Source organism: Gossypium hirsutum, chromosome A05, assembly GCF_007990345.1.
Source record: "Gossypium hirsutum isolate 1008001.06 chromosome A05, Gossypium_hirsutum_v2.1, whole genome shotgun sequence".
Classification (NCBI taxonomy): Eukaryota; Viridiplantae; Streptophyta; class Magnoliopsida; order Malvales; family Malvaceae; genus Gossypium; species Gossypium hirsutum.
This window is the reverse complement of record NC_053428.1, coordinates 55922866-55994954: the sequence shown is the minus strand read 5'-3', so window position 1 is coordinate 55994954 and position 72089 is coordinate 55922866. Positions and strand designations below refer to the sequence as shown.

The following is a 72089-nucleotide window of genomic DNA, read 5'->3' as shown; positions in this document are numbered from 1 at the left end:
GGGCATTACGGTCATTTTACACTACATGGGTATTTTGGTAATTTCACAAATCGAGGGTATTTCAAAAATTTTACAAACTAGGGTATTTTGGTAATTTTACAAACTGGGGATATTTTAGTAATTTTACAAACTGGGGGTATTTCGATAATTTTACAAACTGGGGGTATTTCAGTAATTTTACAAACTGAAGTCTTAACGACCCAATAGAAGGTCCACAGTCGCTTGGAGAGACTTAAGTAACATAAATAGACATAACGGTGCAAATGGGTCTAAGGCTCATTACTCGGCCCAAGTAGGCCCACACAATCGTGTAGCCCATTTAGCCCAAATTTAGATACGGCTATGTGTACACCACAGCCTGGCTCATTAAAAGTCACTTACCGTAGATTTTACCTGTGTGGAGGCCACAAGCCCATTGGGCCCATGCGGCCTATTTCGGCCTATCGAGGCCCATAACGGCCCCAATCCATAAAAATGCACGTGGTGGCCTTTACAGTCTATAGCCCATGATTTGTCGGCTCGATTTACCCCAAGAGGGCTCGCACGCTCACGGGGCCTCAAATGCTAACGTTTTAGCTTTTTGGCTTTTCGACTTTTGTCGATTCACAGCAAAGAGAGGTGTGAATACACACCTTCGACTTTTCAATATAACAAAATGGTGTATGGTTACACACCTGTTATGGATTGTAGTTGAAGCACTTCTAAGCTTGAAAACCTATAATAACAACAACTCCATCAATAGCCTCAAACCCTCGTTAATCCATCACCATAATATTGAAAACGCTTTAATCAAACTAATGCTACTTACCAATTAGCAACCGCAACCACCTCTAGCCTCTAAAACCTCGTATTCTTTTTAATGCTATAACCTTTACAAGAACCATTAACAGATTCAAAAGAATCTACAATCCCAAAAGAATAAATACTATACTTAAAGCACTTACCACGAATTGAAAGATCCTTTACAGGGGAAAAGTAGTCAACCTACACCTTGATTAAGGAAAACGAGTCCCTAGTAATATCGAACAGAAAAGAAGGTGTTAGGTGAACTTATCCTTACGGGAAAAAAAGAGGAAACAACCTTTCAGCCCAAGAGATACCAAAAACCGAGTATAGAGAAAGAAGTGAACCAAGATTCGGCTAGAGTGATCACTTCCCTAAAAATCGAAGAGATGAAGAAGCGGTTAGGAACGAAGAGTATTTTACTATCTTGAACAGAAAAGAAACAATGAAAGGGAAAAAGAAGAAGTTGAGTTCAACTTAATCAAACTTTAGAAACAGGAGAAGAAATGTTGAGAACAAGAGAATAATAGGTTCGGCTAGAAAAGAAAGGAATAGGCAACCGATATTCGGCTAATGAGTGATTCAATAACTTTTGAAACAAAGAAGAGAGAAAAAATTTGAGAAGGAATGTCACAAGGCTTGCACTAAACAAATCCCGAAAAACACAAGTGATTACCAAAGAAATCAGCATTAGAGAGAAAATGAGCCAAAAAATGCCAAAAGAACAAAAACCCAAGATAGAAGAGGGAGAATTTGGCACCTACTCCTACACCAATTGCTGAAATGCACATCCCTAACCCCCTTGGCCAAATTTTGCACCCACAAGCTACCCAATTCAGCTACAACTCTTCCCAATCTCAAACTCCTTGAAAATCTCCCTGATTCTCTCCCCTTATCCTTCCTTGATATCCTCCACAACCATCCCCCCAAGACCAATTCAAACTCTCCATCACCAAAGTTCAAATCCAACACTAACTATTACTGTCCCCTGATAGCAAAATAATTGCTCCTTGCTTGCTATAAGATTCAAACCCTTACTCTCACAATAATCATGCCACGCGACCAACAGTAGGCCACAAGCTCACTTGTGTCATCAATCAGTCGTAATAAAATATAAGCCCTACATACCAACGTCCAGATTCATTTAAGAGCAAAAAATTAAATAAATTATAAGAGCCAAGACTTGAACCCAAGCTCCCTTGCAACCTTAAGGACACCACAACCACTATCCTACATGCTCCCTTGTTTCATTTACTTAACACAATAATTTAAAAGGCCTTCATTCAAGCATTCAGGGTTTTATTTACTTAAAACCAAAATTTGCTAAAGCCCAGATTTGAACCCAAGATTTCTCCAACACTTCTCAAGGCCATTAACCACTTGAGCATTCATTTAATTATGTCATTTCCTTGCACAATTAAATACTTATATACAACCTCCTTACGGACCCATACTCAAGGCCCAATACTTTCAGGCCCAAATTCGGGGCAGTACATAATTTGTGCGATTGAGCAAATATGCTCAAGAATATGTGTCTACTGAAGAGATCATATGTAAATGATTCGTTGATGGATTGAACGAGGATATAAAATCGTTAGTTGGAATTCTTGAATTGAAAGAATTTGTTGTATTGGTTGAGAGGGCTTGTAAAGCCGAGTATCTGTACAGAGAAAAGAGAAAAGCTGATTTTGAAGCAAGAGATTTGAGAAAGAGATCAACAAGTAAATCTTATCAGTCTACATCAAAGCTCGTTTAATCATTCCAATGCATCTGTGGGACATTCAAATAAAGATTGAGTAAGACAATAGTCAAGCTTCGAAGCTCCAGCTACTTCGATAGCTAGTGTTGGGAGTGCGAGACCTAACCGAATTTAATGTAAACATTATGGTAAACAGTATTCTAGTGATTGTAGATCGAAAGATTAGGCTTGTTTTAAATGTGGATCATTGGATCATTTTATCCGTGATTATCCTGAGTTGGCTGAGCAAGATACAGTACAAAATATGAGGCTGAGTAACACTGCATCTAGGGATAAACCACCCAGAAACATGGGAAATGTGAGTGGTGGTAGAGGTGCATAATAAGACAATGCTGTGAGATCTGATGCGAGAGCACCTGCACGAGCCTACGCTATTCACACTCGCGAAGAAGCGTCATCTCCAAACGTCATTACCGGTACTTTTATTCTCTATGATACTAAAGTTATTGCATTGATAGATCCCGGATCAACCCATTCGTATGTATGTGTGAATTTAGTATCCAGTAAGACTTTGCCTGTAGAGTCTACTGAATTTTTAATTAGAGTATCGAACACCTTAGGCAAGTATGTGTTGGCTGATAAAGTGTGTAAGAACTGCCTATTGATGATTCGAGATATTTGTTTTCCGGCTGATCTAATGTTGTTAACATTTGATGAATTTGATATAATTCTAGATATGGATTGGCTAACGTTGCATGATGCTATTGTGAATTGAAAACAAAAGACGATTGATTTGAGATGTCAAAATAATGAAATTATCTGGATTGAGTCAGATGATCTGAATGGCTTGCCAGCAGTGATTTCATCGATGTTAGCTCAAAAATATGTGAGAAAGGGTTGTGAAGCTTATTTTGCTTATGTGCTTGATACGAAAGTGACTGAAAAGAAGATTGATTCAATACCAGCTGTATGTGAATATCCAGATGTGTTTCCTAAAGAGTTACCAGGTTTACGACCGATCCGAGAAGTTGAGTTTGGTATTGAGTTAATATCGGGAACTATGCCAATATCGATAGCTCCGTACAAAATGGCTCCAACAGAGTTAAAAGAATTGAAAGCTCAATTGCAAGAATTAACCGATAGAGGTTTTGCAAGACCGAGTTTCTCACCCTGGGGTGCTCCTGTGTTGTTTGTGAAAAAGAAAGATGGCACGATGAGAATGTGTATAGATTACTGACAGCTTAACAAAGTGATGATCAAGAACAAATACCCTTTACCGCGGATTGATGATTTGTTTGATCAATTGAAAGGGGCTAAAGTGTTTTTGAAGATAGATTTGAGATCGGGTTATTATTAGTTGCAAGTTAAAGACTCTGATGTGCCAAAGACTGCTTTTAGAACAAGGTATGGACATTATGAATTTTTAGTTATGCCTTTCGGACTAAGGACTGCACTTGCTGACTTTATGGATTTAATGAACCGTATTTTCAAACTGTACCTAGATCGATTTGTCGTTGTACTCATTGATGATATTTTGATATATTCACTAGATGAAACTGAGAATGCCGAGCATTTGAGAATTGTATTACAAACTCTGCATTATAAGAAATTATATGCAAAGTTCAGTAAATGTTAATTATGGTTGCGTGAAGTTGGTTTGCTGGGTTATATTGTGTCAGCATCAGGTATTCGAGTCGATTCGAGCAAGATTTCTGTAATAATGGATTAGAAGCCTCCGAGAAATGTATCCGACATTTGTAATTTTCTGGGACTAGCTGGCTATTATAGACGGTTCATAAAATGCTTTTTGATGACTGCAACTCCGTTGACAAGATTGCTTTAGAAAGACGTAAAGTTTGAATGGTCTGAGAAATGTCAAAAAGTTTTGATCAGTTGAAAGCTCTTTTGACTGAAGCTCTAGTGTTAGTACAACTAGAATCAAGTAAAGAATCTGTGATCTTTAGTAATGCATTATTGAATGGTTTGGGTTACATTTTGATGCGGGAAAGAAAAGCCATAGCTTATGCCTTGAGACAGTTGAAGACCCATGAAAAGAATTACCCGACGCGTGATTTAGAGTTAGCAGCCATTGTGTTTGCATTGAAGATTTGGCGCCATTATTTGTTCGGTGAGAAATGCTATGTTTACTCAGATCACAAGAGTTTAAAATATTTGATGACATAGAAATATTTGAATTTGTGACAGCGGAGATAGCTCGAATTACTAAAAGGTTATGAGCTAGTGATTGATTACCATTAGGGAAAAGCAAATGTTGTTGCTGATGCATTAAGTCAGAAATTTTTATTTGCTTTACATTCAATGAATATTCAGTTGGCTCTATCTGATGACGGGTCGATTGTAGCGGAGTTGAAAGCGAGACTGTTGTTTTTACAGCAGATTTGTTAAGCTCAAAAGTTTGATAATGAAATGTTAGCAAAACGAGCTCAGTCTGATTCAAACCATGATTCAGAGTTTTAAGTAGATTCAAATGATTGTTTAGGATTCAGAGGCCAAATATGTGTTCCGAGGAATTCAGAGTGGATTCAGATGATTTTGAACGAAGTACATAGTAGTCATTTATCTGTTCATTTGGGAAGCATGAAAATGTATAACGATTTGAAACAGCTTTATTGGTGGCATGGTATGAAACGTGATATTTCGGAATTTGTGTCAAAATGTTTGATTTTTCAGCAAGTTAAAGTTGAGCATCAGGTACCGTCTGGTTTATTGCAACCAATTCTGATCCCCGAGTGGAAATGGGATAGAGTGACTATGGATTTTTTTTCAGGTTTACCCCTATCTCCAATAAGAAAGATGCAATCTCAGGTGTAGTTGACAGATTGACAAAGTCTGCTCATTTCATTCCAGTATGAACAGATTATTCGCTTGAAAAGTTAGCTGAATTGTATATATCCGAGGTTGTGAGATTACACGGAGTACCTATTTCTATAGTTTCGGATAGAGATTTGAGATTCACATCGAGGTTTTGGAAGAAATTGCAAGATGCATTGGGTACAAAACTACATTTACTGTATTTCACCCTCAAACAGATGGTCAATCCAAGCGAGTTATTTAGATACTCGAGGATATGTTGAGATGTTGCATTCTTGAGTTCGAATGTATGTGGGAAAAGTATTTTTCGTTGATTGAATTTGCATATAAAAATAGTTTTCAATCGAGTATTAAAATGGCACCTTATAAAGCTTTATACGGTCGGAAGTGTCGAACACCGTTGTACTGGATTGAACTTAGCGAGCATAAGATTCACAGCGTTGATCTGATTAGAGAAACAGAAGAAAAAGTGAAAGTAATTCACGATGGTCTGAAAGCAATATTAGATCGACAGAAATCTTACGCAGATTTGAAGCGGAAAGATATTGAATTCCAGATCGGGGATAAAGTGTTCTTGAAAATATCTTCATGGAAGAAAATACTTCGATTTGGTCGTAAAGGCAAATTGAGTCTGCAATTCATCGGACCATACGAGATTATCGAGCTAGTCGAACCAGTAGCTTATCAACTAGCATTGCCGTCTGAGTTAGAAAAGATTCATAATGTGTTTCATGTATCAATGCTTTGACGATACCATCCGATTCTTCACATATTATTTCTTCAACAAAAGTTAAAATTCAGTCAGATTTGTCGTATAGTGAAGAACCGATCCGAATTCTAGCTCGTGAGTTCAAAGAGCTAAGAAATAAAATAATAGCATTACTGAAAGTATTATGGTATCGACACAGAGTTGAAGAAGCTACGTGGGAAACCAAGGATGCTATGAGAAAGCAATATCCAAACCTATTCATTGGTAAGACTTTCGGGGACGAAAATCCCTTAGGGGGAAGAGTTGTAATAGCTCGGTTTGAGCTAAATCGCGCAGTGGTTTCGGGACCGTAAATATGAGGTCGTAAAATTATTTTAATATTATTTTTGGTATTTACAGCATGTGAATGATATGTATTATCCATTAATGCCTCGTAACCCTATTCCATCGATGGATACAGGTTAGGGGTGTTACAGAGACTTTATGGTTGAATGCAAATGGTTTTAATTTGGATGAAAATTTTTAACTCAGAATTGTATGTTTATTTGCTTTGTAAGTCTGGTAATGCCTCGTATCCTGTTCAGTGTTGAATACAGGTAAGGGGTGTTACATTTAGTGGTATCAAAGTTATAGTTTAGTCGATTTTTAAACTAACGTATCATGTGTAATAGTCTAGCTATACATGCCATATTTAATTTGTGATAGTGTGACAACTCCTGACAATTTAAATTGTGTTTTCCTCTAGTAAATGGATCCCAACTGAGAAGTAGCTAATGATGTTAAAAGTAATGCGCTGACTCCTACCGAAGGGACAGCGCCATCTGAAAGTAAACTAGTAACGGTTAGTTAAGGAGGAGAGGCTAAAGAAGCCTTCTTCCAAATGATGAATAAATGGTTTACCGAGTTTGTTCGAACAAATCCGGCAACTTAACATCCTCTACCCTCACCAAACCCTCAACCGGTTCCTTTAGCTCCCTAAGGTGTGGAATTGGTAAGACTGAACAAGCCTCCAATTGATAAGATTAGAAAGAAAGGGGCCAAAAAATTTAGAGCTAATATTGACGATGATCTTGAGAGAGTAGAGTTTTGGCTTGAGAACTCTATTGGGGTATTTGATGAGCTTTCTTGGACACTAGCTGAGTGCTTGAAATGTGCTATATCACTTTTGAGAGACACTGCGTATCAGTGGTAGAATACTCTTGTATCTTTGGTACTGAGGGAATGAGTCACATAGGAATTCTTTCAAGATGAGTTCAGAAAGAAATATATCTGTCAGCAGTTCATTGATTAGAAACGCAAGAAGTTCCTGGAACTGAAACAAGGCCATATGTCTATGACTGAATACTATCAAGATTTTGTTAGGCTCAGTAAATATGCTTCGAAATGTGTTTCTACAGAGGCTATCATGTGCAAGAGATTCAAAGATGGGCAGAATGAGGATATTAGACTGTTAGTTGAGATTTTAGAGTTGAAAGAATTTTTCGTGCTGGTCAATCGAACCTGCAAAGCCGAAGAGTTGAGCAAAGAAAAGAGAAAGGCTAAGTTTAAGGCTAGAGACTCAAGAAAAAGACCGATAAATAAGTCATTTCAATCTCCATCAAAGAAGTCGAAGGATTTCTATACGCGCTCTAATGCTTCAGCTGGGTATCCCAACAGAGATCGTGGGAAGCAATATTTGGGTTCTAAGGCCCAAACTACATCAATAGCGAGTGTTGGTAATGCTAGGTCAAATAGACTTGAATGTCAACACTGTGGTAGATAACATCCCGGTGAATGTAGGATGAACAACCAGGCTTGCTTTAAATGTGGCTCCCCAAATCACTTCATTCGAGATTGCCCTGAAATGGCTAAGAAAGATAATTTTCAGAATGCAAGGCCAAGTAACACTGCTACTAGAGGAAGGCCACTGAGAAATACTAGAAGTGGGAACTAGCAGAGGTGTTGTAACATCCTGATTTTCGGGTTTTTTCGCGATTCTCGATATTTTGGTAAAGTTTTTTAAAATTTGGTATTTGGTTGTGGAATTCATAATTTGAGTAGGTAAATGGGCTTATGGAAGGCCCATGTGCTGGCCAAAACCCAGTGGAATTTTTGAATTTTGGACTTAAGAAGTTAGGGGCCTTGGATAGGTGGTCTTATTAAAATTTGTGGCTAAAATGTAACACAAAAGATCCTCTGGTAAAGTGGCTAAGTGACGCCACTAGGGAGCTATAAAGGTGGCGTGTAAGTGTTGGAGGAAGACCTGGGTTCGATTCCCTATGATGGCAAAGGTAATGTTATTTTTATGCTTGTGCATGCTAGAGTTTAAAGCTGGATGGAACTCTGTAGGAGAGAGTTTGAAATAGTCAAATGCATGAATTAAGGAGGGATAAGGGGAGAGATTTTAGGGATTTGAGATGGGGATAGAGCTTAGCCGAATTGAGGGGATTAGAGAGGGGATTTCAGTAGAGGGGTTTTAGTTAGGGATTTTCGGTAATAGGAATTAGGGTGTGCAGTTTTCTCTTTTTGGTGTAGTCTTTTTCTCTCTTTTCTCTTCCAGCCAAATCTACCTTCCTCCCATTCATCTTTTCTTCTTTTTCTTTTCCAAAACCAGCCCACTACTCCCCTTCGTTCACCTATTGTTTTTCTTACCATCACTACTGCTGAAATACCGCAAAAGCCGAAATCCGTGGGGACTAGGTGGTGTCGATTCTTTGTTGACCAGCAAACCTTTTCTTTTCACCTTTTAGTGGTCAATTCCCTTATCTTCTAGGCATAAACGGATTCAAGAAAAGAGACTGTGGTAAGTGCTCGAACTCTAAACGATTCCTATAGTAACTGTTGACAAAAGCCAAAACCCCTATAGTTTAGGAGATGGTTGAATGTGGGTATAGGCTCTATTGAGTTTTTCTTTTAATTTTTTTTATGGTTTGTTTAGTAGGGGAGCAGCAAGGCATAGGGTCAACTTGGATTAGTTTGGATCATCGGAGTGGCTAGAGCTAGTCATCAATTTCGGCAAAGGTAAGGTTCTTAAGGCCATTATGAAGGGTGGCCGAATGTGTAAGTGTTGAAATTAGATGGTTCTCGATTTGGTTCAAGTATTGTGAGCTGATCGGTTGATTATAGGAGAAATCATGTAGGAGATCTCGTCAAGGAATATTGCAAAACAGGTGTGTAACGAACCCTTTTTCATAGCTTAAAACGATAAATGCCGAAAAGCCAAAATGATGAAATTCTGGCATTTCGAGGACTTGTGAGCAAGCGAACGCTCATTGGTTAGTTAGATTCGCTAAGTTGATGATCAGGATCGTTGGAACAGGTAAGAGCACGATTTTTGGCATGACGATAAGTTAGGCCTCGAGGGGCAGAAGTTGGGCCCAATGGGCTTTTGGACCCATTTGGGTAAAATTGGTAGAAAATGAAAACTTGTTAACTTGCACATTAAGACTGGTAACAACATTATGGAATATAGGCTAAATGGGCCTAGATGACAAAATCAGCTAAGTAGGGCCCATTAGGAGTTTTTTGGCCCAATAACTCGGTTTCGCTAAAAATGGGCCAGAATCGCTGTTTAAAACATATGAATTGTTAGTAACTAATAATGAACATCGAAAACCCTAATATTTGGTAAAATTATGAAATTACCTTTATAATACAGAAATGATTGTTTTGCCCCTAGGTAAAAATGACCATTATACCCCTAGGGTTTAATTATAAATTTGATGCGCGGAATATGATATACATGATTGATATGATATGCACATGATATGTATGATATGCACATGATATGTATGAAGTGCTTATGATGAATTCATAAATGCATTGGGTTGGGTTTTTATATGGATGGAGGAAGTGCAAAAGGGCTTATGCCCCAGTTTATTGAAAAGGTCTTATGCCCCAGTTTACCGAAAAGGGCTTATGCCCCAGTTTATTGAAAAGGGCTTTGCCCTAGTTTACCGAAAAGGGCTTTGCCCCAGTTATTAAAAGAGGCTAGGCCTCCAGATATATGATAAAGCAGCTATGCTGCCAGTGGTGTGTTGGTTGGGTGGGTTGAATCATTCCCCACATGGTGTGTTGGTTGGTACAGGTGGAGAGTAGCGGATGGTGGGTCGAGTAGTCTCCCCAATTGGGCTTGCATTCATTCTTTCATTGACATTACTCGTGATAATGAAATGGGCCTACGGGTCATACCGTTTACAGTAAAGGCTTCGGCCCAGTGTTATGAAATATGGAATATGAAAAGGCTTCGGCCCAGTATATGTTGAGATTGGATTTGGGCTTAGGCCCAGCAGGCTGATATTGCTTTGGGCTCTAAAAGGGGCTTGTTACACATTGAGTTTCCAAACTCACCCCCTTTTCTTAACCTTGCAGGTGAGCCTTGATTTGGGACTTGGAGCCGGAGGGGATTCAGAGTGGCCACAGTGATCGCCTTTGGGCTTTTGAATAAGTGTTTGGTTTTCATAAAATTTGCTTTATTTATTATTTATTTTTGGGTTGTAATAAGGCCATTTTGACTTGATTTTCTTTCTTTTCTGGGATTATTTTATTTTTAATAACTTTAATCTGTTTGATAATAAATGGGCTAGACTTAGGACGTGTTTTCAAAATGATAATTGTTTTCAAAATAACACCACGCCACGATTATCCGATTTATCAAAGATTTCAACTTAAATAAATTACAACTCGATTTAACCAGGTGTGGCAATGGTTGTGGGCATGTCTAGGATTGGATCCATTCGAAGAGCTTGGCACTTAAGCAGCCTTCATGGCTCACCTCCTCCGTTACAGATTCCTACCTGGTGCCCAGCTTCCATTCACTTTGTTAGCTTAACCAAAGTCATTTTTTTAAAACACTAAAACGAAACATGGATTCTTATTTCAATGTGGCACGTCAGATTCGGTCATAACGTCTAGGCCGAGTTTGGGGTGTTACAGGTGTGATGAAAGAGTTAACTGTGAGATCAAAGGTCAAAACACCTGTTAGAACTTACGTTATTCGCGCTCGCGAAGATGCATCTGATGTTATCACTGGTACATTTTCTCTCTATGATACTAATGTAGTTGCTTGATTGATCTTGGATCGACTCATTCTTATATTTACATGAATTTGGTATCTAGTAAGAATTTGCCTGTTGAGTCTACTGAGTATGTGGTTAAAGTGTCGAACCCCTTAGGCAAATATGTTCTAGTTGATAAAGTTTGCAAGAATTGTCTTTTAATGATTCAAGGTCACTGTTTTTCGGCTGACTTGATACTTTTATCGTTTGATGAGTTTGATGTATTTCTTGGAATGGATTGGTTGACCTTACATGATGTTTTAGCGAATGGTAGATGAAAGATTATTGAATTGAAATGTCAAAATAACAAAATTCTTCGGATTGAACCGAATGAGTCGATTGAGTTGCCTATTGTGATTTCATCGATGTTGGATTAGAGGCATGTAAGAAAAGGTTGTGAAGCTTATCTTTTGTATATACTGAATACGAAAGTGTCTAAATTGAAGATTAAATCTGTGCCGATAGTATGTGAATATCCGAATGTGTTCCCAGAGGAGTTGCCTGGATTACCACCGATTAGAGAGATTGAGTTTACTATTGATTTAGTACCGGGGACTTCACTTATATCGATAGCTCTATATAGAATGGCTCCACCTGAATTGAAAGAATTGAAGTCTCATTGCAAGAGCTGACAGATAAGGGTTTTGCGAGACCAAGTTTTTCAACCTAGGGTGCACCAGTGTAATTCATCAAGAAGAAAGACGGATCCATGAAGCTTTGTATTAATTATCGTCAGCATAACAAGGCTACGATAAAGAACAAGTATCCCTTACCGAGAATTGATGATTTGTTCGACCAGTTGAAAGGGGGAAATAGTGTTCTCGATTATAGACTTAAGATCAGGCTATTATTAGTTGAGAGTTAAAGATTTGGATGTGCTGAAGACCACGTTCAAAATGAGGTACGGCAATATGAATTTCTTGTTATCCCTTTTGGATTAACTAATGCTCTTATAGTTTTTATAGACTTGATGATTCGAATCTTCAGACCATATTTAGATAAGTTTGCGGTTCTTTATTTTCTACGACATTTTGATTTATTCACGAGATGAGTCTGAGCATGCCGAACATTTAAGAATTGTATTGCAGACTTTGAGAGATATGAAATTATTTGCTAAATTCAGCAAAAGTGAGTTTTTGCTTCGAAAGGTCAGATTTTTGGCACACAATGTTTCAGCGAAAGGTATACAGCTTAATCCAAGTAAGATTTCGACAGTTTTTGATTGGAAACCTCTGAGAAATGTATCCAAAGTTAGAGGCTTTTTAGGTTTAGCTGGTTATTATTGACGTTTTGTTAAAGGATTTTCAATGATTGCTACACCTATAACTAGATTGTTACAAAAAGGTGAAATTCGAGTGGTCTAAGAAATGTCAAAAGAGTTTTGATTAATTGAAAGCGTTGTTGACTGAGGCATAGGTGTTAGTGCAACCTGAGTCAGGAAAAGAGTTTGTATTTTTTAGTGACGCGTCTTTGAATGGTCTTGGTTGTATGTTGATGCAATAGGGTAAAGTGATAGCTTATGCCTCGAGACAGTTGAAACCATGCGAAAGGAATTATCTGATGCACGACTTGGAATTGGTGGCGATTATTTTTGCTTTAAAAATTTGGTGACACCATTTGTTCGATGAAAAGTGTCACATCTTTACTGATAACAAGAGTTTAAAGTATTTGATAACTCAAAAAGATTCGCATTTACGACAACGGAGATGGCTCGAGTTGTTGAAACACTATGAGTTGGTAATCGATTATCATCCTAGGAAGGAGAATGTAGTTGTCAATGCTTTGAGTAAGAAATCTTTGTTTACTTTGAGAGAAATGAATACGCGACTAACTTTTTCTGATGATGGATCGATTCTAGCTGAGTTAAAAGCTACACTGGTATTTCTTCATCAAATTTGCGAAGCTCAAAAATGTGACAGTGAATTGCAAGCTAAGAGAGTTCAGTGCGAACCGAATAGTGATTCAGACTTTCAGATTGGGGTCGATGATTGTTTGATGTTCTGAGGTAGGATTTGTGTACCGAAAGATGCTGAGTTGATTCAAAAAATTCTTCATGAGGCACATAGTGGTTGTCTATCTGTTCATCCAGGAAGTACGAAGATGTATAATGATTTAAAGAAATTGTATTGGTGGTGGGTATGAAATGAGATATTTCTGAATTTGTATCGAGATATTAGATTTGTCAAAAAGCAAAGGCCGAACATCAAGTACCTTCGAGTTTACTTCAGCCTGGAAGATTCTTGAGTGGAAATGGGACAGAATTATGATGGATTTCGTAACTGGATTACCTCTGACTCCAAAGAAGAAAGATGTTGTTTGAGTCGTTGTTGATAGATTGACAAAATCAGCTCATTTTCTTTCGGTACATACTGATTATTCACTTGATAAGCTCACTAAATTGTACATTGTTGAGATTGTTAGATTCCACGGGTGCCTACTTCTATTATTTTGGATAGAGATTCGAGGTTTACATCGCGATTTTGAAAGAAATTGCAAGAAGTGTTGGGTACAAAGTTAAATTTTAGTACTGCTTCCATCAGCAAATAGACAGTCAATCTAAGAGAGTGATTCAAATTCTCGAAGATATGATTCGCTGTTGTGTTTTAGAGTTCGAAGGCAGTTGGGAGAAATACCTACCATTCGTCGAATTTGCTTATAACAATAGTTATCAGTCGAGTATAAAGATGGCACTGTTTAAAGCATTGTATGGTTGCAAATGCTGAACTCCGTTATACTAGACCAAGCTTAATGAGAAGTAGATTCGCGGGGTTGATTAGGTCAAAGAAACTGAAGAAAAGGTGAAAGTAATTCGTGATTGTTTGAAAGTAGCTTCTGATCGACAAAAATCATACGCGGATTTGAAATGACAGAATATTGAATTTCAGGTAGGTGATAAAGTGTTTCTGAAAGTTTCACCGTGGAAGAAAATTCTTAGATTTGGTCGCAAAGGCAAGTTGCGTGCACGGTTCATTGGGCCGTATGAGATTATTGAAAGAATAAGGGCAGTGGCATATTGATTAGCTTTGCCGTTGGAATTGGAAAGAATTCAAAATGTGTTTCATGTATCGATGTTGTGCCATTATCGATCAAATCCTTCGCAAATAATCTCACAACAAAGATTGAGATTCGACCCGATATGACTGGTGAAGAACCGATCAAGATTTTAGCTCGGTAAGTTAAACAGTTGAGAAATAAAAAGCATAGCTCTAGTGAAAGTTTTGTGGCAAGGACATGGGGTCAAAGAGGCTACGTGGGAACCTGAGGAAGTTATGAGAAAATAGTACCCTAACCTCTTTTCTGGTAAGACTTTCAGGGACAAAAATCCCAAAAGTGGGGAGAGTTGTAACAGCTCATTTTTGGGTCAAATCAGAATAGTGGTTTTGGGACCACAAATCTAAAGTAGAAATATTTATTTTGTTATTATTTTAAGGTCTACAGTATGATTGAATGATTGTGTGAAAATTTTGTTAAGAAATTTTATCGATTGAGTATCCAATTTGACTAGAAGGACTAAATTGCAATAGGAGAAAAATGTGAGTTCTCTATGTTAAAGGTACCTAATTGCTATGAATTCTTAAATTACAGGTCCTTAAATGCTAATTAGACCATTATATTTTGTATGGACAAAAATAGACATGGTTAGGTAAAATTTTAAAGTTTTTCATTAAGGGCATTTTAGCCATTTGGAAAATAAAGACAAAATTAACAACTAAAAGTGTCCATATTCTTCAATTTAGTCCCCCTAGCCGAATTTTTCAAGGAGAAGCCATAGCTAGGGTTTGGTCAACTTCCAAGCTCAATTGTAGTTCCGTCTTTGTCTCGTTTTTAACGATTTTTATATTTTTGAGATCGTTATAACTTGATTTACCTATTTCAAGGACTAGTTTGAAAGAAAGGTGAAGTTTAAAATTTTACCCATGTTGAACATGTATTTATTTTGATGTTTGATGGTAGAAAATGTATGTTTGCTCTTTGTTAAATGACTTTTGTAAAGTGATTTTCGGTAAAAAAAACGACAAATAGGGACTTATTTGTAAAAGTCTATAAAATGAGAAGAAAAATGTGAATAAATAAAAATTTTGGGCTATTATGAGCATGAAAAAGGTCTGGCTAGGCTTGGGTTGTGAGGAAATTGAAAGAAATTCATTTTACGAGCCTAAGGACTAAATTGTAAAAATGTCAAAAGGTTCAGGGCAAAAATGTAATTTTAGCCATATTGTGTTTTTGGGCTGAATTGAGTAATGTGATGATTAAATAAGTTAAATTTCATATTATAGATCAAGAAAAATGAAGTTCGAGTTTAGACCGGGAAAATAACGAGGTTGTGGACTAAATAGAACTTATAGTCATTTTTGTAACCGAGGTAAGTTCTTATGTTAAATAAGCTTTAATATAATTGTATTTAAATGTTTTAATATTTCATGAACTGTATGATTGATTGTGTGGACGAGTTTAACTCTATGGATGAGTTCAACGACAATTCAATAAGCAAGAAATCTCATTTGAACCTTAAGAATAGATTAGGATACAAGTGACATGTCACTAGGGTTACCATGTGTTATGAGATTATGTGATCCGCGTCTGGTCTCGTATGTCTTGCCGGTGGCTAAGTATACCGGCATATGTTACGGTTCCTTGACAGCTTGTGTGAACAGCACCAAGTAGCTACGTCTTAACTGACAGCTTGTGTGAGCAAACTCATTGATTAGCTCGAGAGCGAGCAATTATGTGATATGAGATTGAGGTAGCATTGGCTACATATGTGGCACTTAGTGCGCAAGATTCCCAAGTATCTAACATTATTATTCTGAGTGGTTCACGGGTATGTCAAAGATGAGAATAAGTGTAGATTCATTACGAGATGGGACAGGTATGTACTCGAAGCTTAGGATTATTAATTCGTGAAATGACGATTTCAAGGTAAGTTGTGATGGAATTGAATGTTCATGAGACTATGGTAAATGATGTCATCTTATGTTTTATTACTTGCATGATTAATGTATGGTAAGGTTGCTTATTTCTTCATACGGGCTTACTAAGCTATATAGCTTACTCCGTTTTATTTTCAATGTTTTATAGTGTCACCAAGCTAGCTCGGGATTGGAGATTGTCAGAAGTCGCACTGCACTATCAAACTATCCTTTTGGTACTAATGATTTTAGAACATTTTGAGAGTATGGCATGTATAGGGATTGGGCATTTTGTTATATGTTTCATTTGATTTGGCCAAATGTATTGGCTTATATTTGTTTAAGGTGATTTGGTATTTAGCCATGTAATTGGCTTATTTTGGCTAAAATGGTTGTAAGCCCATTTATATAAGTATATGTGTTAATGCCTTCTTGTTTTTTGTGTTTTGCAATGGATTGCTATATTTTATTATGGTTAAATGACTTGTTGTGAAATGGATGAAATGGTTCTTTTGGTGTGCTAGAAAGTCTAAGTAGAATTATGCATGATGAAAGTATTCATGTTGATACTTGTGAATGTGAGTTTGGTATGAATTGATTTGGTAAAATTATGCTATAGTAAATATGATAAGTGTTGGTAATGAATGATATGATTTAGCCTTGATAATGTATGTTTTGGTTGCTTAAACATGCCATGGATTATGTCATTGATCTTGGGTGTGTGTAGGTGTAAAAGAGGGTGACAAATGGCTTGGTAAAGTATTTTATCCACATGGGTTGACACACGAGAGTGTGTCTAGGCCATGTGTGACACATGGTCTATCCCATGGGTATGTGTTCTGGTCGTGTGTCCCCTACACCTTAATTTTGAGAAACAGAATTAGCACATAGGCGTGTGTCGCAGCTGTGTGAGTGACACGGTCTCAGGCATGGGCGTGTATCCCGACCATGTGAAGTCTGCACCTATTTTATGAAAATATAATTTATCACAAGGCCTGGCACATGGGCGTGTGACTTGGCCGTGTGACGTCAATTTGCTTATGTATTGCAAAACAAATAGTTGCACGGGTTAGGGATAGGGGCGAGTGTGACCACACAGCCTGCCCACACGGGCATGTCCCAAGCCACACGGGCGTATGACCCCTGTTCATAACAAAACTTTTCTAATTTTTGTAAAAATTTCCTAAGTGCTCAGTTTAGTCTCGAACCACTTCCAAAACATGTTTCGAGCCTCGTAGGCTCATATTAGGGACTTTATGGTTGAATGCAAAAAGTTCTTAATTTGGATGAAAATTTATGACCCGGAATTTTATGTTTGCTTGCTTTGTAAGTCTGGTAATGCCTCGTATCCTATTCTGGCATTGAATACGGGTAAGGGCTGTTACATTTATAGTGAATTCATAGCTAGCTCGAGTTCGAGGATCGTCGTAGACATCATCACACTATCCACCTATCTCTCGGTAATTATGAACTTGGTATTTTAAGTATATAGCATGTATAGGGATTTTGGTTATTTTGGTTGACTTAATAATGATTTTGGCCAAATGAATTGGATTTTAAATGTATATGTTTTGGTATGTAAAAATAGCCATGAGTGATGGCTTATTTTGGTATATTTGGTATGTTTGAATCATGTACATATATGTATGAATAAGTCTTGTGAATTGAGTTGGTTGATGGTTGTGTGATGATTGTTTGAAGTAGTTGATATTGGTATGAACTAAATGGAAAATTAGAATGTTGTGTGTCTTGTATATTGTTGGCATTGAAATGGTTTAAATGATACTTGGTTGAGGTGGATTTAATGCCTATTATACTTTGAGTTGATTCTTTGAATTGTGGTGTAGGTGTGTGATTATTTGAGTGGCAAAATGGCTTGGTAAATAGCCTATTTTTGTCCACATGGGCCTCATAAAGCATGTTTAGTCCCGAACCACTCCCAAAGCATGTTTAGGGTCTCGTAGGCTCGTATTAGGGACAAATTGATTGAGATTGAATGATGAATGGTTGAATTGAGAAAATGTATGCTAAAAGAATGTTTAATTGTACTGTGAGTCTAGTAATGCGTCGTAACCCTATTTCGGCGTTGAACACGGGTGAGGGGTGTTACATTCCATATTCATTTCAAACATATAAGTAACATTTTAATACGGAATTTAGAATCTCTCAAGCCTTATCAAGCATGTGGCCAATCTCATATATTTATGCATTTATGCAATTCAAATGTTCACATTCAACTCAAGCATAAAATTAACATTTTTATCATTTATCATTTGTCGGGCATTATAATTGATCGGGCACTTTCATTTATCGAGCTTTAGTGAGTATGTGATCATTTCACATATTTATGGCATTTATACAATTCGCAAACACAACATTTAATTCAAGCATAAAAACATATACAATTTAGTTACACGAACTTACAATTTAGTTACAAGAACTTACCTCGACAAATGTTCGTGTACATAAATCTACTAATCTGACATTTTCCTCCTTTCCTCGTTCTATCTCTGAATTTGGTCTACTGGATCTATACGAGTAAATTTAACATCAATTTATCATATTTTATATTCAAGTGGACTCAATTTTTATCCTAGGCAAAATTATCATTTTGCCCCTAACTTTTCCATAAATTCTCATTTCGTCCCTAGGCTCGGAAAATAAAAATTGTGCAATTTACTCCCTATTCCAAGCCTAACCAAAATCCCATTACAAAATTTACAGAACATGTATTCATAAAAATTCAGCATTTTTCTTCAATTTCACAACTTTACATTTTAGTCCCTAAATCATGTTTTCATCAATAATCACTTTGTAAAAGTTGTTTATCTATCAACAACCTTTCTTTTTCTACCAAAAATTTCTAATTTTCAGCATATACATCCATGATTCATTTTCCATACTTCGATAACTTCTCAAATTGATCCCCCAAATAGATAGATTAAGCTATCCTGGTTTTAAAAATATCAAAATTACTAAAAACGGGCCAAGAAAACTTACCCAATTTGGCCATTAAAGTTTCTTCTCTCTCTCTCCTAGGGTTTCCATGTACTTTTGGGGAAGAAGATGATAAATAAAATGGTATTTCTTTTTTATCATCTTTTAATTAATTAAATATTTTCACTTTCCAATTTAGTCCTTGCCCTTTTTCTAAATTTACATGGATGAGTCACCAAAATATCTGCATACTTTCTTTAATGGTCTAATTACCATATAAGGACCTCAAGTTTTGAATTTTACAGCTATTTAATCCTTATAGCTACTAGAATTCAACTTTTGCATTTTATACGATTTGGTCCTTCTCGTAATTAAGCACATAATCGATAAAATTTTCTTATCAAAATTTTCACATGACATGTCTATCATAATACGGACCATATAATAAAATAAAAATAAATTTTATTTTTTGGCTCGGATTTGTGGTCCCGAAACCCCTGTTCCGATCTCACTAGAAAATAGGCTATTACATGCATCTTACATTAAACCTTGAAAAAATTTCTAAGTCATTGCAATGATAATTCCTACACCCATTGAATCAAGCCACATTGATGTGATTCCGGTCACATCATGTTACGAAGCCATGCAAAGATATCGAGATTGGCCCAAACACAAGGGCCCATGTGTAAAATGGAACATTTCATGGGTTTGAATGATTTTGGGCCAACATTTTAAGGACTTTTAATTAAGTCATGTTTGTATTTGAATTCCAAAGCTTATGTTTGTATCTTATTTATGTGTTTCATATGTTAATTGTGTTATAAGTTCATAATTATATGTGTGTGTTAATTTGCCACATTTGGTTTGTCAGTTGTTTATAGGCATGAGTCATGTGCATGGTGTTTTGCTTGTGTTAGTTAAAGCATGTTGTTTGACTAAGTCAATTCATCCATGTGTGTGTGCATCAAGAGTCTAAGTGTGCATCTAGTTTAGTTAAGTGCCATAGCCGATTGTGATTTGTGTTTGTTGCAAAAGGATTATGCTTATTTATATGGTGTATGTGTCTATTCGTGTGGCCTAATGAAGGACTTTTCATCTAGCCGAATGCATGCACCAAGAACCATCTAGAATGTTCAAGATTCAAGCCTTCAATGATGATACATGTGTTTGTTCGTATGAAAGGCCAAGTACATGTCTTAGTGGATTTCTTAATGAAGAAGGATTCATGAAAAAATCAAATTGAATGTACATCATAAATTCAGCCATTGAATGAACATATACATGCACCAAGGTGGGAATGAATTTCAAATATCCATGTTGTCCTTTCAACATCCCAATACGCATTAAAGCTTCAAATTAAGATGGTGCATGTCCCATGCAATGCACATTCGGCCAAAAGGGTTAAAGGAGATCAAAGGCCACTCATTCATGAATTTGAAGATTGCTTCCTAGATAAGCACGCATGAAAGAATTTAAAAAAGGAATATGTCCAGTTGGTTTATACATGAATGCATCATGTTCATGAATAGAATTTTAATGCTTCAATTGTTAGTGTGAACACCTTTTTTATGCTGAATTTGAATGGCCATTTTAGGGCCTATATAAATCATGTAATTGGTCATTTGTAAGGTTGAAGACATTTTGAATCAAAAAAACTTTATTTGTGAGATTCTTCTCTCCAAGGTTTTTAACTGAACTTATTGAACTTATCAAACTCTCACAACTTTGTGGCGTTCACCCCTTGTCTTATCACTTCGATTTCCTATCCTGAAGCGTGGCAACTTCCTTATACCAGGGTTCGAGTAATTCGTTAAGTTTAATTGGATCGGGCTCTATTATAACTCTGGTTCCTTAAAGCATTCGAGTACTTTAGGTCAAGGTTTCCACCCAATTTGAACCTATTCGAGATGATCCATCCTTCAAGAATTTATCAAACTTTCCAAGTCTCAGAAAATTGCATCACACCTTGGGTTGATCATGATCAACTAGTAAGAACATGAATTTCCATCCAATTAGTACATGAACGTAATCCTTAAGCATTCACACATATTTATAATCGTGTAACATTTGGCCATCATTCTAACTTAAGCATAGCTCCTTAAGGAATTACATAACTAGATGATCTTGAGTGTATAACCATCAACTTAACACGTATCGCATCATGCACCATAAATGAGTCATCTTGGGACAATCTCACCGAGTAGCATGCTGTGACTAGTTATGTAACACCCCTAACCTGTCTCTATCACCAAATTATGGTTACAAAGTATTACATAACAAACAATTTACAACGCTAATCCATTCAATTATTAATTTAAATAACAATATTCAAATATACATTTCATTGATAGAAAAATCACATTTACGGGTCTTAAACCGAGCTTACGGGACCCTAAAAATATATTGGAACAACTAGAGACTGATTTGAATCAAAATAGAGAAATTTGGAAAATAGGGGTCACACGACTGTACGGCCAACCATGTGACAAACCGTGTAACTTCAAAATTCCCTCACACAGTCGTGCAGCAGGTCATGTGCTAGATCGTGTGTATATTTGAAATAAGGTCACATAACGTGTCATAAACCATGTGCTAGCCCATGTTAGCTTCGATGTTAGGTCACACGACCAAATCACAGGTCGTGCCTAGATCGTGTGGCATACTTTTTTGAAACACACGACTGTGTGAAAAGGCTGTGTGCGTGTGACAGCATGTGTCCCAGGTCGTGTACCTCTAATTGAACCTTTAAATGCAGTTTACCATTTCGAACTTACTTAGACCGCAAGCAACTCATATACCAGCAATTAAACCTACTTAAAACACACCTAAAATAATCCAAAACATGTTAAAAGATTCAACCTAAATGCCTAACCAATGTTAAAAGATTCAACCTAAATGCCTAACCAATGTGCCCTTATTCACACCACAATTTTTATATATGACAATCAAGTAATTCACTTAAAATTTTACATTCATGTTCATGTCAATCAATTATCAACAAAGCCTTAAAATACCAAATTCCAAATCACATACCATAGACACCTCAAACATGTCCATTATCATTATCTACCTACCAAATTGACCATATTTCATCATCACAAGAGAAATAAACCAAAACAATGCCAAATGACAAGTGTACTGAACATACCACATCCGAAATAACATCAACATGAAACATAGATTACCAATCCAAAACCATATAAGCTTAATTTCAATTCAACTAACTTTTTCACCTTAACAACATTAAACCCTATAAACATGCCACAAATTATGATAACTCAAACAATAGCTACCAAAAAAGTTTGGATAGTGTGAGGTCTGAGGTTGATCCACCTAACCAATTTCGTAAAATGTTAACTACAAAAACAAAAAAAAGGTAAGCTTAAGAAGCTTAATTAGTCCATATCTAATAACTCAAATCAACTTACCTCAATCCATAAATGAATACTAAAAGAGCATTAAATTTTCTAAACCTAACAATCATTTCCAAAATCACATAATATCAGTACCAAAAATTTTAATTGAGCGATCATAAACCACAATAGTTCAAATCAAAACAAATCATCCTTTGATAGTTAAATACATAACTTTGTCACCAATATCACATTTACAAAGCATGTTTTTCATACATATAACTATAAACTTTCCCTTCGTTTCAATATTGTTACAAATAACTTTTAAGCACATAATCATTAATTATTCAATTTCATCACTAAACATCTTCAAATAATTCATGAACTCAATATCAACTTACCTTAATCAAATAGATAATTAAGAGGATAAATTTCTAATTCCTAATAATCGAATGCCAAATCACACTACATTAGTATATAATCATATATAACCTAAATGATATTTTTCAAAAGAACTAACCAAATTCTACCAATCACCATATCTCAAATTAATTCTCAACATTTATACACAAGTATTTCATAATGCCATTTTGTAACATCCCGAAATAGGGCCTAAACGGAACAATGGTTGTGAAACCATGAATCCGAGATAGAAAAGTTTATTGCAATTAATTTTATGATTTACCGAGTGATTAGATGCATGTGTTAAAATATCGATAAGAAATTTCAGTCATTGCATGTCCGATTTGCATATTAGGGCTTAATTGCAAAAGTTGATAAATATGAGTTGTAACACCCCAAACTCAGCCCAGACGTTATGGCTGGATCCGACGTGTCACATTGAAGTTTTTAAGAAAACCCATGCCTCTTTCAACGTCATTTTTAGTGTTTTAAAAGATAGTCTTTGCTAAGTTAATAAAGTGAATGGAAGCTGTGCACCAGGTAGGTATCCGAAACAGAGGAGGTGAGCCTAGAAGGCTGCTTAAGTACCAAGCTCTTGATTGGATCTAATCCTAGACATGCCCACAACCATTGCCACACTTTGGTGCTAGGTTAGGTTTTGAGAAAAATAAGTTGGAATTCATTTAAGTAGATATTTTTGATAAATCGATTAATTGTATAGTTGCGTTATTTTGAAAACAATTATCATTTTGGAAACGCTCCCTAGGTCTAACTCATATTATTATCAGAAAAATATAGGGTATAAGATAAAATAATCCCAGAAAAATAATTAAAATGGCCTTATTACAACGCAAAACCAAATAATAATATTAATAAGATAAAACTTATAAAGAAATAACTCGGTTACTTATTGCAATTAAAAGAAACAGAAACAGTAGTGTGGCCATCTCCGAGTCCCTCGCAGCTCTAAACCATCTAAGCTTAGGGATTACCTGCACAGTTAGAAACGGGGTGAGTTTACGAAAACTCAGTGTGTAACCCCAATAACAAACAAACAGTAAATAACACGGTATCAGTACAATCTGGGCCAAAGCCCTATTTAGTCTTGACATATACTGGGCCGAAGCCTTTCCATAAATCATATCACTGGGCCGAAGCCTTTTCATAAATCATATCACTGGGCTGAAGCCTTTTCATAAATCATATCACTAGGCCGAAACCTTTTCATAAATCATATCACTGGGACGAAGCCTTTACTGTAAACGGTATGGCCCTTAGGCCCATTTCAATATCACATGTAATGTCAATGGATGTATGCAAGCCCATTTGGGGAGACTACTCAACCCTCCATCCGCTACTCTCCACCCTTACCAACCAAGCTCTCCATGTGGGGAATAACTCAACCCACCCAACCAAACTCTCCACTGGCAACATAGCTTCTTTATTATATAACTAGAGGCCTAGCCTCTTTGAATAACTGGGGCAAAGCCCTTTTTGATAAACTGGGGCAAAGCCCTTTTCGGTAAACTGGGGCAAAGCCCTTTTAGCACTTCCTCCATTTTTATAAAACCCAAACCATGCAACATGTCATGTATGCAGAATGTCATGCCCATATTTGAATCAAACAATCACAGTCAAGTCATTCATATCACCAACATATATTCACAATCAAATCAATCAACCACACAGTCCAAGTCAATCACTTGCCCACAAGGGAAAAACAGTCATCTACCACCCTAGGGGCAAAATGGTAATTTTACCCAAGGGTATCTCGGTATTTCTACCCTACAACGGTATTTCGGTAATTCTACCCTACAGGGGTATTTCAGTAATTCTACCCTATAGGGGTATTTCGGTAATTCTACCCTACAAGGGTATTTCGATATTTTAAAAATTGAGAGTATTTCGATAATTTCACAAATCAGGGGTATTTTGTAATTTTACAAACCAGGAGTATTTTGGTAATTTTACTGATCGAGGGTATTTTGGTAATTTTGTAAACCAATGGTATTTCAGTAATTTTGTAAATCAAGGGTAAAATGGTAATTCTGTAAATTGAGGGTAAAATGATAATTCTGTAAATCGAGGGTGAAACAGTAATTCTATAAATCGAGGGTAAAATGGTAATTCTATAAATCGAGAGTAAAATGGTAATTCTGTAAATCGAGGGTAAAACGGTAATTCTGTAAATCGATTGTACTTTGGTAATTTTACAAATTGAGGGCATTTCAGTAATTTGGTAAACTAAAGTATTCCAAACAGGGATAACAATACGAATGGGCCTAAAGCCTATTCTCAGCCCAAATAGGCCCACACGCTTTTCGTGTGGCCCTTTTAGCCCAAATCTAGCCACAAATATGAGATTCACCTAGCCTAGTCCAATATTTACTACACAATCAAACAACTTATCCAATTGGGCCCGTAGGCCCATTAGGCCCACATGACCTCTTTCGGCCCATCACGACCCGAAGTAGCCATCCTACAGCTAGAGTAGCGAGAAAATACACACCTGATAGGAGACTCGAGTTAATCCACGCTCCGAGCACTCTTAACCGACGCCCAACCCAAACGAGCACACCATACAGCGAAAGGGATCAGCCAAGAAAAGGTACATTTACTCTCCTCATGGTTCCCTCTATTTAAAGCCAGCTTCGCAACCACTCTTATGTTAGCTTCCCGATGTGGGATCCCTTCAACATCAGAGTTTAAATTCAACACCAACTCTTGCCGCCCCTTGTTAGCAAAATAAATGCTCCTTGCTTGCCATGGGATTCGAACCCATGCCTCCCCTCAGATGCTCCACACGCTACTTGCCACTAAGCCACAAGGCTTTTTGTGTCATATTTTATCCCCAATTAATTATAAGGTCTAAAGGCCAAAGTCCAGGTTCCCTTAAAAAAACCAGAATAAATTGCAAGAGCCAAGGCTTGAACCTAGGCTCCCATACAACCTTAATGATGCCACAACCACTAGACTACAAGCTTCCTTGTGTCATTTATTTAACACAATAATTTAAAAGGCCCTCATCCAAGCATCCAGGTTTTTTTTTTCACTTAATACCAAAATTTTTGCTAAAGGCCAGGTTTGAACCCAAGATTTCTCCAACACTTCTCAGGGCCATTAACCACTGAAACAGACATTTAATTGTGTCATTTCATTGCACAATTAAATACCTATATATAACCTCCTTACGGACCCACACTCAAGGCTCGATACTTCTAAGCCCAAATTCAGGGTGTTACAATTCTACCCCCTTAAAGAAATTTCGTCCTTGAAATTTCCCACTCTCAGACTACACCACCACACCTCCGCTGTGCACTCTGATACTAATAATACTAACATACACCCAAAACATTTATCCATCGGAGCGGATAGATTTCACATGCAAACAATTTCTACATTTCCAAAACACACACCAAATAAATACTAAATCTAAATTCAAGCGTTACAGTTTACTCTAACTAGAGAGTTCTAGTATAGTGCTACTATCTATAGTAGTTTCTCAATATAGCATTTCAATCTATAATAGTAAACAGAGTTAGAGAACTTACAGATTTGGTGCCGGAGACTCGGTGTACCACACTTTCAGTAGCATCTTTTCAGAAACAAGTCAAGTTTTGTTGATAAATTTCAAAATAAAATTTTAGAAAAACCCCAATTTCGAAAAAGAAAAAAAATAACAATAATTTTCTGCTACCCATACCACAGCCGAGTTTTGTAACCTGGCTCTGATACCACTAAATGTAATACCCCAAACCTGGCCCAGACGTTATGGCTGGATCCGACGTGTCACATTGAAGTTTTTAAGAAAACCCATGCCTCTTTCAACGTCCTTCTTAGTGTTTTAAAAGATAGTCTTCACTAAGTTAATAAAGTGAATGGAAGTTGTGCACCAGGTAGGTATCCGAAACAGAAGAGGTGAGCCTAGAAGGCTGCTTAAGTACCAAGCTTTTGATTGAATCCAATCCTAGACATGCCCACAACCATTGCCACACTTTGGTGCTAGTCAGAAAAACGAGTTGAAATTCATTTAAGTTGATATTTTTGATAAACCAATTAATTGTATCGTTGTGTTATTTTGAAAACAATTATCATTTTCGAAACGCGCCCTAGGTCTAACTCATATTGTTATCAGAAAAATATAGGGTATAAGATAAAATAATCCCAGAAAAATAATTAAATTGGCCTTATTACAACCCAAAACCAAATAATAATATTAATAAGAATATTAATAAGATAAAACTTATAAAGAAATAAATAGGCTACTTATTGCAATTAAAAGAAACAGAAACAGTAGTATGGCCATCTCCGAGTCCCTCGCATCTCCAAACCATCTAAGCTTAGGGATTACCTGCACAGTTAGAAACGGGGTGAGTTTACGAAAACTCAGTGTGTAACCCCAATAACAAACAAACAGTAAATAAAACGGTATCAGTACAATCTGGGCCAAAGCCCTATTTAGTCTTGACATATACTGGGCCGAAGCCTTCCATAAATCATATCACTGGGCCGAAGCCTTTTCATAAATCATATCACTGGGCCGAAGCCTTTACTATAAACGCTATGGCCCTTAGGCCCATTTCAATATCACATGTAATGTCAATGGATGTATGCAAGCCCATTTGGGAAGACTACTCAACCCACCATCCGCTACTCTCCACCTGTACCAACCAAGCTCTCCATGTGGGGAATAACTCAACCCACCCAACCAAACTCTCCATGTGGGGAATAACTCAACCCACCCAACCAAACTCTCCACTGGCAACATAGCTGCTTTATTATATAACTAGAGGCCTAGCCTCTGTTAATAACTGGGGCAAAGCCCTTTTTGATAAACTGGGGTAAAGCCCTTTTCGGTAAACTGGGGCAAAGCCCTTTTAGCACTTCCTCCATTTTTATAAAACCCAACCCATGCAACATGTCATGTATGCAGAATGTCATGCCCATATTTGAATCAAACAATCACAGTCAAGTCATTCATATCACCAACATATATTCACAATCAAATCCGTCAACCACACAGTCCAAGTCAGTCACTTGCCCACAAGGGCAAAACAGTCATCTAACACCCTAGGGGCAAAATGGTAATTTTACCCAAGGGTATCTCGGTAATTCTACCCTACAAGGGTATTTCGATAATTCTACCCTACAGGGGTATTTCAGTAATTCTACCCTATAGGGGTATTTCGGTAATTCTACCCTACAAGGTTATTTCAGTAATTTTACCCTACAGGGGTATTTCGGTAATTCTACCCTACAAGGGTATTTTGATATTTTACAAATTGAGAGTATTTCGATAATTTCACAAATCAGGGGTATTTTGGTAATTTTACAAGCCAGGGGTATTTGGTAATTTTACAAGCCAGGGGTATTTTGGTAATTTTACTAATCGAGGGTATTTTGGTAATTTTGTAAACCAAGGGTATTTTAGTAATTTTGTAAATTGAAGGTAAAACGGTAATTCTGTAAATCGAGGGTAAAACAGTAATTCTTTAAATCGAGGGTAAAATGGTAATTCTATAAATCGAGGTAAAACAATAATTTTGTAAATCGAGGGTGAGACGGTAATTCTATAAATCGAGGGTAAAATGGTAATTTTATAAATCGAAGGTAAAATGGTAATTCTTTAAATCGAGGGTAAAACGATAATTTTATAAATCGAGAGTACTTTGGTAATTTTACAAATTGAAGGCATTTCAGTAATTTGGTAAATTAAAGTATTCTAAACAGGGATATCAATATGAATGGGCCTAAAGCCTATTCTCAGCCCAAATAGGCCCATATGCTCATGTGGCCCTTTTAGCCCAAATCTAGTCCAATATTTACTATACAATCAAACAACTTATCCAATTGGACCCATAGGCCCATTAGGCCCACATGACCCCTTTCGGCCCGAAGTAGCCATCCTATAGTTAGAGTAGCGAGAAAATACATACTTGATAGGAGACTGGAGTTAATCCACGCTCCGAGCACTCTTAGCCGACGCCCAACCCAAACGAGCACGCCATACAGTGAAAGGGATCAGCCAAGAAAATGTACCTTTACTCTCCTCATGGTTCCCTCTATTTAAAGTCAGCTTCGCAACCACTCTTATGTTAGCTTCCCGATGTGGGATCCCTCCAACATTAGAGTTTAAATTTAACACCAACTCTTGCCACCCCCTGTTAGCAAAATAAATGCTCCTTGCTTGCCATGGGATTCGAACCCATGCCTCCCCTCAGATGCTCCACACGCTACTTGCCACTAAGCCACAAGGCTTTTTGTGTCATATTTTATCCCCAATTAATTATAAGGTCTAAAGGCCAAAGTCCAGGTTCCCTTAAAAAAACCAGAATAAATTGCAAGAGCCAAGGCTTGAACCCAGGCTCCCATACAACCTTAATGATGCCACAACCACTAGACTACAAGCTTCCTTGTGTCATTTATTTAACACAATAATTTAAAAGGCCCTCATCCAAGCATCCAGGTTTTTTTTCACTTAATACCAAAATTTTTGCTAAAGCCCAGGTTTGAACCCAAGATTTCTCCAACACTTTTCAGGGCCATTAACCACTAAAGCAGACATTTAATTGTGTCATTTCATTGCACAATTAAATACCTATATATAACCTCCTTACGGACCCACACTCAAGGCTCAATACTTCTAGGCCCAAATTCAGGGTGTTACATGAGTTCTAAATGCTAAGGGATCAAATTGAAGTGATAATTGAAGTAGAGGGCCTTAAATGGCAATTATACCATGATATTTTCATGTGACAAAAATGGATATACATAGGTAGAAATAACAAAAAAAATTAATGAAGGGCATTTTAGTAAAGTGTTAAATAAAAGAATTAAAAAGGGAAAAAGATGGCAAAAATGTGCTCATCTTCTTCCTTAGGCCGAATTTCAAAGGTTCTCCATAGCTAGGGTTTGTTTCAAGTTTTCAAGCTTCATTGTAAGTGATTCCAAGCCCCATTTTTAATGTTCTTTACGTTTTTGGAGTCCCTGTAACTTGATTAAGCTTATTCCAGCAATAATTTAACCTAGGGTTTATATTTGGAAAAATACCCATAGGTGAAATGTGTTTATTTTGATGTTTTATGGTAGAATATGAAGCTTGAAATTGTGTTAAACAACTTTTTCTCAGCGATTTTACGTGAAAACGAGTAAAAAGACATAATCGGTAAAAATACCTAATGTTCATAAGTACATGTTAGAGTGAGACTTTGATGTTGCCATAGAAGGGAAAAATGATCAGCATGTCATAAAACATAAGAAAATTGGATGAAGTTTAATTTCTGTGCCTTGGGGCAAAAGCGTAAATATGTAAAAGTTTAGGGGTAAAAGTGTAATTTTGCCAAAGTTTGAGTCAATGACTGTTTTAATAAATTTGAGTATTAAATAAGCTAAATTTTTTATTATAGATAAAGAAGAACGAAATTCAGAGTTAGACCGGGGAAAGAAAAAGATAGTGGACTAAATCGGTATAGCTAATCGTATTTTGTTTTGAGGTAAGTTTGCAGAAAATAAATGCAATATTCTATTATTTTATGTTAATGTTGTTAATTTCCAGCATGTGTATATTTATTTTATGAAATTATTCAAAGAATACTCAATCATGAATTGATAGAGAAGTAATTTCAGAAAGTCCCGGTTGAACCTTAGTAATGTGTAGGATACAAATGTCATGACATTAGGGTTTAAGGATACCATGTAAGACCATGCCAAGGCATGGCAATTGGTAAGGTTTCTAAAGCAAGGATACCATGTAAGACCATGTCAAGACATGGCATTGATAAGTTACTATAAGGCAAATGTCTCATGTAAGACCATGCCAAGGCATGGCATTGGTGAGTTCATAAGGCAAGATATCATGTAAGACCATGTCGAGACATGACAATGGTAAGTTTCAAAAGGATGCCATGTAAGACCATGACAAGTCATGGCAATGGTAAGGTACCCGTGTATCCTTAGTATTCCAAGTGGTTCAACGGGAAAATTTAAAGAGAATATCAAGGTAAGGTAAGGTAAGACGAGTTATACTAAAAAGGTAAGACAAGTTCATGCTAGAAGAACAAAGGTAAGTATATAATGTTCATGTATGCTTGATAAGGAAAAAGGTAAGTAAAATGCATTAATAAATCCACAATGCACACATATTCTTCGGGAGGCTGGATCATTCAAGGAACACTCGTCCAGGCTAGATCCTTTCTACATTTGAGATCAACGGATTACTTGTTCGGGCTAAATCCTTTTCTGCAACACATGCAGGATCTCAAGTCATGCAAGCCATGGTTTAACAATCGAATTTCCCTTTTAATCCTCAACCGGAGCATTTATCATCATATCATTATTATTGACATATTTCATGGATTTTGATGCCATCATTATAACTAAATATCATGCATTCATAACACATGTAATTAGGCATATTAATAGTTTACTTAAAGTTATTCGAACTTACCTGGTATCTATTTCGGTTTTGCGTCTCAGTTATTCTGAAACCTTTCGTTTTCCTCGATCGACCTCCGAAATTTGTTCATCAGGGTCTATAACAATAAAAATGAATCATTAATTCTTTTCAAGTCTAAATTTCACTCCAAACAAAATAACCGTTTTGCCCCTAACCTTTCACATTATTTACAATTTAGTTCTTAGGCTTGTATTGTAACACCCCGAACCCGAGACCGACACCGGAGTCGAACACGAGGTGTTAACAGACTTTAAACCCCTTATAAAAATATTTCCCAGACACTGCCAATCTGCGTACTAGTCGCTTTAAAAATCATATCTTGAGTTTCACAACTCGAAAATCAGTTTCGTGATTTTTCCCCGAAACTAGACTCATATGTCCATCTACATATTTTTTTCTAGAATTTTTGGTCGGGCCAATTAGTACAGTTTATTAGTCAAAGTCTCCCATGTTACAGGGATCGACTACCCTGACCTTTGCGCATTACGACTTGGATATCTCCCTGTACAGGGCTTCAATACTGATGCCGTTTGTTTCTATAGAAACTAGACTCAGAGAGGAATCTATCCATATATGGTATGACTCCTAATTATCTCTGGTTAATTTATAATGAATTTCCAAAGTAGGAACAGGAAATCTAGAAACCGTTCTGGCCCTGTCTCACGAGAACCTGAATATCTCTTAACATACTGTCCGTATGATTGTTTCGTTACTTTCCTATGAAAGTAGATTCATCAAGGTTTGTTTAAATAATTTATTCACTATTTAATTCCCTTCCTACTATTTTTAGTGATTTTCCAAATCTACATCACTGCTGCTGTCAGCATCTGCCTTTAAGGTAGACTTTACCTATTTCATGGTTTCCATGATTCAACTAGCCCTTTTTGCATAAATAGCACAATTTATGGAAGTGATTAACCATCCCCATGGCCAATCCTTGTCAAGCATATCCACACCAAATGATTATAACAATATACTCAAACACATATAAGCCATTTTCGCATGGCTATCCAAAATTTATACAAGTCCAAAGGGTCCACGACCCACAACAAACGGGTAGTCCTATACATGCCATTTCGAAGTTCAACCAAAATTGTACCAAAAGGGGGCTTTGATAGTGTGGGCGACTTTGACCTCAAGATCCCGAGTCCGATAGCTGGAGAACCAAATCTATAAAACAGAGGAGCAATGAAACGGAGTAAGCAATTTATGCTTAGTAAGTTTTGAGCAAGGAAGTCCAGCACAACAAAAGTATAGCATTCATATAGCTAAACGGATAATTTCATATGCACAAATTTACAATATCGTACTTGCTTCACATTATCAACCCTTATGTACATACACAAAAGATCAACTCAGCCAAAGGCCGGTAGCTCGTTTATCAACTGAGCGAATACTTATTTGTAAGGGCTCAACTAAATTCAAGCACATACGAAACATACCTCAATGTTGGGATGTTTCGAGAGTATTAACTGGAATTTTACAGCAAGTTCATCATTCCCAAATCACGTACCTTCGGAATTTAACCGGATATAGCTCCTCGTTCAAATGCCTTCGGGACATAGCCCGGTTATAGTAATTCGCACAAATGCCTTCGGGACTTAACCCGGATTTAGTAACTCGCACAAATGCCTTCGGGACTTAACCCGGATTTAGTAACTCGCACAAATGCCTTCGGGACTTAACCCGGATTTAGTAACTCACACAAATGCCTTCGGGCTTAGCCCGGAATTAGTATCTCGCACAAATGCCTTCGGATCTTAGTCCGGATATTGTCACTTAGCACAAGCCTTCGGGACTTAGCCCGGACAGCATTCAAATAACCATGCACATTTAACAATAAATCATGGCCCATTCGTATTTCATTTTCGTTAGCAAAACTCAAACACAAGACACTTATCATTCTTGCAAATTTGGCTCAATAGCCACACAAAGAGCATGATTTTAATTTGCTCAAAACATGATCTAATCACATCATAATTTAAGCTCTTTTACTCAAGAACTTACCTCGGGTGTTGTCGAACGATTCCGATAGCTATTCGACCACTTTTTCCTTCCCTTTATCGGATTTAGTTCCCCTTTGCTCTTGAGCTTAATTAAACAAATAAATTGATTTAATCATTTGAGCATCGAAAAGAGGAACACAAGGCACTTAGCCCATATTTATACATTAGACATTAAAGTCACATATGTACGGAATCATGAATCAAACTCAACATTTTAGCTAATTTTTCCCCCTTGGCCGAATATGCATGTCTATTTTGGGGCCGATTTCAACACTTAATACATTCTACAAGTATGGTCACTTGTATTGACTAAACACCCTTTTGTTTCAAGTTCAAAACTTGGCTAATACACACATATACACACTAGTAAAGCATCCTCTCCCTTTCCATCAATTTAACACATGCATTGCTCATTAACATGCAAAAGTTATATTCGGCCTTAGCACACAACTTGCTAGCCGATTCTTCTCCATTTAGCAACCAATGCACATATGTGCTCACTCAAAAATGCTAAAAAGGAGGTTCAAGAATCATCAAGCCACCATCACATGCATCATTAACAAGCTTCATATTTAGCATGCAATGGCATTAACACAAACTCCACCTAGGCCGAATCTTAACTCATCCTCATGCCTCATCACCACAACATCAAACATCAACCAAGAATGATGCATCCATGGCCGAGTGTCATTTCCATCACATAGCAAGATTTAGACCATGGGCTAGGTAGAACTCAAGCTAACAACTAAAACATGCATGCATCTCATGGAACATCATCAAACATACCTTAGCCTAGCTACATGCATGGCCGAACCTCTTCAACCTTTCTTCTTCCTTTCTCCTTAAAATTTTTGGCCAAGGATGAACCAAAGGATGAGCATTTTTTTTCTTTGTTTTTTTCTTTCTAGTTTCGGCTAAATGAAGATGAGAAAGGATGAACAAAAATTTTCTCCTTTCTTTTCTTTAGCTCACGGCAATGGGGGGGGAAACAACTACACATTTTTTTTTTGTATTCATCATACTCCTTTTCATTATTTTATGCCCATGCCCCTTATTTTATTTTTTTCCTACAAACCTCACTAGGCCAACATGTTCCCAACATGTTTCCACCCATAGCATGGCCAACCACTAGCTCAAATTTTGGGTAATTTGACATGCAAACCCATCATTTTCACAACATGCATTAATAGACCATTTTAAATTAGCCTATCATATTTTCACCATGTCTCATATAAATCCCTATTTAATAATTTCTCATGCAATTGGCAAAATTGGAGAATGAAACTTCCACATACTCATGTACACACATAATAAGCATAGAATATGGAAATCAATTATTTTCATGACTCGGTTTTGTGGTCCCGAAACCACTTCCCGACTAGGGTCAATTTTGGGCTGTCACATGTATGATGAAATGCATGAATTTTCTACATTACCCAAGCCTAGCCGAATGTTCTTTCATCTCATGGCAGCCCAGATTTCTCCATTATTTCACATTTTCACCACATATTTTACACCTTTTGCAAAAAGGTCCTTTTAGGGGATTTTCATGAAAATCACCTAGAAAAATATGTTTAACACACATCCAGCTTTCATATTCCTCCATAAAACATCAAGAAATAAACATGTCACACATGGTTCATTCTGCAAACATGAACCCTAACTCAAAATATGGGTAGAAATGGAGAGAGTAAGCTACCGGGATTTCAAAAATACGAAGAACATTAAAAACGAGGCTTGGGAGCACCTACTATTAAGCTTGAAAATGTTGAAAACCCTAGCTATGGAGGGCTTGAGAAATTCAGCTGGATGAGGAAGAAGAATGGCTAATTTTTGCCTTCATTTTCCCATTTTATTTCATTAATTAGCCAAATAACCAAAATGTCCTTAAGCCCTTTCTTTAAAATTTTATCCATACATGCCCTTTTTTTCAAATAACTTAGAAATTGGGAAAATTTCTCTTTAAGACCTTATAATTAATAATCTAAATCAATTTCATACAAATTGCTTCTAGAATCCAAGTTTTGCAATTTATTCAATTTGGTCCTTATTTTCCAATTGGACACCTTACTCATAGAATTTCCTCATGAAGCTTTAACACATGCATATTTTCATAATCTAAACCTCATAATAATCATAAAATAAATTTTTCAACGTCGAATTTGTAGTCCCAAAACACTGTTCCGACTAGGCCCTATTTTGGGATATTATAGTAGTAAACACACGAGCAGAGACACGGTCGTGTGTCTCAACCGTGTGGAGGACACGACCTATGGGCACGGGCATGTGCCTCGACTGTGTGCCTTAAATTGGATGCTGACGTCAGAAACAGAATGTCAAGGTTTTTAGACAAGGGCTAGGACACGGGCGTGCCATGGCTGTGTGAGGGACACGGGCCATTGACACAGGCGTGTGTCAGGCCGTGTGAAAACCCCTGTATGTTTGAATTTAGAGTTTAATTCACTTAGGTCTGGGACACGGGCGTGTCCCTAGATTACTTAGGATGTATGTGTCACACGGGCCATCAACACGGGCGTGTTGCCCTTCCACACGGGCGTGTGCCCTATTTCAATGGTTATTTTTTTCTAAAGTTGGTTAAGGACCTGAGATGGTCCCGAATGTTTTCCAAGGGACGTTTGAGGGCTCGTGGGCCCATGTTAAAGAGGGTTTAGACATAGTTTGAAAAAAATAGTTTTAAATTTGATCAAGTCATGATAATTCAAAAACGTTGGAATGTATGTGTTTAAGTGTGGTAACGCTTCGTACCCCGTCCCGGCGTAAGACTCAGGTGTAGGGTGTTACATGGTCGAAACAATCTCAATCTCATATCTCATATAAATGCTCACTCTCGAGAGCTACACTCGGTTTGCTCATACAAGCTGAAGGTCAAGACGTAGCTACACGGTGCTGCTCACACAAGCTGATGAGTAACCGCAACACATGCCGAAAAACTCAACCACCGGTAGAACGTACAGGACCAGCACCCAAAATACAATAACCCCTAATGACATGTCATTTGTATCCTATCTATTTCTAAGGTTCAACCAGGATTTATACATTGTCAATAACTCAAGTTTGAATCGAGATGAATTTTATAGTTCGAATAATTTGAATAACATATTGGTGTAAATACCATTTTGGCCCTATCAAGTTTAAAAATAAGAAAATTGGTATCTCTCTCAACAAAAATTACAAAATAATTTTTAAAATTTAAAATATTTATAAAAATTTCAAAAAAGATTCTAAAAATATATATAAATAAAGTTAAAAAAATTAAAAAAATTTAACAATAATAATTTTGGGATCTAAATAAATTTATTAGTGATTCAAGTTTATTATACTAAAATATATATTTTTTTTTGCTTTGAAAAACTTTTCAAATATATTATATATATGATTTCAAATTTATGTGCTCTAATATAGAATTAGTTATACTATAACAAAATTTTAATTTGACATGTTTAATTCTTTAATTTCACTCGGCTCGATTCGATAAAATTTCAAATCGAGTTAGAATCATAAAATAGAACTCATCAACTTGATTAATTCAAATTTTTTTCACTCAATTCGACTCGATTCGATCGAATACTCACCCCTACTTATGATATCAATTTATCGAGAGACTTAAATAAAATTATAGATATTATTTGAATTTATTATTATTATTTACAGGATTCATCCCTAACGAAAGGAAAGCAAAGTATCAAGGCGTCCTTTTCCTTCACTACCCTTAACAGCCAATTCATCCACCAACAAAAAGTGAGAAAACCGCATAAATTAACCGTCACCCGCCCATTTCTTTTCATTTCCAAGCAACCCCTTCCTCTCTCTCTCTCTCTCGGTTAATGTTATCTTTCTTGTTTTCTATCAAGTGAAAAATCGTTCTAAAAGATTATCAGGGCAACATTACTATTACCGATATGTAGTATACTATACGGTAAGTTTTCGTTTTCCTCTACGTTCGCTTTTGCTTTTGCTTTTGCTTTGATTTGACCTCTAATGGCCCCTTATCACATCTTTTTCTATATCTTGCTTTGAAGTTGGAAAGATGTAGATTCTGTTTTTCTTTCTTTCCTTTCTTAGTCTAATTATTTATTATTATTAATGTGCCGGCCATGTTTGTTTAGGAAATTCCATGCATCGTTGGTGTTTGAATCTTTGAATCTTTAATCTCTGAGTTCCATTTTCACACCGGTTATGGCTTGGAACAAACTCGGATCGCTTTTCTCTTTTCTCAAATTCCAGGGCATTTTGCAGGTTAGTTTCCTTTTATCAAAATCATCTGAACTTTTTTTTATTTTTACCTCTGTTCAAATATATTTTCAAGTCTTCCTAGAATTATTTTTCATGATTTGCTCTGGTTTTTCTTTCCTTAATATGAGTGTTCCTTTATTTGTTTTGATTATTCCTTTCTTGTTTTGTAGCCATTACCATGAACCACGGCCTTTCCTGTTGTGTACCTTTCTTGTTTTGAGGAACTTTATTTAAGTAAAATTATAAAAATGTAAATGTTAAAATATTTTAGTTAAAAAAAACTTAAATTTAATTCTTAAATTTCTTCATTTAATAAAAAAAATTAAAATTGAATAAATTAATTTTTGACAGAGACTAAAAAAAATATTTTTTTCAATTTAATCTACCCTTAGCTTCACTTCAGCCTAATACAATAGAAATGTCGGAGAAATAATGATAAATTAAAAGAACAAAAAAAAAATTGGAGAAGATAAAAATATGATCAAAACACAGCCAATATGTCCAGACGTGATATATTTTATTTTTTTAAACTTTGTAATTTTGTCTCAAATGAGTAATTTGATTTTATTCTTATATGCATGTTAATATGCAACTAAAAATTATTAATTCCACATTTTTATTGGTTATTATTGTAGAAAACTAGTTTTATTACCGTATATATTTTTCATATTATTAATATGTCAAGGTTTTGTAGTGCTCAACTGCTCCATATCTAATATGGATAAAGTTGAAACTCGTCTAATCTTAGAGTTTGAATCTTCAGCGGCTGCGACAGCAGCAGGCGCCACGTCAGTCGGAGAGAGCTAGGGAGGCGGCTAAGCGAGCCGAATACCCTATTAGAACATATGGAGCGAAAGTGGCTTGGAATCATTTACATGATTGGTTTATATTAATGCTCCTGGTCATCATAGAAGTTGGTTTGTTTGTCATCCATCCATTTTATCGATTTGTTGGAAAGGATATGATGGGTGATCTCAGGTATCCAATGAAAGACAACACCATCCCAGTGTGGGCTGTTCCTGTAAGTATTGATTTCTGCTTATTAGAGCATTTGCTGTTTCGTTTTTGTATAAAAATATGCTTTTACTAACGGGATTCATTGATTACATGTGTTTGATCAGATTTACTCGGTTTTGTTACCAATCTGTGTGTCCATCTTCTTCTATTATCGTAGGAAAGATGTGCATGATCTTCACCACAGCGTTTTAGGTAATGCCCATTCTGCTTTAAGGAGTAAAACAGAAGAGTCCAGTGTGTGTGTGTGCATATTTATATAACGGGTTTTGATGATGTTGAAGGGCAGGCCTGTTGTTTGCTGTACTAATTACTGCTGTTATCACGGATGCAATCAAAGATACTGTCGGTCGGCCTCGACCAGATTTTTTCTGGCGTTGCTTTCCCGACGGAAAAGATGTGAGTCTTGGTATTTTTGTAGTCGCAAGGATAAATTTAGCTTTTATTTATTTTGTTATCTCTTGGGGTCATTTCAACTTTGAATTTTTAAAATTTAGTTAAATTAGTTGTTTTTAGATGAAAATTAATTGAACGATTAACAGTTCAAGTATAATTCATAATAAAATTTAAAAATATATATATATTTAAAAAATTAACAAATTTCAAAAAGTTGATAAAATCTTTTAAAAAAATTTGTCCATGTTAATAAAATTAAAAAAAATATTTTATTAATATATCAAATTCTAACTTATATTTAAATTACTGAATTTTTTAAAAAAAAAAATTATTAGTCTTCAATATTTATATTTAGACAAGAAAAAGCGTGATTCTCTAAAAATCGTCTGCATATAAAATTAAAACAAAAAAATCTTCTGAATGTGTATATTCAATATAAATAGGTATGTATTTGATAGATATGAACATCATTCCTCAGGTTTATGATAAATGGGGTAACGTTGTGTGTCATGGAAACAAAGCGGACATAAAGGAAGGACATAAGAGCTTCCCAAGCGGTCATGCATCCTGTAAGTACTTCTCTCAGAACCATTTTTACGCTTAGGATAGATAATCCATAAAACAATAAAAAGAAGATATATTGCATTGCAGGGTCATTTGCAGGGTTAGGTTATCTGTCACTGTACTTAGCAGGAAAAATCCATACATTTGATCGCCAAGGACATATCGCCAAACTCTGCATCACTCTTATTCCTCTGCTCGCTGCATCTCTTGTCTCCATTTCTCGTGTTGATGACTATTGGCACCATTGGAACGATGTCTTCGCTGGTGGTTTTCTAGGTATTCTTCTCTACATCTCTTATAGATATACATATCGGAAATGTGGTTACATTGGAATTGTTCGATTTTACAGGCCTTGTCGTCTCTGCATTTTGCTACCGTCAGTTCTTCCCAAACCCATACGATGATGATGGTAATGCTTTCATTCTCTTCCATCTTTCTTGAACTTAAATAATTTGATTTAATTTCGAGTTTCATGTATTGATATGTGTTTTACAGGATGGGGGCCTTATGCTTATTTTGATGCACTGTTGGAGGAATTGTCGGATAACAATGGAGATGGGGCTGCTCAAACTACAAATCAACTCACTGCACACCCAACCATGGGGGTTCATATTGTAAATCAAACACGAGGATCAAAAGGTGATTCAGATTATGGTCCAAGCTCAAGATTAGATGACATAGAATTAGGAAGAAGGTGAGATCTCATCTTTCCTGTCATAAAATTGGTTGGATTCCACATCTTAGAGATTGTTCAAATTAAAAGTGAGTTTATATACAAATGTAAACTGTAAATTTCAGAATAGTTAAAAAAGGGGTTGTAAACTTACTAAATCTCAGATCTAAGTCTTGGACTCATCATATGCCATATGGAACTATGTGAATTATACATTGTGTTATTTCAATTTCTGCCATCTCGAAATAATTTGTAAAATTTAATCTAATACGAAAGATTCTTCAAAATTTATCAATTTAGTAGTTTTTTCTTCATATTTTAATTAATTAAGGGTAAATTGCACCAATTGCTCTAAACTTTGTTTAAAATTATATTTTGATTATCTAACTTTCAAAAGTTACGTAATAGTCACTAATATTATTAAATTGTTATATTTTTGTCTCTTGATTGTTAACTTCCATTAAAAAAGTATAGTACACCTTAATTCAAAAGGTTAATAGTTAATTTGGTCCTTGAGCTATAGTTAAAAAATCATTTTGATATTTTAAAATTTTCTTAATAATATTATAAAAAAGTTTTAAAAAAGTCTTAAAAATACTAAATAAAATTCATATAAGAAGGCAATTGCAACAAGGATAAACCGAGAATTTTGCAGCCAATTTTTCTATAACCAATCTCAAAAAAATCATAGTCTCTGAACTTCATATAAAGAATTTCATAAAAAAAATTTAAAAACCCGTTCACTTTAATCCTACTTGTTTTTTCATTTGCTTTGTTGTTTTACGCTCTCTTTAATTTCATCTTTCATTGTTTTTTTTTCATGCAAATATTTGTCAACTCCACTCTTTCCAAATCATTAAATAATATATATGTTTTATTTATAGTTGAAACTAAAATATTAGCTTTGAATTTGAGAGAAGATATGGTGGGCTTGGAGAAGAAGTAAAACACTTTGTATTATAAATTTAAAAAATCCAAAATTTCAAAATTTAAAAATACTTGTCATATAATAAATATATGTTTTATTTATTGTTAAATGTAGGATACTTTGTATTATAAATTAAAAGAAAAAAAATCTCAAATTTTAATAATTGTTATATAAATTTTTTTCACCTTCATCATAAGTATGTCATAATCTTATAATAAATATTATTAAGTATTAATTAACAGTAATTGTAAATAATAATGTAGATTTATAATGATAATAGATAATTAAATCAACAATAATATTATTAATAATAATAACACGAAATTCGAATTAGTCCAAACTCTTTAATTGTTTTATTAGAGCTACAAAATAGGATTATAATAAACAACCTATTTTGGCCGAGGAATTACCTAGAAGTGAAGGTTTTACTTCTATGTGCATGTGGGTGAGAGAGAAGGCGCAAAATTTCAAGCATTTTTATGGTATCTAGCTAGGAAGTAAGTTCTTTTATTGGTGAGCGATTGAAGGTGCAAGATGACGTAATAGTGTGAACTCAGAATCTATTAAACTAAGCTCAGTTGGTTACTCATAAACAAATCCAACTTCATTGCATGCCAAGTCTAATGCTCCTACACAAATGCACTTTAATGAGCCTGAATCAAAGATGGAAAAAGGGTGAGTGAAAAAAAAAAAAAAAGGCCATATTGCAAATTCCATTCATAAATAGACGTGATTATGGGTTGAGCCATTCACTTAGGTTAAAAAGTCCGTCCGAAATATGAGAGGATTTAGGTAAAAATATAGGTCCAAAAAATAGGTCTGGACACAAAAATAAAGCCCATTTTCTAAACTGGTCGGGCCTCAGGTAAGATTTTTTGGCCTTGCCCAAATTTGCCTAAATTTTTTCATTGTCGTTTACTACTTTTTTATGTTGTTTGCTGTCATTTTACTATTATATTGCTACTATTTTATTGTTATTGTTTGGATATTGTATAACTATTGTTTTATTATTAATTTTGCTAAAAAATAGGTCTGGACACAAAAATAAAGCCCATTTTCTAAACTGGTCGGGCCTCAGGTAAGATTTTTTGGCCTTGCCCAAATTTGCCTAAATTTTTTCATTGTCGTTTACTACTTTTTTATGTTGTTTGCTGTCATTTTACTATTATATTGCTACTATTTTGTTGTTATTGTTTGGATATTGTATAACTATTGTTTTATTATTAATTTTGCTACTATTTTAGAGGCATTTGTTTACTAAATTGCAACTATCTTAATGTTATTTAAGTATAAAGACTTTTTTAATGTATTTTCAATTTGTTGGGAAACATTTATTTTAATTTTTTTAGTGTATTTGATAAACCGTAAATTATATATATTTTTACCCCATGTTTAATGCATTTTATGGATGATTTCTCATTAGAATTGGTGAATTCGATGCTCCTAATGCTTTAATTTCATGTTTTATATTTAGGAAGCATAGGAGAGTGAAAGGAACGAGAAACGGGCCAAAAACGGAAAAAATGGGCCAAATATGAAATCAGCACGGCCTGGACCTCCTTACATGGGTAGACCACACGGCAATGTCAATTTGGCAGGCTCGAACACGGCCTAAAGTAATTGAACAAGGGCGTGTGCCACGGGCGTGTCCCTGCCTAGCCCAAGATGAGTCCAATTCGAAAAAGGCCAATTTTGAGGGCTTTTAGGCATTCCAAAACCTATAAATACACCCTCGAGGAGGAGGAAAATGGAGACGGAGAATAGGGGGTAAGGAATTACTCCAAGGAAGCCGATTGATCCATCTCAGAAGTTGGATTCATCATTAAGACTGAAGATCTCTCCTCAATTTCCCTTCAGGAGTTTTGGGTTTTCTTTATGTTTTGTATTCTTTATTCTTCTGAGATGTTTTCTTATTTAGTTATGAACTAAAACCCCTAAATACCTAAGGGGAATGAAACCTAAGATGAATCTTGTTATTATTTTTTGAATCTTATGATAAATATTTAACTTGTTCTTAATTATGTGTTCTTAATTCTTGTTTTAATATCCCAGGATACTGATTCAAGACAAGCTCTTATTCAAAGGAGGAATAGACCCTGTCTAAGAGTACATTTTTCATAATTAAGCGGAGTTGATTGCGCACCTAGACATAGGGTGAAAAGATTTTGTCGGATTAGGGTGAAACCTAATAAGGGGATCCATAGATCGAGTTAATGCAACTCTAGAGTGTTAATTAGAGAAAAGTCTCAGTTATTCAATCTAGGGATTAGACGTTATTAGTCTTGAATAGGGATAATAACATAACTTAGGGATCTCTACGGAACAAGTTAAATGAATAGTTCATCCGATTCGGAGCCAGAATAACAAGTAAAGTCTAGGTGGATTTTTCCTTAGGTATTCCCTTAAGTCAATCGATTTTCCCCAAAAGTAATTCCTCAATTCTTTTCTCTGTGCGTTCTTAGTTTAGATAATTAGTTAATTAAAACAAAACCTCTTTATTCTTAGGCTAGATAATAAAAAGACAGTCATTACTAGTACTTTTAGTTCCTTTGGGTTCGACAATCTGGTTTTGCTAAAACTATACTACTGTTCGATAGGTACACTTGCCTACATCACGATAATAGTTAGTTTAAGAACGAGTAATTATAAATATTTAAAACTATCACGAAATCTCACGATCAAGTTTTTTGCGCTGTTGTCGGGGAACTAAGATATTAGGAATGCTCAATTTTTATTACTTTAGCCATTTATTTTTCTTGTAATTTAATTTTTTTATTATTATTATTTATTAACCTACTCTTTCTTTCTCTTGGCAGGTTTTTATAGTTTATGACTAGAAGAAACCCATTGGGACCATTAATTTTTGACGAAGAAATCGATCGTACAGTTTGTAAAAACCAAAGAGAAATAAGGTGAAGCTTAAGATACACGGAGAACGAGCCAGAAGACGATACTCAACCTCCAACGGAAGAGATGGCTAAAAACCAAGGCAATCAGCTACCTCCTGCAATTGCGGTTAATCAAAATCCTGTTCCACGCACTATGTATGATTATGCTAAACCTTCTTTAATAGGAATTGAATCAAGCATAGTTAGACCTGCTGTAGCTGCAAATACCTTTGAATTAAAACTAACACTATTCAAATGATGCAACAATTTGTTCAGTTTGATGGTTTGCAGGATGAAGATCCCAATACTCATTTAGCCAACTTCTTAAAACAATGCGATACATTTAAAATTAATGGCATTTCTGATGATGCCATACATCTTCGGTTGTTTCCCTTTTCATTGAGGAACAAAGCTAAACAGTGGTTGAACTTGTTACCACGAGGGTCAATTACTACTTGGGAACAAATGACCGAAAAATTTTTACTAAAATATTTTTCGCCGGCTAAAACGGGTAAATTACGTAATGATATCTCTTCTTTTGTGCAGATGGATTTAGAAACACTCTACGATACATGGGAGAGATACAAGGACCTTTTGAGAAGATGCCCCCACCATGGGTTACCACTTTGGCTCCAAGTACAAACATTTCACAATGGTCTGAATCCTTCGACTCGACAAATGGTTGACGCAGTGGCGGGCGGAACCATCAACAATAAAACACTGGAAGATGCTTATGAGTTTATAGAGGAGATGTCACTGAATAACTATCATTGGCAAGTCATGAGGATAAAGCCAACAAAAACACCCGACGTTTATAACATCGATTCGGTTACCATGCTCTCTAATCAGGTAGAAGTCTTAAATAAAAATATTGATGGTTTTCTTAGTTCTTCATAGGTTCACCCAGTAATGCAGTGCGAAGCAAGTAGCGGTGGAACAAGCCATTCGGAATATCAACCTTATGGCCGTAACATGGATAACGAGCAATTAAACTACATGGGTAATAATCCTCGACCTCAAAAAAATCTATATAGTAACACTTCTAATGCAGGTTGGAAGAACTATCCCAATTTTTCGTGGGGAGGCCAAGGAAATCAAAGACCACAACATCCTCCGGGTTTTCAGCAACCACCCTACCAACAGAAAAAGAAGCCAAACCTTGAAGTGATACTCTCAAAGTTTATATCAGTGTCAGAAACCCATTTTCAGAACACCGAGATAGGCCAGCTTTCTAAACTAATCTCCGAACAACCACAAAGTAGCTTGCCAAGTAATACTGAACCCAACCCAAGGGAACAGCTCAACGTGATTAATGTTCAAGATGAAGAAGGATTTGTGGAGCCTGAACTAGAACCGAGGCAAGAAACTGTGGTAAGCAAAGGTCAATGTGAGGTAGATCAAAATACAAACAAACCAGTGACTGTCGAATATAAACCTCGGGTGCCATACCCCAATGCGACAAGGAAAGACCGCTCAGATGAACAATTTGGTAAATTCCTTAAACTCTTAAAAAAATTACATATTAACTTACTGTTTATTGAAGCTTTATCGCAGATGCCAAATGCAATGAAATTCTTAAAAGAGCTTTTAGAAAATAAGCGGAGGTTGGACAAGGCGTTGCATGTGGAGCTAAACGCAGTGTGCTTAGCTATTCTGAAAAATAAGCTACCGAAAAACTAAAAGATCCAGGGAGTTTTACGATTCCTTACTTAATTGGTAGTTTAGATGTTAATAATGCATTAGCTAATTTAGGGGCTAGTATCAACGTCATGCCTTTTAAAATGTTCAAGCAACTAGGTCTCGGGAAACCCAAATAGATTAAGATGAGCATTCAATTAGTAAATAAAACTATAATATTTCCTAGGGGCATTATTGAAGATGTGCTAGTCAAAATCGATAAATTTATATTTCCCATTGACTTCATTGTTTTAGACATAGAGGAGGATAGCAATACTCCTTTAATCCTAGGAAGGTCCTTTTTAGCAACTGCTAAAACAATTATTGATGTTGGCACAGGTGAACTCACGCTTCGCGTAGGAGACGAAACACTCACCCTGTAATATCCTAATTTTGGGCCTAGTCTGAATAGTGGTTTTGTGACCACAAAATTCAAGATAGAAATAATTATTTTATGATTATTTTAAGGTTTATGATATGATTGCATGATTGTGTGAAAATTTAGTGAAGAAATTTTATGCATAAAGTGCTTAAATTGAAATTAGGGACTAAATCGAATAATTTGTAAAACTTGTATTCTAGAAGTTTCTAGTATGAAATTGTTTTGAAATATTAATTAGGAGGTCTTAAATAGAAATTTTACCAATTTCTAAGTCTATGGACAAAAATTGGACATGGATGGAATTTTTGGAAAGTTTAGTAGTAAGGGCATTTTGGTCATTTAAGGGCAAAATGAATTAAAATACAAAATTAAAATCCAATTTGCTCATCTTCAACCCCATGGCCGAATATAGCAAGGAGAAACCATGGCTAGGGTTTTTCAAGCTTCCAAGCTCGATTGTAAGTCCGTTCTAGCCTCGTTTTTAATGATTTTTACGTTTTTAGAGTCCCGGTAGCTTGATTTAGCTTATGCTAGCAATAATTTAACCTAGGGTTTATATTTGGAAAAATACCCATAGGTGAAATTTGTGTATTTTGGTGTTTTATGATAGAATATGAGGTTTTAAATTATGTTAGACAACTTGTGCTACTCGGTTTTAAGCAAAAACTAGCAAAAGGGCTTAATCGGTAAAAATACCTAATAGTCATAAGTACATGTTAGAGTGAGAATTTGATGTTACCATAGAAGGGAAAAATGATCAGCATGTCATAAAACATAAGAAAATAGGCTGAAGTTTAATTTATGAGCTTTGGGGCAAAAGTGTAAATATGCAAAAGTTTAGGGGCAAAATTGTAATTTTTCAAAAATATGATTTTGGGTCAATTTGAATAATGTGAGTCCTAATTAGACTATATTTTAAATGATAGAGCAAGGAAAACTGAAATTCGGGCTAAAATGGGGGAAAATACCAAGTTGTGGACGAAATGGTAAAAGTAGCCATTTTCGCATACGAGGTAAGTTCATGTGTAAATGTAGTAACATAATTGTTGTTTTAAGGAATTTAATGTTGTTTATATGATATGATGCTTATTATTATCATGAAACGTTATGTTTTGTGGTTATTTTGAATAATATGTAATTATGTGAATTACTTGATGAGTATGAACTATCACCGAGTATCGGTTCCGATATTCCGTGGAAGACGACAAAGATGTGAGATCGAGGAAAAAAGCCCGTTTGAACCTTAGGAATAGATTAGGATACAAGTGACATGTCACTAGGATGGTTGAGCATCCGAACTCGTTGAGTTGAGTCCGAGTTCACTTATGGATGCGAATGTCCGAACTCGTTGAGTTGAGTCCGAGTTCGTGAAATGTAACTAGGCATCCGAACTCGTTGAGTTGAGCCCGAGTTCACTTATGGATGTGAACGCCCGAGCTCGTTGAGTTGAGTCCGAGTTCGCTTATGGGCGGGTTACATGGTAGCTTAGCTACATATGTGGCACTTATGTGCAAACTTTCCATGTATCCGAATTATATTCCGATGTGTTCAACGGGTAAAGTTCTACTGAAATGGAGGAATACTCAATATGAAAGGGACGTATTGGTAAGTTTTGTGAAATGGGTACTTTGAACAGGTATGTACTTAACCCTCGGGTTGAAAAATCGATATAACAACAATATGGTAAGATGATAAATGAAAATGTGATATGAATGTCTTGGTGATGATTATGCAAATGATGTTTTATGTTTGCTTATATGGTTATGTTACTTGCTATTTGAATGTGAACTTATTAAGCATTTATGCTACTCCCTCCTTTTAATTCCTTGTAGTTTTGACAAGCCAGCTCAGAAATCGGGAACGGTCGGAGGCTCGCTCACACTATCCGTATACCATCTTGGCATAATGGCTTGTATATTTTGAGTATGGCATGTATAGCATTATAATCATTTTGAGTGGTATGGAAATGCTTGGTAATGATTAGCCATTGGAATGGCTAATCATGATCATATTTGGTGTTATGTATGTCAAATTGCTAGCTAATCCATGGAAACCATGAAATAGGTAAAATTTACCATAAAATAGATTCAGACAGCAGTAGTGACGTGAATTTGAAAAATCACTAAAAATAGTATAAATGTAATTAAATAATGAATAAGTTATAGAATCGAAGCTTGATGAGTCTATTTTCATATGGAAGAAGCGAAACAGGTATATGAGCTATATTTTATGAGATGTTTAAATTTTTGTGAAACAGGGCCAGAGCAATTTCTAGATCCCCTGTTCTGACTTTGGAAATTCACCATAAATTTTAAAAAGATAATTAGAAGTCATGCTTTATATGTACAGATCCCTTATTGAGTCTAGTTTTATTAGAGACAAACGGCATAGTCATTGAAGCTCTGTACAGGGAGATATTTGATTCGTAATACACAGAGGTCAGAGTAGTAGAACCCTGAAATAGGGGATACTTTAACTAATAAACTATACTAATTGGCCCGACCAAAAATTCTAAAAAAAATTAGTAGATAGATATATGAGTCTAGTTTCAGGAAAAATTTACGGAATTGGATTTCGAGTTTCGAAACTCGAGATATGATTTTTAAAGCGACTGTGATGCAGTTAGCCAACTTGTCTAGAAATTTTAAAATGAATTGTATGAGCTGTTTAAGTAATGAATTAAGTCTATTAACACCTCGTGTTCAACTCTGGCGACGGTCTTGGGTATGGGGAATTACACACCCTTCAAGTTTGCAATTCTGACAACACATCGGAAATTGAAAGTGATCGTCTAAACCATTTTGTTAAAACTAACAATATGGTGCAACCTACTTTGCAAAAAATAAGTTTGAAGGAAGCACACGATTCATTCTCAAGCGCCAGTAGAGGACCTGTTCATGAAGATCGAAGATTACAAATTGAGGAACTCAATGAAAGGCGAGCGTACAAACCAAGAACACCCGACAAATTGAAACTACGCCAAAACGAGCCCGATACCTCTCCAAATCAACTTAAGGTTGGTGATAAGGTCTTATTAGATGCCGCACATCCCCACATTGTCACTACCACACCGAATGAGGAAATCCCTCTTACGGTACTCAGTATTTTTCCATTCAGTACGGTGGAGGTGAATCATCCCAAGTTCAGAACTTTTAAGGTAAACAACACCCGATTAAAACCCTATTTTGATGAGATTGATAGCAGGAATGAGGAGTATAAACTCCTCAAACCACCATGACCATTCACTAGAGAAGTAAGTCGAGTTTAGATTATAAATAAGCGCTTCTCGGGAGGCAACCCAAGCACTAACAATATTAGTTTCTTTAAATTTTGGTATTTAACTCCTAACTTACTAATAGAAATCTTGAATACAGGTGTTTCTACAGAGACATGGCCAAGCACACGGGCGTGCTTAAGGCCGTGTGAAAACAGGGAAAAAGATTTCCCCAACACAGGCTACGATTAAACACCATGGCCATGCTATATGACCGTGGTCGAGCCTGCCAAAACAACATGGGCGTGCCACACACTCGTGTGGAAGAACCGTGGGCGAACCTATTGAAACAACACAGGCGTGCGACACGCCCGTTGTCGAACCTATTAAATTAACACAGGCGTGGGGCTTGCACACATGGGCGTGGGAGAAGCGAACGAAGCTAGACATAGCCGTGTGAACCCATACGCCCGAGGAACACGGGTGTGTACTAACTGTCAAACGCGCCCAAATTTGAAATTCGCGAATCACACGGGCTGAAATTGGGGGACACAGGTGTGTGCCCTGGCCGTGTGGTCCAAAATTTATAAATACCCTGCACTATTCACTTTCTTTACCATTCAAAAACCCTAACCCTAGCCGCTGCAACTCCACACGGCCTCCCTGTCACGCCCGTGACCACCTACAACTCCATTCTCAACACCTAATCTCTTCCCTTAGCGTTTGTTAACTCCTTTTTCTTTTATTTCATTGAATTATAATGCTATTTACTATATTAATCTATATTTTTCATGTTATTTCCATATTGATAATCACATAAATTTCATTTATCAAAAAAGTTATCATCTTTCTCATGTTTAAAATCTTACTCATTACATGATTCTTACAGTTCATTCAATTAGTTAGAAATGAATATTCATGGCTAGGATAGTTGAAATAATCACGCATATTTTGTTGACATCTCTTTTCATTCATATAGTATTTTGCATTCCATTCCTTGCCATTTTTACTTATATTACCATGCTCATGCCACAAAGAAATGGGTCATTGAACTTATTGTTTTAATTGAATTTAGTAATCATGGTTGAATATATTTATGCATTTTCCTTTTCGAATTTAGTCGCATTCCTTTTATATATTATAAATTGTCCACTCATCAAAAGACGAATTGATGTTTCCACTTGCAGGTACACAATGTCTTCAAGATGAAAGAAAACCGCCGTACCCACCTCAAAGAAGAGGAAGGGAGCGTCCTCTTTCGCAAGTCCAACCACGAAAATTTGTCACCCTCTTCTACAGTTCCCCTAAGGGCCCCAAGAAGACCTTTACCAAATACTTCAGGCCTGACCTTTAATTGCGGGACGTTGCATCGACTGCGCTGTTGTAGAATAGGTTTAATTGGCTGATTCGATTCGAGCCCTCCTAACCACTGACCCTTGAGAGCTATTCTTTGGGATTATCGAGCCAACATACCTTGAGCTCACAATGGAACTATGCTCAACGTTCCATCTTCAGACTGTAATGATGAACTACGATGATCCCGGCACGGTTCAATTTCGTCTAGGTGGATTAATCCGCTAGCTAAGCGTCCTAGAGTTTGGTGCCGCACTAGGCTTATATAAGGAAGAGTTCAAGGAGGAGAATGAACTACATGCTCTCAGTCGCCACATACATTTCTCTCCCTTGAATTGCTGGCACACTTTGGCCCCTAGAATGGCCTCTTAAAATCCTAGCCGCTCCAAGACATCAGTTCTCCCACCATCCCTGAGGTACTTACACGCTATTTTAGCTCACACGATTATAGGGAGGCGAGAGAGCACTAGCGTCGTCAACACCCACGACGTCTACTTCTTATGGTGCATGTTGCAAGGGCACGTCATCGACCTTGCCTATTTCATTGCCCTCGTGATTCAGCACCAGACAGAGCAGCATAGGAAGGGGGTCATCTCCATTGGCCCCTACGTGACTCGACTGGCGCGACACTTTGGGCTCCTCAACACCGCGGTTCAAGAATTATCCCTCACCCTCATCGGCTAGATGTCTCCACAAGGCATCTCGAGCATGCTTAGTATGAGGATGATCGAGAGGCGCCGAGGAACCTACCCTCTCTAGTATCGACTCGCCCAATCTATTGAGGAGGAGGCCTATGAGGACATTCCTGATGATGTCCCCCCACAGCACGAGGACCCACAAACTCAGCCACCACCACCCTCTCGTCCAGTTCATGCGGCGGCTTCGTATGCTGACATCTCTGAGTGCTGCACCCGATTCGAGCAGCGGTATTTTCAACGATTTGACAATATTGATGCTACTTTACAGTAGATTTTTCGGCACCTTCACATCTCATTGCCAGTCCCACCTTGCGAACCATCCAGCGATGAACATGTTTAAAAAATATTAATTTATTATTTTATGTTTTTAATTTTTATTGAAACTACTTTTTATTTTTATTAGATTTTAGAAATTTTATTTTAATTATTAATTTTGGTTATTTCTTTTTGAGTAATTATTCTCCCTAATATCCCCTAAAAAGTTCTTGATTTTATCACAGTTATATAGAGCTCTTAAGCTCATCATCACATAGGAACTAAAACTCCACCGGGAAAGGTTTTCCACGACTCCCATGTCCTGATCGACCACGACCATAGCTATCACTAGATATAATATTCCTTTGGCGCAGGACTTATGGGCTAATGAACCTCTACGACCGCCGAAGTATCTTCCCCCGCTCTCGAACCGATTTCTCTTCAAAACTCTAGTTCAAGGAATTCATCATACAGAAAGTTTCACTTCTCTCCTTATCTTATTTTTTATATACACTTTAATATCTATCGTTGTACATTGAGGAAATGTAAATCTTAAGTGTGGGGGAATATTTATTTCATTATCAGAAAAATCCCTGAATAATTGTCTTATTCTCTTGAAAAGCTTTCATATCATATTTAGGATAAATTTTAATTAATTTATGATTTTGATTGATATATCTTGAATTAAAACATAGGGATTTATGCATTGATTGTTTAAACTCTAAGACATTAGAGAATCAAGCATGATAAGTTGATTTTTAAGAATTTAAAATTATAGGTTGTTTCCCCAAGTTGAGGTATTACTTTGAATTAGAAGTCATGAGTCTAAACATCAAAAAGCCATAATTTTTGTGAGATTTTTGAGCCTTTTGAGCATCTATTAATTCTTTCATGCTCACTTTTATTATTGCTTTGAGTGCGTCAGTATTGAACTGTTATTCTAGAACTTGCTTGATTATGCATGTCAAGACCACACCATTTGATTTCATATGTCAAAATGATTAAGGCACTTAGGATTAACCCACTCATGCCATGAAAATCCTACCTCCATGATTAACCCCTAGTAAACCCCCTTGAGCCTAACAAGCCATTCCTTGTATTAACCTCAATATTAACCTTTAACCCATTATTGTTGAAATCCCCTAAATTAATCCCTATTTTTGTCGAGATTTGAGTTGAATGGATTGCTTAGCTATGTTTTGTTCTTAATAGTTAGTCTATATTATTTTAACTTGTTCTTAAAAAAAACTATGTATATATATCTGTAATTTCATATTTTGAGAAAAAGCTCGTTGTATGCAAGTGAAGATTAACTCTTTTTCTAGTTAGGTAATTTTTTAATTCAATCTCGATTCTAACCCTTTTTTTCAGCTTGTGACCATACCCCCTAACCAAGCCTTACTACAACCCTCTAAAGACCTTTTGATTGATGTATCATCTTAAATTATAGTAGTGGAGATTTGATTTTTATGCAAGCCTATGGTAATGACTTTTCATTATTGACTATTGAGTGCTTCATTTATTGTCCTTAAACTCCTCGAGTGATTTGAGTGAATCTTTAGTGAATATGTGAAACTCTGTGATATTCTGAATCAAAGGTAATTACTTAGATGTGGATAGACACCTATTTTTGCATGATTAAATACTCAACTTGGAATGTTTGAAAATTTTATGTTCTTTTAGTTGAATTCTCAATGTATGATTACCTATGGATTATTCTGAGATATTATCGATAGAAATTATAAGTTGAGAAGAATTTATTTTGATTATGAGTTGAGAATTTTGCTTGAGGACAAGCAAATGCTTAAGTGTGGGGGTATTTGATAAACCGAAATTATACATATTTTTACCCCATGTTTAATGCATTTTATGGATGATTTCTCATTAGAATTGGTGAATTTGATGCTCCTAATACTTTAATTTCATGTTTTATACTTAGGAAAGCATAGGAGAGCGAAAGGAACAAGAAACGGGCCAAAAATGGAGAAAATGGGCCAAAATATGAAATTAACACGGCCTGGACCTCATCACACGGGTAGACCACACGGTCGTGTCAATTTGGCAGGCTCGAACATGGCCTGAAGTAATCAAACACAGGCGTGTCCCTACCGAGCCCAAGTTGAGTCTAATTCGAAAAAGGTCAATTTTGAGGGCTTTTAGGTATTCCAAAGCCTATAAATACACCCTAGAGGAGGAGGAAAAGGGAGATGGAGAATAGGGGGTAAGGAATTACTCCAAAGAAACTGATTGATCCATCTTAGAAGCCGGATTCATCATCAAGACTGAAGATCTCTCCTCAATTTCCCTTCAGGAGTTTTGGGTTTTCTTTATGTTTTGTATTCTTTATTCTTCTGAGATGTTTTCTTATTTAGTTATGAACTAAAACCCCTAAATACCTAAGGGGAATGAAACCTAAGACGAGTCTTGTTATTATTTTCTGAATCATATGATAAATATTTAACTTGTTCTTAATTATGTGTTCTTAATTCTTGTTTTAATATCCCAGGATACTGATTCAAGACAAGCTCTTATTCAGAGGAGGAATAGACCCTATCTAACAGTACATTTGTCATAATTAAGCGGAGTTGATTGCATGCCTAGACATAGGGTGACAAGATTTTACTAGATTAGGGTGAAACCTAATAAGGGGATCCATAGATCGAGTTAATGCAACCCTAGAGTGTTAATTAGAGAAAATTCTCAGTTATTCAATCTAGGGATTAGACGTTATTAGTCTTGAATAAGGATAATAACATAACTTAGGGATCTCTACAGAATAAGTTGAATGAATAGATCGTCCGGTTCGGAGCCAGAATAACAAGTAAAGTCTAGGTGGATTTTTCCTTAGGTATTCTCTTAAGTCAATCGATTTTTCCCAAAAGAAATTCCCCAATTCTTTTCTCTGTGCGTTCTTAGTTTAGATAATTAGTTAATTAAAACAAAACCACTTTATTCTTAGGCTAGATAATAAAAAGACAGTCATTACTAGTACTTTTAGTTCTTTGGGGTTCGACAATCTGGTCTTGCTAAAACTATACTACTAGTCGATAGGTACACTTGCCTACATCGCAATAATAGTTAATTTAAGAACGAGTAATTATAAATATTTAAAACCTATCACGAAATCTCGCGATCAGTATTTGATGTATTATATAATTTTTTAAGTTATTTTAATATAAAAATTAATACGGGTCAGGTTCAATTTTAGCCTTTTTTTATCTAGGTCGAGCATGAGAAAAATTTTAGGCCCATTTTTTAGGTCAGGCAGGACTAGAACCTAGAAAATGGGCCTAAAATTTTACATTGTCTCTGCCCGACCCATGATCAGGTCTTATTCATAATGCTATCTTCATAATTTTTTATTTGATATATATTGGAAAAAAAAAGGTAAATTGTACCCAGTGTGGTTCAATTATTAGTAAGTTTATATTTTGATCATCCAATTTCAAAAACTGACAAATTGTTCACTAAACTATTCAAAACTTATCATTTAAGTCAATGCGCCATTAAGTTGTTAATAGATGTCTGATGGATGTTAATTCACTATTCATCATAAGGTAAACTACACTCAAGCTTACTCATCTATTAGTAAGTTTACACTTTGGTCACTTAATTTCAAAAAAGTTACAAGTTGGTCCTAAACTATTTAAAAGTTTTAGTGCTTTAGGGACCTCTTTCTCAATTGTATTCCAATAACCTTGTCGTCATCCTATCTCCTCCTTCGACAAAGAAACACACCAAACCAAAATTTTCCTCCTCTTCTTTCAACTTTATGGTTTAATTTTTCTTGAAATGGTCTGAAAGTCTACTAATTTAAACTTGAAACGTTAATGGAAAATATAACAGCCCGATTTAGACCCTATCGGAATGGTGATTTTGGGACCACGAATCCGAGTCAAAAAATATTTAAAATTATTTTTTGTGTTTATTATGTGTGAATTAATATCCATGAAATTTTCGTGTTTTAATTTTGTCGTTTGAGTGTCGATTAAATAAAAAGGGCATAATTACGTAAAATGAAAATTTGATGGTTAAATGTAAAAGGGTTGAATTGATGTTGTCTTTATTGCATGAGGTATTTAAGTTGCAATTAGACCATAATTATTTATGATGGACGGTTGTGACCTTATATTATAATGGTTTTATATTTTAGTTTAAAGGTTAAATATGTAAAATATGTAATAATATGTATATAATAAAACATAAAATTAAAATAATCATGCATATTATCTTGTTTTTCCCAAAACTTGAGAAAGAAAGAAAGAAAATAAAGCTTAGGGTATTCGGCCATTGTTGAGCTTGATTAAGGTATGTATCTAGCTCGATTTTTTTTAATTTTTACGTTTTTGATATCGTTGCAGTGTAATGTACAAAGCCAATGCTCGAATTTTTGATTTTGATGAATATTTTGAGTTACTCCATTGATGAATAATTGAGCTTTGTGATGATAGTTGATGAATTATGAAAGATATGTTTGGATTAATATGTTTTGTATTGGAATTTTTGATGATTTTGAGTAATTAGGGCTAAATTTAAAAAATAATAAATTGAGGGATTAAAATTTGAAATAAATTAAATGTATGGACTTGTATGAATATAAGGAACATTCGGCCTAAGCATAGTGTATTCAAATTTTGGATGTTTTGTGTTTTGCGCAATTTGGACTAAATTGTAAAAAGTGTTAAATGTCAGGGGAAAAATGATAATTTTCTCATTCATGTATTTTTGGACTAAATTGAATGAAATTATGTTTGAATGAGTTTAATTTGAATATGTTTAGATCAAGAACCAAAGAAATCGGATTTGGATTGGGGAAAAACCAAAGTTGTTGAATAGTCATCTCATTCTGATAATCGTTGTCCGAGGTAAGTTTATAAGCAAATAGATGTTGTTAATTTTAAATAAATACTAGTTTTATATGCTGAAATGAATTATGTGAAAGTATATATATGTGGTAGCCAAATGTGAATATGCTTGGGAGCTACACTTACGAATTCGATTCGATCGAGTTACGACATTCAAAAGCCCCGTACGAACCTTAGGAATAGCTAGGATACATATGTCATGACATAGGATTTCTGATATATTTCTCGTGTAACACGATGTTTGGGACGTTGGCATCGATATATGATTACGTATAAGACCCTGTCTGGGACAGTGGTATTGTTATGTGATTACATGTAAGACCACGTCTAGGACGTTGGCATTGTATGATATGTGTCATTATCCGAGTATCCTATTCAATTCTGAATGGTTTAACAGGCAATGATAAGTTGTGATCGAATGTGTAAATCGAGCTAAAGTGATCAGGTATGAGATAGTTGATTACTTATTTGAAAATAAGGTAAGTTGGTTATTTGATATGTGATGCAAATTATGCATTTTGCTAATGTAAATATATGTGTATTTGTGAAGTATATTTGACCACATGATATGTATAAGTATGAGATATTAAATTTTGATTCAAGAGTATCTGCTTATGAATGTGTATATATATATTTGGTTATATAATGGTACTATGGTTTTGAAATTGAATGTTATTTTGATAATAGATACATGTATATTCGGTCAAGGTAAAATTTATATATGAAAGTATATATTGTAAATGAAATTGTGAGTTTGAAATTAAATGTGATTATGATAGCATAAATTGGTTTGGTTAAATTGAGTTGATATTGTCATTGAGTTATTTATTTGCTTATCACTTACTAAGCTATGATAGCTTACTATTTGTGTATGTTTGCCTCTATTTTATAGATTTTGGAGACTAGTTATGAGCTCGGGGATCGTCAGCAAAGTCTATCACACTATCGACTATTTTTTGATACTTTATAAGCTTAATTTCAAACCTAGGGCATGTATAGGCTAGATTATATTTGAATATGTTGGATTTTGGTATGTGTATATATATAAGCCATGCGAAAATGGCTTGTTTATTTTGTTAAAGTTCGGTTTCAAGATTTGATAAATTTATGGTTATGTTTGATTGTAGTTTGGTGATTCGGCTATGGTTTATATACATAGATAAATATATGTGAACTCGTTAATGTGCTTTGTTAAGGTGTTATTATGTGATTTGGGTATTAAAGTATATTAGTTTATGGCATATAGGTGAAATTATGGTTGGATATATGGTTGATTAATATGCTTAATGAGTGGTTGTAGCTTGATCATGTTCAAAAGTAATGTGTATTTTAATGACATTTGATATGCGTGAGATATGCTTGATATCATGGATGGATGTATTCTGCAATTGAGATTGAAAATGGGGTTATTATGTGAAATGTGAAAATTGGTTTTTAATTTGTCATAGATATGTGACTAACTGAGTAGGTAAACTTGCAAAATGAATTATCGATTATGGAATGGTCATTAAGGTTGGAAATGCAAGTGTTTAAGTTGAATAAATGGTACAATATGATTTGAATATAAATTTTGGCTATATATATATATGCGCATAACCAAATTTGTATGTAATGAATTGTTTCTTGTGTATGACTTTAATACTTTAAGATATTAGACAAGTGTTTGCAATGTTTATATATATACATATTTGTGATGTATATGATGTGAAATGCAAATTATGATAAACATATTGGTTTGGTTATATGAAATGTTATATGCATGTATAGTAATAGAGTATAATGGAAGTAGACATCAAAAAAAGCTTAAGTATTTAGCATGTTTAATATTCGGCTAAAGCTTTAGAAATTGACCATATGAATAGTAACTTATGTTTTTAATAAACAAGATAGTTTGATGCAAGTTTAATATGTGGCTTTGTTATTGTGCTTTAATTATTAAGTTTATGTTATATGACGTTTTATGTGTATTAATGGAAGAGCAATTAGGTAAGCTTGGTTTAGTCAAAATTTATAATAAGGTTGCATGTATATTTGGTCTTGAATAATGAGGAATAAGTAGTTTAATTTATATGCTTATATATGGCTGGTTGATAATAATTTATGGCTGAATGTTTATTGATTAAAGTGTAACTTGTAGTGTTTTGGTTTGGTTAGTATACGTTTATATGTGATGAATTAAAATGATTAATTTCTATGTGTATCCATGAATGTTCGGAAGTTGTGTCTAGTTCGGTAATACCTCGTAACCCCATTCTGGTGAAGGATATGGGTTAGCGATGTTACAGAAAAGCTTTTTAATCTCTATCCGTCATTGTTGGATGACTACCTGACTCCAATATATTCCTATTCTTAGTGAGATTTTCTCCTTGACCTTTTGGATTGATTGACTGAATCTAAAACATTTGAGTCTCCTTTTTATATTTTGATTCTCTTTTCATTGATTTTATTTTGTCCTTTTGCTTCTATAAGTCTTGGTTGGTGCTTGCTAAAATATGAACTATCTTCCATTTTTTATTTGTATTTTTCTTTGCTTTTGATTGTGGTGATATTTGGTTGTTGGTAGGGTAAAGGTGTGTGAATAACTTGATTGTGGATTTTTTTTGAAGTTATGGTTTTGGGCAAAGGTGAAATGGTTAGTAGCTTAAGAATGAAGGATTGGTTAATTGATTAGGTTAAATATGAGGCATGGGGTTCACAATGGCTTTGTTAGGGTTTAGGGCTTAAGTTATTGTTGATACTATTTGGAGTATAGGTTACAAAGTAATGGTGTAAAGATTGAGTGATCAAAGTGTAAACTAGTAACCTTACTAATATTTCAATGACCAACTTGTAACTTTTTGAAATTGAGTGACCAAATCGTTAACTTACTACTAGTTGAGTGATCCAAATAGTTAATTTACCCATCCTCTCATCTGACGTCCATTAGCAACTTAATAAGACAGTGATCAACTTGTAACTTTTGTACAATTTAGTGATCAATTTGTAACTTTTTGAAATTAAGTGATCAAAATGTAAACATACTAATAACTGAATGACAAAGAAAAGAGACTGTGGATATGCAAAGGCGAATTTGAGGGCTAGGCAACCGCCTTACCCCCAAAAAAATGAAACATTTCAATTTAGTCCTCTTATAAATAGAGAAACTATAAATTAATATGTAGTGAAATTACACTTTGGCCCCTTAAAAATAAAAGAATTTCAATTTAATCCTCTTATAAATAAAGAAATTATACATTAATATATAGTAAAATTAAACTTTAGATCTCCTAAAAATGAAAAAAATTTGTTTAAGTCCTTCAAAAATAATGAAATTATAAATTAATACATAATAAACTTATATTTTGATTTATAAAAATAATATAATTAAAATTAAAAAACTTTTTGGATTCCCCTTACATGGTTGGATGAAAAGAAAAAAGAGGAGATTGAAAAATAACTTTAAAAAGTGCATCAATCATTAGGTGGAGTAGTGTTTATAATAATCGTTATTACAATTATTTTAAAATGGATGAAACTAAACTTGTTTATAAATCGATTTTTACCTTCATTTAATTATATGTTATTTTTTATTAGAATTTAATCATTTTAGTTTATTTAATTAAAATTACAATTAAATGAAAAAACTTCGAATCGTCTCATGTTTTCAAAACTAGTTTAAATCAAGTTATAAGACACATTTCAATGTTTTGCTCTGGATGAAAATTTAAGTTAAAGATTTCCTGAAGTAGAAGTAATTTATTTAAGCATAATAAAAGTATATTATTTGAATAAAATGTAAAAAATTAATAAATTATTTATCAAAACTAAGAACATTGGTGATAATATTATGCTTGCTTAGGAAATTGTCACAGACTATCATACAAAAATAATTTCATTATATCGGTTAAGTCTTAACTCGTTAACTCGATTGGCATGGGTATTATTGTCAATGTAGGAGAACGTGAGTTGGAGTGTGCTAAAGTATATTATCCTTCTATTATGGGTTAGGGAGGGGCTATGTATAATTCTAGGTATTGTGTCAAAAAAAAGAAGGCAGATATAATCCAAATCTATAATGAGATTGTTTCTCAACCCATAAATAGAAGAATAATGCACTTCAGCACACTCGAACTCATGTTCTCCTATATTGACAATAATGCTCATTCTAATCAAGTTAAGACTTAATCAACCATTATGAATTAGTTAAAATGCACATTTAGATACAATAGTAAAAAATAAATTAATTTAAATTATAATTAAATTTACTAATATTATAATATATGAAATATTAATTTTAAATATATTTAAATAATTAATATAAATTATTTGTAAATTTTAATTTCAATATATATCATATTTTAGAAATTAAATCATATATATAAACATAATTATAAATAATTAATAAAAATTTCACATGTTATGAAACAATTGATTTAAATATTTGTTGGTATTGAAGGATGCTCTTTAATGTAATAAGTTGTTTTTAGGTAAAAGTATCGTGAAGGCTTCTATATTAGGAGTTAAATTGTATTTTGTCTTATTTATTAACAAATAAGTAAATAGTCCATGTACGTTAGATCAAAAAGCAAAACGGTACTTTTTATTTAAAATTTTATTCATTTCTATTGTTAAAAATTGATGTGGTAGATAGAACAATCAAACAATTACATGTGACAAGTCACGTGTACCTCATGTTGACGTACAAGGACCAGTTCTTAACATTTTAAATGGATGAGATTTATAACAAAAGAATCAATCTGCCCTTTAATTTAATGTACAGGGATTAATTTGTCCATTTTCTTAGGAAAGAAGGTAAAATGTAATCTGACTCTTAATACAAAAGCCTCTATGATACTTTTATGAAACAATTTATGTTTCTTTTGGAAAAGGTGAGGGCATTACAAATGTCAGTTAGGAAGTAGTATGGTATCATATTGTTTGCTTTCATTCCATTTTAAATGCTGAATTGGTTGGAGGGCTTTTTTACCTGTATAATACATTTTAAAAAATTAAATACTAAAATGGTATGTCAATACTATTATTTATCAAAATGGGGTATTTGAAACAGTCTCAAGGGGTAGAGGGAGGGGGATGAGTGGCATCCAAACTTCTCCTGACACAATCATTAACACATCATTACAAAATGATGTATTTTTTTTAAAAAATATTTTTTTAAGAGTGGAGGGGGAGAGATGGGTACTAGTATAAAAAATGCAATTATCGTTAATTATATGGTTTGATAAAATAAATTAATAATTTAAAATAATTTAAAAAGTAGCTGTTAAGAAGTAGGTGGCATCAGGACTTAGAGGGTTGTGGAAGGGTCCACATCAGCAGCACCATCAAGTGGAGGGCTGGCAGTAGGCAACACTGGTCAAGTGGAGACTAGTAGTAGGCGGCACCATTAGTCTAATGTGACCACTAAGCCACGAGGCCTAACCCAAGTGTTTGTATTTTTCTTTTTCATTTTCCATGCCTATATAGATGGACCACTATGAAGAAAGAAGAAGGAAGAACAAAAAAATTTGGTTTTGCTTGGTTCACCATGAAGGAGGAAGAAGGTTTGTTTGTGAATTTTTTTTTTTGATTTGTTTATTTTATAAATGATTGTGTTAATTTTTTTGCCTTTTTTTATGTTGTAGGAAGGGTGTATTTGAAAAAAAAATCTATTTGTTTTTATTTTGTAATTTTGTGGATAGTTTTTTGTAAATGCAAATAACAATAGTTTGTTTTGTTGATAGTTTATTTTAACATTAATTTTTTTTATTTTTTGTTATTTACTTAACTAGTATAAAGACGATTATTATGTCCAAGAATGTAATCATTTCAAATTTTAATTTGTAATTATTATATATTTGTTTGTTAGTTTTGTTACCACATAAATACAAAAAGAAAAAAAATTAACTGAAATGGTATGCCCAGGTGATTATCTATCAAAATGGTGCATTTGGTAGAAATAAATTATTGAAATGGATTGTTTGCTTAAAAAAATCGAAATGGGTTATTTGCTTCAAATTTTTACGGTGGTCCATTTTGATATTTAATCTTTTTTTTTGGATTATTGTGGTAAAAGAACTACATTTTACAAATGTTAAAAATATGTTACGTAATAAAATTTAATTAATTTTCTTGGATTATTATGGTAAAAGAACTACATTTTACAAATTTTTAAGATATGTTGTGTAACAAAAAAATTGTTATTGGGATAAAAATGAAAAAATAAATAAATGAGATTGTTTTGAAAAAAATATGTGTAAAATAATTAGTAATTCTTCAAAAAAATATTAGTAATTCATCAAATTACATTGTTATTAATTTGTTTATATGTGTAAAAATATTAGTAATTCTTCAAAAAAATAAAAAAAAACTGTACAAAATTCATTTTCTTTATTTGTTAAGGCGATGATTAAATTTTTTGTGTGAAACTGCAGATATTGAAATCATTTCTTTGATCACAGAAACAGATCGCACATCAAATACGATTGATTTATTGGTAATAAAATTATTATTTGTTATTCAGGAGTCACCTTATTTGTCGGATAATCGTATTATGCCATACTTGGAGGCATCTAGATTCGGATTGGAAGCATTGATTTGCATGTTTGATTTGAAGTACGACCTGGTCGCTACGTTGGTCGAGCGGTGGCGCCTGGAGACCCACACCTTTCATTTGTCGTGTGGGGAGTGCAAAAATCGCACTAAAAGATGTTGCACTGCAATTGAGGCTTCCCATCGATGGTTTTGCCGTCACAAGTTTAGTACATTGTTTGATCCGAAGACCCTTTGTGATGACTTATTAGGGTGCTTGCCTGATGTTGGTGATGATAAATTAATGACTTTAAGATTTTCATGGCTGAAGGCGAATTTTATGTAACACCCCTCACTCGTATCCAACACTGGAACAGGGTTTGAGGTGCTATCGAACTTAAACTCAACTAATCTTAGAAAATCAGACCATAAAATCTTGATCAATTTAAAATTTTTCATTTCATAAGCAATTTGTCCCTTAATTGGGCTTACGAGGCCCAAAACATATATTCGAGGTGATTCGGGATCAAACTGAGGGCTCAAGAAAAACTTAGAAAATTTCATGCCTTAAGGCTCCACACGTCCGTGTGGGTATAGGGCACACGCCCGTGTGATTGGGACACGCCCATGTCCTGCACCCGTGTGGCCAATTTAATTTTTACAATTTTTCATAAAACAAGTACAGACTTCATGCGGCCTGGACATACGCCTGTGTCCTTTGCCCGTGTCCTTTCACACGGCCTCAACACGCCCGTGGCATAGCCCGTGTGTAAAAACCTGAGTATTTTGTTTCTGACATCAGCATCACACGACCATGGTACACGCCCATGTACTAGGCCGTGCCCTCCACACAACTGAGACACACAGCCGTGTCTCTGCCATGTGATCCTTACCATGTATTCTGACTTGAAATTTCTAGGTGCAGGGGACACATGGCCTTCTCACACACCCATGGGTCTGACCGTGTGTCACACACGGCTTAGACACACGTCCATGTGTCTATCCGTGTGGACAACATAGGGCTATCTACCAAGCTTCCTTGCCACCCTAGTGTACCTATTTTCATGTCAAAACCAACCAATACCAAAACAAGCATAATAGACATTCATTCAACCATGAAGATGCATCTTTTATAGACTCAAAATGAAAGCCCTCATTCAAGGCTCAATGTAAAGAGTAGAATCTATTCTAGACCAACACATTTGGTCAATTCTCAAGGACACAAATTAATAAGGTCTAGCCCTATACATGCCATAATCAAAAATATAAATCCAACTATACCGAGTATTACGATTGACAATGTGATCAATATCTCTAACTTCAAGGGATCCTTGAGCTAATTAAGCGGTACTAAAAGAAAAGGGAAAAGAAAGAGAGTAAGCATAAAGCTTGTAAGTTGCATATAAATAAATATACAACAAAAATTTCACCATTAGTCATTGTGCTCATAACTCAAAGATAGGCATAAACTTGAATTACTCATTACCGTCTACTCAAGTCCCATTCTCTAATTTGAGCTCATTACTCATGCATACCAAATAGGTACCTGTACCACTAACATCATTATTATACTTTCCCTATTAAATCACTTTCGTAACTTTTAAAGTTGAACCTTTTGGAATACTACCGAAATTCTATAAGCTTCAAACATGGGATAAGTTGCCGATGTTATGTCCCAGACAGGGTCTTACACTGGCTATCATCATCAAGGCCGATGTCATGTCCTAGACATGGTCCTACACTAGCTCTCGTATATACGTGCTGATGTATGTCCCAGACATGTCTTACACTATCACAACTCTCAACCGATGCATGTCCCATACACTCTTACACTGGCTATCATCGTCGAGGCCGATGCATGTCCCAGACATGTCTTACACTGGCACTCATCTCTACGTCGATGCCATGTCCCAGACATGTCTTACACTAGCACATAAGTAATTCAAATGTTATGGCATGAATATCTGGTTTGTTTCCTAGGGTCCCAACTAGATCTTTTTGCTATTTCAATCATTAATATGCATCCTTAGTTCACAATCTAGCAATTTAATAACAATTCGAATACATACATTATTAATGTAGTTGTATCATTTACATACAACTTACCTCGATTTACAAAATGTACTCGACTAGTCGGTTTAGTCGATTGCTTGGCTTTCCCTCGGTCTAGGTTTGGATTCGGTAAATATTGATCTATAATAGCAAAAATGCACTCACTTAATTACTAATTACAATTAGGAAATCATAAATTCATATTTTTGGTAAAATGACTATTTTGCCCCTAGACTTTAGCAATTGACCATTTTACCCTCATGCACGAAATTCAATTTTTATCGAATTTCCTCTTATCTTAGGCCTATCCAACCCCTTTTTATTCTTATATCAACCCCAAATTATCACCATTTCACACACTTACCATCCATTTTTGCAACTTATGCAAAATAGCCCCTTTAAGTGTTTTCATGCTAACACCTTTCACAAAAGTTGTTTAGAACTCTTCTAAGATTCATTTTCTTCCGTAAAATTTCAAAAAACAACATAAACTCTCTCATGGTAAATCCCTATACTTATCACCAATTTTCAAAATAGTCCTCTCATTTGAAAGCCCATGACACAAGCATGCCAAAAATATAAAAATCATCAAGAAAATCATCAAGATCACTTACATTATGAGAGGAATAAGTTGCTGAAAATTTTTAGCTTTCAAACCTCTATATTTGCTGATATTTTTGGTGGAGAGAAAGGATGGAGTAGAAGAAAAATAATAGCTAGGCTTTTAGGTATTATTTTATCACCAAATCATGACATCACTTACCTAAACCTTGACTATTTGTTTAAAATTCATCTCATGGCTGGACAACACAATTTAAAAAGGGTATAATTTCCCTTTAAAATCCCTAAATTTTAGTTCTCTAGCTAATTGACACACTTGGGTACTAAAATGCCACTTTTGCCTTTTATGCGATTTAGTCCTTTTTCGCAATCGGGCACACAAACATTAAAATTAACTCCCTAAATTTTTCATGCTCTAATATAATCATACTATAACCTCATAATAATAATAAAAATAATTTTCCCAACTTTGGATTTGTGGTCTTGAGACCACCGTTCCGACTAGGCCCCAATTCGGGCAGTTACATTTCTCCCCTTTTAGCGATTTTTGTCCTCGAAAATCTTACCGGTGAATAAGTTTGGGTACTACTCTCTCAGAGACTCTTCGGGTTCCTATGTGGCTTCCTTGACCCCATGTCTATGCCACAAAACCTTCACAAGTGGTATATTCTTATTTCTTAACTGTTTGACCTCTAGAGCTAAAATCTTAACCAGCTCCTCACTATAAGTCATATCCGGAAGAATCTCAACTTCAGTTAGCGCAATTACATGCGAAGGGTCTGATCTGTACCGTCATAACATGGAGACATGAAACACATCATGAATCTTTTCTAACTCTGGCGGCAAATTCAAATGGTAGGCAACAGGCCCTACTCTCTCGGTAACCTCATAAGGTCCTATGAAACGAGGACTCAACTTGCCCCTTTTTTCAAACCTGAGGATTTTCCTCCACAGGGAAACTTTCAAAAATACTTTATCATCGACTTCAAACTTTATTTCCTTTCGTCTCAAATCCGAGTAGGATTTTTGTCTATCCGAGGCAGTTTTCAGGCAGTCACGAATTACTTTAAATTTCTCCTCAGCCTCTTTAACCAAATCGACCCCGTGAATCTGATTCTCTCTCAACTCAGTCCAGTATAAGGGCGTTCGACACTTTCGCCCATACAAGGCCTCATAAGGCACCATTTTTAGACTCAACTGATAGCTGTTGTTGTAGGCGAATTCAACCAATGGCAAGTATTTTTCCCAACTTCCTTGAAATTCGAGAACACAACATCTCAACATGTCCTCTAAGATCTGTATTACTCTTTCCAACTGTCCATCAGTTTGCGGATGGAATACCGTACTAAAACTCAATTTAGTTCCCAAAGCCTCTTGTAACTTTTTCCAAAACCTCAAGGTAAACCTCGAATCTCTATCTGACACAATCGACAACAGCACTCCATGAAGCCTTACGATCTTAGAAATATACAAGTCTAATAATTTCTAGAGGGAGTAATCGGTACGCACTGATACGAAGTGTGCCAACTTAGTTAATCTGTCGACAATAACCTATACTGCATCTTTCTTTTTTGGGGTTAGTGGCAAACTGGTCACGAAGTCCATAGAGATACGATCCCATTTCCACTCGGGAACTATAATAGGCTGAAGTAAACCCGAAGGTACTTGATGTTTAGCCTTTACTTGTTGACACACTAGACACTTGGAAATGAACCCTGAAATGTCTCTTTTCATACTCGACCACCAATACATTCTCTTAAGATCGTTGTACATTTTTACACAACCTAGGAGGATGGATAAACACCTACTATGTGCCTCTCTCAAAATCTTCTGAATTAGCTCATCATTCTTGGATACACAAATTCTGTCTTTGAACAATATACAACCATCAGTATTAATACAAAAATCTGATTTCTGACTCACACTGAGTTCTCTTGGCTTGCAATTTCTCATCACCTTTCTGATCTTCACGGATTTCATAAAGAAAAGTCATCCTGGCTCTTATCTCTGCTAGGATCGAATCATCATTAGATATAGTCAACTGAGTGTTTAAGGCTCTCAAGGCAAACAACGACTTCCTACTCAAGGCTCCAGCTACTACATTCGCTTTTCCTAGATGGTAGTCGATAATCAATTCATAATTCTTTAACAGCTCTAACCATCAGCGTTGCCTCAAATTCAACTCTTTTTGAGTCATCAAGTACTTTAAGCTCTTATGGTCGGTGAATACTCGACATTTCTCTCCATACAAATGATGTCTTTAAATTTCAGAGCGAACACTGTAACACCCCAAACTCGACCTAGACGTTATGGCCGAATCTGACGTGCCACATTGAAGTTAAAAATCCATGTATATATAGTTTTTCTCAGAATATGAAAGAGTTCATCTTCACTTGCGTACAACAGAGCTTTTCTCAGAGTATGAAATTACAGATATGTATATATAGTTTTTTTTTTGTTTTTTTTAAGAACAAGTTAAATAACATAGACTAACTATTAAGAACAAAACATAGCTAAGCAATCTATTCAACTCAAATCTCGACAAAAATAGGGATTAATTTAGGGATTTCAACAATAATGGGTTAAAGGTTAATATTAAGGGTAATACAAAGAATGGTTTGTTAGGCTCAAGGGAGTTTACTAGGGGTTAATTGTGGAGGTAGGTTTTTCATGGCATGAGTGGGTTAATCCTAAGTGCCTTAATCATTTTGACATATCAAATCAAATGGTGTGGTCTCGACATGCATAATCAAGCAAGTTCTAGAATAACGGTTCAATACTGACGCACTCAAAGCAATAATAAAAGTGAGTATGAAAGAATAAATAGATGCTCAAAAGGCTCAAAAATATCACAAAAATTATGGCTTTTTGATGTTAAAAACTTGTGAATTCCAATTCAAAGTAATACCTAAACTTTGGGGAAACAGCCTAAGATTTTGAATTCTTAAAAATCAACTTATCATGCTTGATTCTCTAATGTCTTAAAGTTTAAACAATCATTGCATAAATCCCTATGTTTTAATTCAAGATATACCAATCAAAATTATAAATCAATTAAAATTTATCTTAAATATGATATGAAAGCTTTTCAAGAGAACAAGGTAGTCATTCAGGGATTTTTCTGATAATGAAATAAATACCCCCCACACTTAAGATGTACATTGCCCTCAATGTACAAAGATAGATATTAGAGTATATAAAATTAAGGTAGGGAGAGACGTGAAACTTCTTGTATGATAAATTCCTCGAACTAGAGTTTTGGAGAGTAATCAGTTCAAGAGTGGAGGAGGATACTCCGGCAGTCGTAGAGGTTCATTAGTCCATAAGTCCTGCGCCAAAAGAATATTATATCTAGTGGTAGCTATGGTCGTGGTTGAGCAGGACATGACAGTCATGGAGAACCTTTCCCAGTGGATTTTTAGTTCCTATGTGATGATAAGCTTAAGAGCTCTATATAACTGTGATAAAATCAGGAACTTTTTAGGGGATATGAGGAAGAATAATTACTCGAAAAGAAATAACTGAAATTAATAATTAAAAATAAAATTCTAAAATCCAACAAAAATAAATAAATAAAAATAAAAAGTAGTTTCAATAAAAAATTAAAAACATAAAATAATAAATAAATATTTCTAAACATCTTCATCGCTGAATGGTTCGCGAGGTGGGACTGGCGATGAGATGTGGAGGTGCTGACAAATCTGCTGTAGAGTAGCATCAATATTGTCAAATCGTTGAAAATACTGATGCTCGAATCGGGTGAAGCACTCAGAGATGTCAGCATATGAAGCCATCGCATGAACTGGACGAGAGGGTGGTAGTGGCTGAGTCGGTGGGTCCTCGTGTTGTGGGGGGACATCATCAGGAATGTCCTCGTAGGCCTCCTCCTCGGTAGATTGGGTGAGGCGATACTGAAGAGGGTAGTTCCTCGACGCCTCTTGATCATCCTCATGCTAAGCATGCTCGAGATGCCTTGTGGAGACATATGGCCGATGAGGGTGAGGGATGATTCTTGGGCCGCGGTGTTGAGGAGCCCAAAGTGTCGCGCCAGCCTAGTCACGTAGGGGCCAATGAAGATGACCCCCTTCTAATGCTGAATCGCAAGGGCGATGAAATAGGCAAGGTCGATGACGTGCCCTTGCGATATGCACCATAAGAAGTAGACGTCGTGGGTGTTGACAACGCCAGTGCTCTCTCACCTCCCTGTAATCGTGTGAGCTAAAATAGCATGTAAGTACCTCATGGATGGTGGGAGAACTGATGCCTTGGAGCGGCTAGGATTGTACGAGGCCGTGCTAGGGGCCAAAGTATGCCATCACTTCGAGGGAGAGAAATGTATGTGGCGACTGAGAGCATGTAGTTTATTCTCCTCCTTGAACTCCTCCATATATAAGCCTATTGCAGCACCAAACTCTGGGTCGCTTAGCTGGCGGACTAACCCACCTAAGCAAAACTGGACCGTATCGGGATCATCATATCTTGTCATTATGGTCTGAAGATGGAACGTTGAGCAGAGTTCCATTGTAAGCTCGAGGTAGGTCGGCTCGATAATCCCGAAAATAGCTCCCAAGGGTCAGTGGTTAGAAGAGCCCGAATCGCATTAGCCATCTGAACTTGTTCTATGGCAGCCCAGTCGATGCAGTGGCCCACAATTAAGGGTCGGGCCTGAAGTATTTGGAAAAGCTCTTCTTGGGGCCCTCGGGGGAACTGCAGGAGAGGGTGACAAATTTTCGCGGTTGGACCCGCGGAAGAGGACGCTCCCTTCCTCTTCTTCGAGGCTGGTAGACAGTTTTCTTTCCTCTTGAAGATGATATGGTACCTGCGATCAGAATCATCAAGTCATCTTGATGAAAGGTCAAAGTAGAAGGAATACAATTTTCAATTAAGAAGCCGAATTTCAGCCACAACCAAACATAACTAATATAATAATTTCGTGACTTTATCCTTGTATGTAGTAATGGCATGTGTAAGACAAAAGAATGAAGCTTTCCTAATAACATGAAATGTACGATAAATAATTGAAAAATGTAAATTACATGAGAGATATTGGCATGGAAATGTCATAAGGATGGGCATGGTAAAGTCTTGGGTATGAAGTTTCCCTAATTGTAACAGCCCGATTTAGGGCCAAAACGGAACAGTGGTTTTGAAACCACGAATCCGAGGTTGAAAAAATTAAAAAAATTAAAAAATTAAAATTATTTTGATTAAATTTTAGTGTTTATATTATGATTGCATAATCGTGTGAAAATTTCGTTGCGAAATTTTATCGATTGGGTGTTTAATTTGACGTTTAGGACTAAATTGAAATAGGTGAAAAATGTGTGTGTTCTAGTTCATAAAGTACTCGATTGAAATGGGGGTTTTAAGTAGAGGTCCTTAAATGGAATTAGACCATTATACTTTATATGGACAAAAATTTGGATATGGATGGAATTTTTAGAAAGTTTAGTAGTAAGGGCATTTTGGTCATTTGTATAATAAATGAAATAAAATGGGAAAAATAACACAAAAATGTGTTCATCTTCATTTAGCTTGGTCGAAACTTGAATTTTCTCCATAGCTAGGGTTTGTTTCAAGCTTTCAAGCTCAATAGTAAGTGCATTCAAGCCCCATTTTTAATGTTCTTTACATTTTTGAAATCCTCATAGCTCGGTTTACCTATTTCTACCATTATTTCGAGTTAGGGTTTATGTTTAAAAATTTACCAATGAATGATATGAATGTATTTTGATGTTTGATGGTAGAATATGAATGTTTGAGGTTAGGAGAACGAACTTTTCTAAGCGATTTTTAGCAATAATATTGTTTCGGACAGTCACAGTGACGTGAATTTGAAAAATCATCAAAAATAGTAGGAATTTAAATAAAGGTTGAATGAGATATGAAATTAAATCTTAATGAGTCTATTCTCATGTAAAAGAAACAGAGCAAGTAAAGGAACTCTATATTTTGATATATTTATATTTGTGTGTGACTCGCTCAGAATGACTATGTGATCCCCTGTTCTAAATTTGAAAAATCAGTAAAAATTGTACAAAACAAATTAAGAAATATAGTTTATATGTCTAGATTCCTTATTGAGTCTAGTTTTAAATGAAATAGATTTAAAGGCTATTTGAATTGTGTATTGGGAGATATTCAATTCGTAGTGAACAGAGGTCAGATTAGTCAAGCTGTATAACAGGGGAAACTTTAACTAATAAACTGTACTAATTGGCTAGACAAACAATTCTAGAAAAATTTTCATAAGAAGTAATATGAGTCTAGTTTTAGGAAAATTTTACGGATTTAAATTTAGAGTTTTTTAACTCGAGTTATGATTTATTTAGTGAATATGACGCAGGAGAGACAGCTTGACCAAAGTGGAGTAAATAGTAAAATTTAAAAGTAGATACACTTGAGTTATTGTGTAAACATATTAAATTATTTATTCATTATTTATATACTTGCTTACTAAGCTATAAGCTTACTAAGCTATAAGCTTACTTTCTTTTCTCTCTTTTGTCTTATAGTGTCGTCCTGCTTGCACAGGATTCAAGGATCGTTGAAGATCTGCCTACACTATCAATACTTTTGGGTATTTGAACTGAACATTTTGAATTATGGCATGTATAGTTGACTTAGTTATTTTGTTACGTGTCATAATTGTCTAGGTTTAAAATATTAACTATAGTATCTGACCG

The 72089-nt window shown here is 35.3% G+C and overlaps 1 protein-coding gene and 1 non-coding gene across 3 annotated transcripts; one reads left to right on the top strand and one right to left on the bottom strand.

Annotated features, from left to right (window-relative positions):
* The first annotated feature begins 36897 nt into the window (after positions 1 to 36897).
* On the top strand, positions 36898 to 40314 carry LOC107960069 (lipid phosphate phosphatase 2). 2 transcript variants are annotated; one of them, XM_016896276.2, is made up of 9 exons: positions 36898 to 37059; positions 37250 to 37379; positions 38140 to 38397; positions 38498 to 38585; positions 38680 to 38789; positions 39265 to 39355; positions 39438 to 39626; positions 39700 to 39759; positions 39846 to 40314. In XM_016896276.2, exons 2-9 carry the CDS (start codon positions 37320 to 37322, stop codon positions 40046 to 40048), a joined length of 1059 nt encoding a protein of 352 aa, XP_016751765.1. In that variant the 5' UTR covers positions 36898 to 37059; positions 37250 to 37319; the 3' UTR covers positions 40049 to 40314. The 2 variants fall into 2 exon arrangements, with proteins under 2 accessions (XP_016751765.1, XP_016751764.1); XM_016896275.2 differs by lacking the exon at positions 36898 to 37059 and having other exon boundaries at positions 37173 to 37379.
* Positions 40315 to 44352: 4038 nt separating this feature from the next.
* LOC121229981 (small nucleolar RNA R71) lies at positions 44353 to 44459 on the bottom strand. Its single transcript, XR_005927932.1, has one exon. It is a non-coding gene; the product is annotated as a small nucleolar RNA R71 (small nucleolar RNA).
* Positions 44460 to 72089: the final 27630 nt, after the last annotated feature.

Coding starts and splice junctions, on each gene's coding strand:
- LOC107960069 (XM_016896276.2), top strand. CDS start 37,320: ATGGCTTGGAACAAACTCGGATCGCTTTTCTCTTTTCTCAAATTCCAG. Junction 39,356..39,437: donor CCCAAGCGGTCATGCATCCT/GTAAGTACTTCT, acceptor ATTGCATTGCAG/GGTCATTTGCAGGGTTAGGT. Junction 39,627..39,699: donor CTTCGCTGGTGGTTTTCTAG/GTATTCTTCTCT, acceptor TCGATTTTACAG/GCCTTGTCGTCTCTGCATTT.